This window comes from Hypomesus nipponensis, chromosome 26 (assembly GCF_054491055.1).
Source record: "Hypomesus nipponensis isolate SF chromosome 26, ASM5449105v1, whole genome shotgun sequence".
NCBI lineage: Eukaryota > Metazoa > Chordata > Actinopteri > Osmeriformes > Osmeridae > Hypomesus > Hypomesus nipponensis.
This window is the reverse complement of record NC_140386.1, coordinates 2725049-2797137: the sequence shown is the minus strand read 5'-3', so window position 1 is coordinate 2797137 and position 72089 is coordinate 2725049. Positions and strand designations below refer to the sequence as shown.

At 40.7% G+C, this 72089-nt stretch overlaps 2 protein-coding genes across 2 annotated transcripts; one reads left to right on the top strand and one right to left on the bottom strand.

Moving 5' to 3' along the window:
* Nucleotides 1–44314: 44314 nt before the first annotated feature.
* LOC146221006 (zinc finger BED domain-containing protein 5-like) lies at nt 44315–45355 on the bottom strand. Its single transcript, XM_084692279.1, has one exon. The coding sequence runs from the start codon at nt 45353–45355 to the stop codon at nt 44315–44317; it is 1041 nt and encodes a 346-aa protein (XP_084548405.1).
* Nucleotides 45356–58297: 12942 nt separating this feature from the next.
* cep19 (centrosomal protein 19) lies at nt 58298–70597 on the top strand. The gene is made up of 2 exons (XM_084693155.1): nt 58298–59171; nt 69120–70597. The coding sequence occupies exons 1-2, from the start codon at nt 59042–59044 to the stop codon at nt 69464–69466; spliced, it is 477 nt and encodes a 158-aa protein (XP_084549281.1). The 5' UTR covers nt 58298–59041; the 3' UTR covers nt 69467–70597.
* Nucleotides 70598–72089: the final 1492 nt, after the last annotated feature.

Genomic DNA, 72089 nt, shown 5'->3' with positions numbered 1-72089 from the left:
ACTTACTTTGATTTAGTAGTTGCTTCTCTTAGATGCAGGTTTGCCTTCGTACCTCGTGGCAGAAAATAACCGGAAATAACCAGGCTTCACACTTGTTTTTAGGTCACTTAATGATTTAATCATAGACATTATTTATTATGTCTATGGATTTAATGTCATTTAGTCATTTAGCAGACGCTCTTATCCAGAGCGACTTACAGTAAGTACAGGGACATTCCCCCCGAGGCAAGTAGGGTGAAGTGCCTTGCCCAGTTGGCACGGCCGGGAATCGATCTGGCAGCCTTCTGATTACTAGCCCGATTCCCTAACCACTCAGCCACCTGACTCCCTATAGCCCTTTACCAGACATGGTAAAACAACAAAACTTTATTATTCATCAAATGCATACATTACATTTTTCTTTGGCATGTGGCAGCACAGTAAGAAAAAAGGCAGTAAACACATAACTGACAGCACACAAGCCTATAATACCAACAGTAGACTACATAGTAAATGGCAAACCAAAAGGGTAGACAAGCAACAAGTGAAACCAACGATCAATTGTGTTGACTTTCTATTGAGCAAGCAAATCATGACTTTTATAGTTGTTAATTACGAAAGGCAATTCACCTTTATATTAACTATAAAATAAACAATTAAACTAAACATTTAAGTAAATTGCATACCTTTGAAAAGACTGACTTATTTTCTATTCTAAACAAGAAAAGTTAATCTTTCCATCAATCAAGCTGTTGTAGTAAATATATATAATTAAGTGACTTTCTAGAAAGTTTCTGAGAAAACTGTAGCCTTGTGTTTTGATACTTTGTGCTAATAATATTAGCACTAAGTATCAAAGGAAGCAAAAGTCACACTGATCCGGCTGATGGTCAATGGTGTGATCTTGGTTTTCTTTCTCCTGTAGTCTATTAAGAGTTATTTTTTCATTGCAGTGTTAAGGAGGTTGTTGGCCGTGCTCCAATTCGACAGACGATCCACTTCTTCTCTCTAGGCGGGCTCATCCCCCCCAGAGATAAACCCCGCCACTGTGGTGTAATCTGCAAACTTTACAATGGTGTTACTGTGATGGACAGGGGTGCAGTCGTGTGTGTAGAGGAAGTAGAGCAGGGGACTGAGCACACAGCCCCGGGGGGAGCCAGTGCTGAGGCTAAGGGCTGTGGATGTGTGATGGCCCACTCTGACTGTCTGCGGCCAGAGAGGAAGCCGCTGATCCACCTGCATGTGGTATAAGGGAGCCCGAGGTCCCCCAGCTTAATCACTAGCTTGTGTGGGAGGATGGTGTTGAATGCAGAGCTGTAATCCACAAAGAGCATTCGCACATAGGTCCCCTGCTGCTCCAGGTGTGACAGAATGGCATGGAGTGCTGCCGCCACTGCGTCTCCTGTGGATCTGTTCGCTCTGTAGGCAAACTGGTGGGGGTGAAGGCTGCGGGGCATCTCTGTTACACTCCGTATTTTTTGTTGAGCAGGCCTCTGCATGACCCTCCGGACCTGTAAAAGTGAAGAAAAGATCCATGTCAGTTGTGAAAAATGAAGCTTTTTACATCTTCACTTGACATAAACTACAGTTTTGACTGTGAAATGCAATGACATTACTTGAACTTAAATCCAAATGTGTTGAACTGATGGAGACCCGGCCATGCAAAGTCACTTCAAACATTTGGCTTGATTCCAGGCTCTGGCTCGATTCCAGGCTCTGGCAAGAGTATTTAGCTCTAAACTGGTCAATATACACATCTGACCAAAGACCAACAACTCGCCCTTTGCCTGTTAACAGTGATTCTGACTGTCAGAGACTTTTAAATACGCTGACCGAGTGTAACGGATAGGAGGTTTAACTACGATCCTCGAGGCACACAACCAACACGGTGAAATAATTTACAAAAATATCCCTTTATTAATACACAGTTCTAAAAAACAGAAGACTTAAGTCATGAGCAAATCGCCGCCCTGCACCTGGTGCCAAAAGCTAATGTTAGCAAATCCACAGCAATTCACATCAAATTCACAGCAAAACCCACAGCAATTTCACTGCAAAACCCACAACACTGCAAACATTATAGTACACCATAAATGTATGCCGCAAAACGGCGATAGGCTCCTAACCCCCAGTCCCTCACGGGAGTAGCAGAAGATTAATCCAGATTAATATAAAAATAATTAAAAATAGACCACTCATGGGAGGATTGTCCAGGGGCCCGTTCGTCGTAAGGGTTGAAGCTAAGCTAATCCATTGTCCCTTTAGCCCGTTAACATTAGCGAGCTAACTGAGAGCCGCAAATATCGGTTCGTCGACGGCTGATCCGCATCCAAATCATGTGGTTAATTTCAATCAGGTTAAACTTATCAGGTCCAAGTGCATGAGCACGTCCTACTTCAAAAGGCAGGAAAGGTCGATCACCAAAACCGTGATTTTCTAACGGTATGATGGCGGAAAAGACGAAAGAGAGAGCGGTGATATTCTCGCCATCTGAGCAAACTATTATAATGAGTCTCTACAAAGACAATAAGCATATTATCATGGCTAAGTCAAACACAACCACCGCTGCCAGAGCAAGACAGGCATCTTGGCAAAAAAAAAATCGATAAACTAAATGCAAATTTTTGTAAAATGGCTCATCTTTAGTGCCTTATTACCCCGATCAATCAGGTCACATTTCTTTAAATGTGCCTGCTGGCAGTAGGCTTAATGGAAATTAACCATCGAATGAGATCTTGCTAGCGAAAATTATGATATCAGCTTTTTCAGAATAAGTATAAAAACAAGGCCAAAGAGTATAATTGATACGAATTCATAGACACTTCTGAGGATATATGTAGGCCTACTGAAAGCGCATGTACTAGGGTGATATCAGGTAAAATGGGCCACTTTTTGGTAAATCGTTTGGGACAATAATACAATACCATATATGCCTTTTGCATGTATTTTTATGATTACTAATGACTGTTTTTGATCATTTTTGTTGAAATGATGTAATAAAATATAATTATTTAGGCCCTACAGTTCTTGAAACATCAGCTGTGCCAACTTTTTTGGCACAAGCAGTTTCAGGTAAAATGAACCAGCTGTTCAGGTAAAATGGGCCGGTGAAACTGCAAAGGGAAATAATAATTTATCATCAATTTTCATTTTAAAATACAGTTGCTTATACAGCCACAAAACATTTAAACTGCATTAAACAAACATATTCATATGTGCCATAATTTTTTTTTTTTTATGATCCTGAAGCCCAGACTCGTCACAGTTCCATATATATGTGACGGTGTGCCCTAAATACCCAGCTTGACCAAAAGGCTCTCATACTGGTTAAACCACTGGCTAACCACCTCTTTGTTGAGTCGAGCAGCCCGTGCTGCAGACAGGACCTCTGGCTTGCACATCCCAAGCTCTGGGTTGTGCTTTAGAAAGTTCTTAAACCAGTAATATCCGGCCCTCCCTGCTGTCTTGGAGAAACCAGATATGTTGTTCTTCAAAATGCAAAATCAAAAGCCACTTGCCGGACATCACGTTTTGTGAAGGGAAACCCCCTATGCGCCAATGTGTTGAGGGTGGCAGCAAGCTCCCTTTCCGCCTCCTGTGGAAGGTTGGGCTTCTGCCCTGATACATGTTCACAGCCAGTCACCTTTCCACTGATGCGTCTTTGCAGTGTTGATTGCGGCACACCCCATGCTCTTGATAAGAGGTGCACACTCACTGTAATTCCTTTCTTCTCTCCCTCCATGTATTCATCTAAGGCCCCCTTCATCCTCTCCTCTTTCCACAGATTGTAATTGTTTGGCCTTCCTTTCCATCCCTGTTTTATCTTTGTATCCTTTCCTCTCTGGTCCTTGCTCCTACTCTCTTTTCTCTCTCTTTCCTTCTCCCTTTCTCCTCTCCTCTCACTTCCTTCTCCTTCGCCATACTCACTGTACATAAAATATCTACTACCATTATTACTGTTGGGGGGGTCATGGTGTGACACACACACACACCCTCACACACACCCTCACACACACTCCAACACATGTGTATGTGTGTTTGTGAGGGCCACAGATGATGGCCCATTTTAGCTGAAACCATGTTTCCCATTTTACTGCAGTGGGTTAAGGTAAATTGGGCCACCAAGAAAAACATCACTTTTTCAAAAAATATGTTCATATACCAAACAAACAACATTATTTCTGATTGATGTCATCAAGACAGATATTATGCATAGTTTTTTATGCGCATGTAAAAAAAAAATGATTTATCATCCTTATAATAGTTTAATTAGATTTGGTATGCCAGGCTACTTACCATGCAGCTTTCTGGTGCAGTCTTGTTTGAATTATTGGCCCGCCCACCATAGCAACCATAAAGCAATCAAATCCCCTGTTACTTGTCAGGGCTGGGACCCCCAAACCTTAAATGGCCCATTTTACCTGATGGCCCATTTTACCTGATATCACCCTATATATATGTATATGCATGTAGGCCTATGTGTAAATCCGTCTTTGATTTCATTGACTGGGACATGCCAGCTGGTTAAGCGCCAAGTAGGCCCACACTTTTCTTACAGCAACGCATGCTGCGGCTTTGCCTATACTGTATAAAAATGTAGCCTACCTGACGCGAAAAACCTCAAGGCTATGCAGAGAGTCTGAAGCACAGTAAAAGTTTCAAGTAGCTTTATTGTCAACTTCTTCATGTCAAGACATAAAAAGGAATCGATATGACGTTTCCCACTCTCCCACAGTGATACGTAAAAAGCACAGGCACAACAGATAAGACATTTCTTAAAACATAGCGTTACATATTCACATACAGCAGCATAAGCTCATAAAGCATATAGCTTGCTGCGGCGTGTGATATTTGAAATGTACGGCCCGAGAAGGTCTTGCAAATAAATGAGTCCTTGTCGGCTGAATCGATATCGCTCAAACAAGAACTAATCCGTGTGAAATAAAGGATTGGCGATCGCGAAGAACTCTATTGGTATGGAAAGCTAATCGAACTATATATCTCCTTGGTCAGCTGGGTCTCTCAAAAAGGGAGCTGCCAATTATTTTCCGGGGGTGTGGCAAGCATATCCAGCCACACTTACGTTAGCCTGCTCTCGAGCAGGTTAGTGCTAATGGATGTGTTACTATGGTGATTTATCTAAACTTGCTTCCAGGAACCAAAAACAGGGGCGTGTTTTATCTTAGCCTGAAAATTAGCTCGCTAAACTGTTTAGCGAGCTACGACGAATACCCCCCTGGTGGCTATCGCACAAAAGTAGAATAAAGAAATCCAGGATAACTGAAAAAGCGCAGCTGGACTTAGTGTGATCCGCTCATCGCAGCTTATTCGGTTGCACGTTTGCCAAACCAGGGGGGTATTCCAGAAAGCAGGTTATGTGACAACCCTGGTAAGTTAACTCCCCAGCTGACACCCAGCGTTGTAGCAACATTGCCAGTAGGTTGCTGCAACATTGTGAATCAGTGGTTGGGTTAACCTACCTGGTTATGTTGCATAATCTGCTTTCTGGAATACCCCCCTGGATGAGAAGGTGAAGCTATGTCAATCCAGATGTACATAGTTGGGATAAGTGCACCTTCACGGCTTTCTTAAGAAACGTGTCTTCACTCAAAATATGGTCTCAGTTTTCAATTTGAAACAGCTCATCTGTAGACACATTTCTCATGTCATTTTCTCTTCAGCTTTCAAAGAATCTGCCCTGGCTGATTGGGAAGATCGCCTGGTGGGGTTTGGCAGTGACGGAGCTGCAGTAAACGTAGGGACCAAGACTAGTGTGGCTACTCGACTGAAATAAGTTATACCATATCTTGTGCCAACACATTGCGTTGTCCATCAGCTAGAGCTTGGTGTTGTGGGAGCCATCAAGGAGGACTGCAGAATGCAGCAGCTGCAGATCACCCTCAAGCAGATTTATGAGCAGTATCATTATTCTCCAAAGAATCTATTTCAAGCTCTGAGTTTGAAATGATAGCAAAGGCCCTGGAGGAGAAGGTCCTGAAACCGCCTAAACTACATGGGGCCCGGTGGCTACCCTATGTTCATCGTACAGCCAAGGTAGACGCAGGGATGCATGTCATAAAATACAAGAATAACTTGAACAACACATTGAATAACACATTTAATAATGTTAAAGCAAAAGCGCTTCCTTGTAGATACCTTGCGAATTGCTCACCAGAAATTCCTGGCCGAGTACCCCAACAGAGCAATTTCATACTCATTGTTTGCCACCTGCGCTGGGTGGTCAATCCAACCCAGAGAGACTTGTTTGTGCAAGTTACACGAAAACCTGGGCTTCATCGCCAAAAAGCTCCATCACCTGAAGCTGGCTGATACCACACTGCAACATAAAGGGGCTGGTAGAACAGGTTGTGTGTGGATCGAGGCAAAAGGACTGCATGTATGGTCAGTGTGACAGGTGTAAGCTAAACACCTTTCTCAGAGTTCCCCACAACCCCACATCCACGGTCTTTTACACACAGTAGGCAACAGAGGACAAACAAGACAGTGAGTGTGGCAAAACACTGTCCTTGAAAAAAACAGCTGACACAATTCAAGAGGCATGTCTTAAATATCAGACAGTAATTTGCCTTCAGCAGCACACTCGAGATAGCTGGCCAGTCATGAGTGTGTAATACATGTGGACTCCTCTGAAAATTACAGCTGCAAATACAGTGCAGAGGTCCAAGCAGTCCATTTTGGTGCTTCGCACCAGAAAGCCATGCTACATACAGGTGTGCTATATGCAGGAGCAAATCCCCGGAGCATCCGTCAACATCTACTCCACCTGAGTTAAGTGACATTGTCCCTCACTGTGATGCACGTCCAGCGACAGGCACAGATTATGTAGATTTGGACATATCTGAAAATTTCAGTGATCTTTATCTTAGAAACGTGAGTTTGTTCTACTTGAGATTGCAGGGGCAGTTCCTTCTGCCTGCTTCAACTATACATAACATTGTTGAGGAAATGCAAAACATAAGTGAGTTGAACATATACTTTGAGTAAACTTAGTTCACTGCTAAAAAATGACACCTGATCAGATGTGGACATAACCAAGGTTTGTGAGGCTGTCTACGGATTTGATCTGTTCACTGCATGTCATACAGGGCCAATGCGAACAGATTATTCAAGAACCAAGTCTTTCAAAGAAAAATTCAACTATGTGGAGCCCAAGAAAATGTTTTTAGGAAGAGATGAAAACAGGATTGATAGGTTAGCCTATTATGTGCCTGTGAGACAGACTTAAAATGTTTGTTAGAATCTGATCAGTGGCAGAACTGTGTCAGGAGACCACTCACCTGAATCTCCTTCAGATGTATTAAGTGCCATTAGGGATGGTCAGATATTCAAAAACAAAGATTTTTTTTCTCAAAATCCATCATGTGTCGAGTTAGCTGTATACCAGGATGCCTTCGTAGTAGTTAACCCTTTAGGCTCTGCCAAGACAAGACATAAGGTTTTATCTGTCTATGCATCTGTTGCCAACTTACCAATTCATGTACGGTCTGATACAGACCACGTCACTTGTGTTATTGTGTCGAGTGAAAGATTTCAAAGCGTTTGGGCATGCTAAGGTGTTCTCTGAACTAATAACAGACTTGAAGGAATTGGAGGATAATGGGATTGTTGTATACTGAGACCAAATCAAAGGTCACAGTAGAAATTCTTTATAAGGGAACGTCATATTAAAAAGGGCAATTCCTTATCACAGGGAACATTGACTCACATTGAGTGCAGGTTGGTGAACTAGTGCTCATTTTGATTAAAAATTACTCTGTTCATTTTCTGATGTCAGTGTACACAGCAGAATTCCTTTGTGACTACCACTTTTACTCAGTTAGAAAAGACAATGAAAAGATGCAGTATCTGAACATCAGTAACTTGATTGATTTCTATCCATTGCCATCTTATATGCAAGATGGATACCAAATAGTTCCTATGAAACACAGTGTGTTATCACGTTGTTAACTGTCTTGGACTGTCATTCTGTGGTTAATTGTGCTTTATTCACTTACATACTCAGAAATTGATAATCCACAGCAAATCAACATTCACAGTGCCATCACAAATGTGTTACCAGACTTCCCAGCCTCAATATTGGATAATTTAGTGGAGACACTCCAATCACTGAGGGTAGACGCCAGCAAAGATTTTCACTTCACCCAGGAAGCTGATCTGCTTTCAACACTGAAACCAATTCAAGCAAGAAGATTGGTAGCTGCCTGGAAACAAACCAGTAAGTAATTTTGTCAACCTTTTTTGAAGTAGGTCTGAACTAAGGATAAAACATACTTTAAATACATTTTGTTGATTCCATTCTTTATAGCACAAACCAATGAAGGCCATAGCCAGTCAGCATTGTCTCCTCCATCTTCCTCAACATGCTCTTCAGTCAGTCTCTCCCCGTTGATTACTGCTGCAGACTGGGTTGACGACTTCCAGATCCCATGGACAAAGTTTCCTGAAGGCTTGATGCAGTGTTTATAGAGGTTGAAAAGGCCAAGTCCATGGCTACGTAGAGAAATATTCTGGATTGTTGTTACTTTAATGATGGAAGCCTGTGCCTCTCCCAATACAAAAGCCTCCACAGAAGTTGTTGCAAAGTATCCACAGTCACTGCAAGACGTCATAGCAGGTGAAGTGATTGGACAAGGATATCACTGACTAGTCAAGCAATTACAAGCCCGGATTGAAAATGTGAAGCGGTCTTCAGCACCAATGATTAAGAAGCGCAAACAGGGGTCAGAAGAGTACGAAACTGATGAAATCCGAGCTGAACAAAGGCCAGCTAAACAGGACACCTATGGTTGCGTAAAGTGGGACATTAAATATATGCCAGTGAGTGAGACACCAGAAAGCCAACAAGAGAAGAAAGACCAAATGGAAGCGCTCAGTGAACAGACTAACTTCACCCCAGGCGAGGTAGAAACTCTAATGAAGTGTACCTACTACTCCCAACGTAAATAGATAAACCAGGGAACAGATCTGCAATCCCACATGGAGGAGTGGCCTTTTTTGTTCCAGGAGATTGGCATGACAGTCCACTTCCAAAAGCTCACTGGCATATCACTGAAAGAGACTTTCCTCACCAATGTTGAAAAAAAGGGAAAACGGCTTCTGGACTTAATGAGAACCTTTTGTGCAGACAAGAGCATAAGAGTTCTTCAGGCTGTCACAAAGCTGGAAATTCTGAAAGGACCGTTAGAGGGCTGCTCAGAAGATATCAAGGATATGATACTCCTTCTCTCGTATTTTAATGAAAAAGAGAAGAACCTCTTCCACTATGTGGAACAAACATGTCTAACAAACGAAGTACAAGTGGAAAGCTTGCCTGTGACACCATGCATCATTGTATGTGGTAAGTGTTGATAATCAGTTTCATTAAGCTAATGTTAGGAAGTATTACATGAAAGCTGACATGCACTGTCATGTTTTAAAGTGCTGCTTCAAAGCCTAGCAATTTTCATACCTGCAAAATTGTCACTTTTAGGAGAAAATAGCCGTTTTGAATTAAATAAATGTCATCCACATAAATTGTGTCCGGAGAGTTTTTATTGGGGGGGGATACAATTAAGCAATAAGGTACGAGAGGCAGTACATTATCGTCAATAAAGTACGTGTTCCAGGGTGTTGTTAGACCCTGGAGCACATACTTTATTGCACAAAATAGTTATAGCCAACAAACGTTGTGTATCCATTTCAGTAGCCGAGAGAAAATAGTCCCGTACGTGTGGCTGTTGCTATGCAATGGACAAACAGCGTTGTGAACTTCACGTTTGTTAGCCTAGCTAGATCTCGCACCATCTCATTCATTCTCAATGCTCATTTTATAAAAGTTGCCTTTAAAATAACAACAATGACAATGGGACACTTTCAATAAAATAATCTTTTATTTAAACATTAGGCCTAAACATTCTAAATCAATCATAAATGTTTCGTAGGCACTGGGTATATGCTAGCTAGCTGCATATGTTGTAAACTATAGTTACAATACAAGTGACTTGGGACTCGATAGACTAACATGGCTGTTGTTAAGGTGAGCTTATGTTGATTTGGATATCTCCATTAATTGTGCATCCGTGGAAAACGTTGTTTTAAGAAGCCAAGACCAGGTCATGTAATTGCGAGGCTTCAAAACTAAAATTGATAGGTGGATATCTAGTTAGCAACTACCAGTAATGGCTACATCTGAGCTTCCCTCCAACATTTCATTAGCTAGACCAGCTAGTTAGCACTGATAGCACGGCACAGTGCAATATTATTGCAAAAAAATTAACCGAATGTTGCTAGTCTAACTTGTTAACCAATAAACTGCTGAACACCAGTACTTGTAGACAGTCTTTTTCTTCGGTAACCTAGTTATTTTGAGTGCGCACTAATATGGACCGCTCCCCTTTTAAGGTAAATTTAAAAAGGCGCACAGTACTTTATTGCTCAATAATGCACACCCCAGAACTCCCTCTCAACCAATCAGAATGCTTGATTTCATCCACCCGTATTATAATTTCCCACAAACGGAAGTTTCAAAAACCTATTGCGGTCGTCTTCACAATAAAGCATCTTTGGTGATACGTCAGACGAGTCACTTGGCCAGTCACAATCAAGTGAACTGCAGCGTCTTCTTTGAAAAGGCTACAGTAGTCAGCTTGTCGAATAGTCAGCTTGTCAGCTAACATAAGATCAGCAAAATGTGTGGCAGTAGCCTATCTACAATGTTGGAGCTAAATACGTTATTTCATTACGAACACGTAATGACACAAGACCAATTGGTGTCTGGTTTAATGAGTGATCGAAACACCTGCTCTGGCGGATCATTTAACGTTGATTTAATGCAGTTGGAGTTAGCCTTAACTAAACATATATTCAAATTTAAGACAGACTCAAACAGTGTGGCTGGATTCGAACCTACACCCCCTTATACTTTGCAGGTCACCATTCCAACTTGTTGAGCTATTCTCAGTGCTGAATATTGTCATGTTCAGTTACTGTACAAAAAAGTAAGCTGTTTCTTCTGTGGTAGGAGTTGTTAGATTCAGCCAATAAAATAAGATGTTTCTCCAATGGTAAGCATTGTCAGATTTGGTCCAAGCTCAAACAGCTTTAATTCAGTCATATTTTTACATATCAAGGTGAAACTTTGCAGGGTACTTCAGTGTGGTGTCATCTTAAAGCCTATTGGGTTTGAAAAACCATAATTCAAAAATAAATTTGATTTAGTGACACAAACTTATTGAGGCAATGTGGACATTTACATAAATACACCCGTTTCAGACATTTTGTATTTGATTCAACTGTCTTAAGTAAAAAAAAATATATATGTCAATGATACATATCTGTACAAAATGTCAAGTCAATTTGACCTTTGGTTCAAGAGAAGAGGAATTTTGAATGTTTTCGTGTTCGGTTACTTTATAAAAAAAAGGGAGCCGTTTCTCCCGTGTCGAGCTATGTCAGATTTGACCCAAGTATAAACAGCTGTAATTCAGTCATATTTTGACATATCAAGGTTATTGTGGTAAGAAGATGATTAGATTGCATGCTCGTGATGACATTTCCAAAGTTTCGACTCCATACGGTAAACCGTCACAGAGTCAAGGCCTCACGTCCGCTTTGGCGTCCTCTTTGTCAAAATCGTTTGAGCGTTATTCGTGAACGTTTTGAGTCATCGATACAATTTTGATAACTTTTTGTCGGCATGGTCTGAAGATGATCTTTTGCAATTTTCATGAAAATCGGAGCAACGGCCTAGGACGAGTTCGAAAAAGTAGCAATTTCTTAAAATTCAAATGACGGAAAAACCATCATGACGACAATGACGTTGCAGGGTTCAATCGAATCGTCTGCTTCCAAGGAATCCAATGATACCTCAATTAAGAAAAACAGTCTCACAGTTCAAAAGTTGTGGGCATAAACGCACCTCCAACTTTGATGCCTTGGTGGCGCTGTAGAGCTTCAGGGATCGACGTGAAACTTTGCTGGCGATAATCAGGAGACCGTTCCAAATTAATGTGCCAAATTTCAAAACTTCGCACCAATCGCAATGCATATTAATAATAATAATACTAAAACTAACAAAAACAATAGGTGCCATAGCAGCTTTGCTGCTGCTTAGCCCCTAATAATAATAATAAATATAGCTGCAAGCAGCGATGCGGGTTCCTCCGCAAAATGGCAAAATATTATACAAATGTACATTGTAGAAGGTCAAGAGTTTGACAACAAGAGAGCAAAACTACTTCATGTTGGGCCAACTACAATAGTCTGGATGGGGATTTTGATGAAGAAAGTGTTTTGTCCGTCTCTTCATAAACGGAGTGACTAAGTTCAGTTGAGTTCTGGATTTTAATAAGTAGTTATCAATCTGCAGATTGGGAGAGAAAACCAGACCTCTGACAATAAATGACAACACAACACCAGGCTTAGGTCTCAAACAAGTCTCTCTCCGCTCTGAAGGCCGAAGGACCATCTTTTTTAGGGCACAATAATGTAAACATAGATAGTGACAGTCAGGCAGTAATGACGTTACAACAATGACGTCTCGGAGAAAGAGATTCACAGCTCCCAACACATGACCACTCAAACTACAGAGTTAATAGTTGGAGCTCTCCTTGTAGTCATGACAAGGACCATTTAGCCAGCACTTTATCCTGATCTCAAACATCTATTAACCCTGACACATATACACAATCTACTCCTATTAATAGCAAGCTTACATGAGAACATACTAACTATTATCCAATGACTAGTTCTCTTGATTAGTGAATAATGTAAGCACACAGGAAATCTAAATTTCTTCCACAATTTGAACTCATGAGCATAAGGTTACAAGGCAGACTCTCTATCCTCTCTGCTACACACCAACTGTTGAGAATGTATGAGTAGAAAGGGCATAGAATTAACTTTGGTCAGCTTTGGGACAAAGGTTAAGAAGCGGTTCACATTTCAAAGTGGAATTGCATGAAACTGCGGATGGTATTTCATAATGATGACATCCTGTTTAACTAAACAGATATTCAAATTTAAGACAGGCTAAAAGACTGTGGCTGGATTCAAACCTGTAACCTTATACTTTGCAGGTCACTGTCCCAGTCCATTGAGCTATTCTCAGTGTTGAATATTGTCATGTTCAGTTACTGAATAAAAAAGTACGCTCTTTCTTCTGTGGTAAGAGTTGTTAGATTCAGCCAAAGTTTAAACTACTCAAATTGAATCATACTTTGACATGCCAACGTGAAATTGTTGATGGTACTTCAGAGTGATGTCATGTTGAACCCAATAAGGTTTGAAAACCATCAGTCAAAATGATATTTGATTTATTGACACAAAGATATTGAGGCAATGTGTACATTTACATAAATTAGTGCTGTCAAACGATTACAATATTTAATCGCGATTAATCGCATTAATGTCATAGTTAACTCGCGATTAATCACAATTAATCGCATATTTTTATCTATTCTAAATGTCCCTGATTTCTTTTTGTCCCAATCTTTTTTCAAATTTTAATGCTCTTATCAACATAGAAAAGTGGTTCGGATTGCTTTGTGCAAATATTTTTTTTATTGAAAACAACATTGCAATCGCCTGGCTTTGACGAGGGGGCAGAGAATTCGCATCAGCTGTGTGCTTGGCCATCAAGTGATATTTCAGATTGGACGTGCTGCGATGATAGCTCAGTTTACAACGACAAAACACACAGATCACTGGTCTTGTCAATAGAACCATTTGGCAACTTTTTTAAAGCAAACTTTCCATTCAGAATCTTATTGGCATCCATTTTGGCATCTCGCGCTCGTCATCCACTCAAAACGTAACGTTAGCCTACTACCAGAGAATGTCTAATATCCGTAAACGGGCTCTGCTACTACTCTTTAGCCAGCTCGCAAGCCAAACGAGTGTTTGGTGTGCCTGTTGTTTTGTTTCCGGTCTAGCTAGATCCGGTGTGGTGTTGTAGTTTTTCTAACGTGGGTAGTTGTTGCAACAGCATGTGAAAAAAACTACAAAGTTTGCTAGGCCAAAAAGAGCGTTAATCGCGCGATAAAATAATTGACGCCGTTAATTTGGGTTTGCGTTAACGCCGTTAATAACGCGTTAAACTGACAGCACTAACATAAATACATCCTTTTCAGACATTTTGTATTACATTTTCATTCCATTTCACCCTATATAAAAATACACCTGCCCGCACACTATCCCAATCCATGCCGTTTACCTCCCTCCCAGCGCAAGTCACGCCTAAGCAGAAATGCTGTAGCGGACGCATGAGGTTTAGATGACGACCAAACATTGCCTCTCACAGTCAAGACACATTGCTCTCAACACTGTTTCCAGAATTTCTCAAAGATGGCTTGAAGACCGCTTTCCAGAACCACAGTCAACTTACGGTCAAGAATAGCCTCATTGGCAAAAGGTTTATGGCACAGGCCTTGATCAACTTCTTGCGGGCATTGATGTACTATAGCCGACTCTCACTTCCCATTAAACCACACAACATATACTCTCAGAGTGACCAACAAGATTATTTTAACTAACAAACAATATTAAAAAACATCTATCTGAACGAACGCAACAACTGAAAACCCTTGCATAGCTGTTGTAACCAAACAATTTTCCAAAGTTTTGGCGTTTTTTGACATGCCACACTGCATGCTGGGTTCCCAAGAGCGCTGACGCTGATGATCTAGCTGTGCTCCAACTGCGTGATATGACGAGATGCTAGTGACGCGCTCAGGTCTCGGAGTCTCCTGAAATGGAATGTGTCTTTCTGCCTTGAATCTGCGTGCGCATCATCATCAAGACCCCATGTATATGGCAAGATAACATCCAAGCTAACCATTTCTCCAAATCTGACTGCATATGGACTGTGTTATGATTGTTTGGGTTAAACAACTTGCTTAATGAATTAAATGGCTGTTAAATGTCAAATCCAACTATAAATGTATAAAAGAGAGAGTTCCAATCAAATCTGAATCATTTTTAAACCTAAAGGTTTAAAAGACAACCTTTGCCTAAACTGACATGCACCAACTCAGAGAACTGAGTGTCAACATTAATTTACATCCACATTTAGTCTCTATTTTTTACTTTAAGGCATAACTATGTTTAATTTAATGTCTGCACCTCTCTGTCACCAACTGTCTCTGGAGTGGGGGGTGGGGGCTTCACAGGGTGTCTACAAGTGTAAACAAGTTACATTTAAGACTTTTTAAGACCTTTTAATAACACTTCCAATTGAAATTAAACACCAAATTTACGATGGAAATACAGATCAAAAGTAGACATACAGTAATCTTCCCAAACACTGATGTCTGTTCAATATGAACACTATCGTAAAATGACAACAATCGGTTGAGTTTAAGAACATTGACTAAATGTGTGTAATGCGAAAGAATAACACAAAAATGTAATTGCTGTCCTAAATTATATTTTTTATTACACAATGGTGGAGTAGAAACTAGCAATTCCATGAATCCCATGGAAACAAAGGCAAATGTGTGAGATGTACTGATGTGGAGCACAAATCATCCAAGAAGCAGTACTTCTCTTGAGTGGTTTTTATTCAGATGACTAATCATTGGATTCAGGTCAAAGGTCTATAACTTAAACTGGTTTCATTACTTAAGACACTTAAAGTCAGCAGCTTGGCATGCTGGGACATGGAAAGGATTAAACATTTAGACTTTCATCAAAGTAAAAAATGCTGGTTTGTCCTTTTTCATCGATGTCCTCAAAAAAGCAGTCTGCAGAGCTACTGTGTCTGTGGGGTGACTGTGTCTCTGGAGGGGCAAGCAGGGCCTGCAGGCAGGGCCATGCACACTCAGAGAACTGAGTGTCAACATTCATTTACATCCACATTTAGTCTCTATTTTTTACTTTAAGGCATAACTATGTTTAACTTAATGTCTGCACCTCTCTGTCACCAACTGTCTCTGGAGTGGGGGGTTGGGGCTTCACAGGGTGTCTACAGGTGTAAACAAGTTAAATTTAAGACTTTTTAAGACCTTTTAATAACACTTCCAATTGAAATTAAAGACCAAATTTACGATGGAAATACAGATCAAAAGTAGACATACAGTAATCTTCCCAAACACTGATGTCTGTTCAATATGAACACTATCGTAAAATGACAACAATCGGTTGAGTTTAAGAACATTGACTAAATGTGTGTAATGCGAAAGGATAACACAAAAATGTAATTGCTGTCCTAAATTATATTTTTTATTACACAATGGTGGAGCAGAAACTAGCAATTCCATGAATCCCATGGAAACAAAGGCAAATGTGTGAGATGTACTGATGTGGAGCACAAATCATCCAAGAAGCAGTACTTCTCGAGTGGTTTTTATTCAGATGACTAATCATTGGATTCAGGTCAAAAGTCTATAACTTGAACTGGTTTCATTACTTAAGACACTTAAAGTCAGCAGCTTGGCATGCTGGGACATGGAAAGGATTAAACATTTAGACTTTCATCAAAGTAAAAAATGCTGGTTTGTCCTTTTTCATCAATGTCCTCAAAAAAGCAGTCTGCAGAGCTACATGTGTCTGTGGGGTGACTGTGTCTCTGGAGGGGCAAGCAGGACCTGCAGGCAGGGCCATGCAGGGCCTGCAGGCAGGGCCTGCAGGCAGGGCCATGCAGGGCCTGCAGGCAGGGCCATGCAGGGCCTGGAGGCAGGGCCATGCAGGGCCTGCAGGCAGGGCCATGCAGGGCCTGCAGGCAGGGCCATGCAGGGCCTGCAGGCAGGGCCATGCAGGGCCTGCAGGCAGGGCCAAGCAGGGCCTGCAGGCAGGGCCAAGCAGGGCCTTGTCAGAAATACTAATCTATCAAGCATTGCTCAGTCGGTGAACAAGTTTAAGAAAGTTTATTGCTTGCGGCCGGCCCACAAGGAGACAAAAACATCACACGCCATTGTGCTACAAAGTTTTGTCTGCTAGCATGTTGTGTTAGCTAGCTATTTAAGCAGAACCGCTCTTTACAGTCATTGGTTAAGACAAAGGCATGCAAATGTTCCATTGCTCTTCTTCATTGGCTCCTTGCATAGACCTGGCGCAGGCGTGTGTGCGTGCGTGTTTGAGTGTGTGTGCCTTTTGACCCCTGTAAGCTTGACCACATGATTCACCCAACACAGATAAGGCCAGACATCTTTTATGGCCTCTCCAGTAAGAGAGAGTGGTCAGCCCAGGTCACCTTGTTTACATATGCCTCGTGTTCCCCAAAGTTCAGATTTGGGGGTAGGCCTCTCTCTACACACAAGGAATGCTGAACACAGAATCATTCTTATACAGGATAAATGTGTTACATCTTCAATTTTCCCAACAGGCCTGCAGGCAGGGGCAAGCAGGGCCTGCAGGCAGGGCCAAGCAGGCAGGGGTAAGCATGGCCTGCAGGCAGGGCCAAGCAGGCAGGGCCAAGCAGGCAGGGCCAAGCAGGCAGGGCCAAGCAGGCAGAGCCTGCAGGCAGGGCCCTGAAGAGAAGCTGTCCAGCTCGAGGGGGGTAGTCCAGCAAGGGATCTGTTTTCTCTCAGCATCCTCTGTTGAGCAGGCCTCTACATGACCCTCCAGACTTGTAAAAGTGAAGATCCATGTAATCTACACTTGACATACACTACAGTTTTGACTGTGAAATGCAATGGCATTACTTGAACTTAAATCCAAATGTGTTGAACTGATGGAGACCCGGCCATGCAAAGTAACTCCAAACATTTGGCTCAATACCAGGCTCTGGCAAGAGTATTTAGCTCTAAACTGGTCAATATACACGTCTGACCAAAGACCAACAACTCGCCCTTTGCCTGTTAACAGTGATTCTGACTGTCAGAGACCTTTAAATACGCTGACCGAGTGAAACTAGCCTGGCTAACGTAGGTCGCTTTCTCAGGAAAATGACAAATGAAATAGGCTTGTTTTGAAAGATGCTATATACTGGCTATCTTCAGCAGACTCTTGTCTACAAAAAGCAGCCCTTCCTGACGTTTTAGGACTAGAATTTAGTGAATTACGATATTGTTTACACTGCCAGTGAGTGAGTGAGCGAGCCGAGTCTGTCACTGATGCTAAGTCAAAACAATGTACCGCCGGGACGCAGTCTCACTCCACTTGCAAGTTTTCCACAAATCACAAATTTTTTTCGGAGCATCTGGCTAAAAGCACAATTCCCACATCTCCTAAAGGCTGCCATCGTTTTTTGGTGTCGACCGAACTGTGAAATGGTGAACTTATGAACATGACGCGACCAAAACATGGCTGCCGCCTAAGCCTATGCGGTCTCCCTGGCGCATAGGCTTATTACAAAGGCTTTCACGAGCCAAATCAAAATTCTGAGCCGACAGGTCTGTGGGGAATCGCTTGTTCTCCTAAAAGCTGCCCTCCTCAAGCTTTTTGATGAATTCGCCGAGATGCTAACCTACATGATTCAGTACTGTAATTACACAGAGGGAAAAAGCTAGCTACTTTTCGAGTTTGGTTTTCCGTCACTTCAAACTCACGATCTAAAGGTCTCAAAGTGCTCAAACCTTCACAATAATTTAAGAGTAGTGTACTTTCACAAACCCAATCATTGATTCTAGCTTAAAATGTGTAAAAATAGGACTTACCGAACGTGGCTGCCTCAGACACGGCTTTCAGGTGATTCCAGTTGAAAACAACAATGGCCGCCAAAACATAATTTATATTCGTAACTGCGAGCTGCGATTGGAAGCGAAATGAGGGTGAGGGTGGGGCTTGGTCAGCACACCATTTCCAGAAAGGATGTGTGTGCGTCTCGCCAAGCTTGCGCGTGTGTCAAGTAAGTTGACCACCTGTCCCTCTTTGCGCTGTATAGCACAGCATTTCAATATGCGACGTGCGGAACAAGGGGTGAAAATGCTGTGCGACACAACGCAAAGCGGGATGGGTGGTCACCCTAGTGTCAAGGGGCAGGATGAGTCTGTGAGAATTTGGAGCGCGCACTGTGGAGCAATTCAATTGAATTCAATCATATATTGACATACCAAGGTGAAATTGTTTATGGTACTAGAGATTGATGTCGTCTTGAACCCTATTAGGTTTGAAAAACAATCAGTCAAAATTATATTTGATTTATTAACCAAAAAAATATTGAAAAATATTTACATAAATACACTTCTTTCAGCCATTTTGTATTGCATTTCTTATTCAATTTGACCCTTTATAAAAACATGTATTCTACACATCTGTAACAAATTTCAAGTCGATTGGATCTATGGTTCATGAGGAGAAGGGTTTTGAAGGTTGTACCAAATTTGGACAGTACAGCAAAATCTATCATGTCGAACCTTATGGGTTCTTGAGGCTTTTTTGTTCCCCATGAGAAATAAGGCATGTATACCAATTTTCAGGCATTTTGGAGTAATGGGGCGCTGGGGAAATCACGTAGACTTTGGGCGTGTTTTATAACGCCACCTATGGGCGCACATGGGCCACTAGCCGTGTGGGAGTAGTGAGGGACCAGTTGTATCATTGGGCCAAATTGTAAAAAATCGGGTCCAGGACTTTTTAAGCTGTTGGGCCATTTAGCGGAGAAATATAATAATAATAGGAAAACTAACAAAAACAATAGGTTTTCTCCTACCGGAGGAACCCTAATAATAAGAATACTAACAAAAACAATAGGTTTCCTCCTACCGGAGGAACCCTAATAAAACTAACAAAAACAATAGGTGCCACAGCAGCTTCGCTGCTGCTTGGCCCCTAGTAATAAAACTAACAAAAACAATAATATAAGAATAATAAGAATAAGTAGAAACCCTCTAGGTTGCTTCGCCGCTTCGCGGCTTGGCCACCAATTACAATAGGTGCCTCGCAGCTTCGCTGCTTGGCCCCTAATAAGTCTATATGAAGACTATAAAGAAATAATCATGGCTAAGTCAAACACCGCCACCGCTGCCAGAGCAAGACAGCCAGCTTGGTAAAAAATTGCAGATAAACTAAATGCGTAAGTTTTGGGAAAATGTATAGGCTCATCTTAAGTGCCTCATTACCCCAATCAATAAATGTATAAATTTAAATGTGCCTGCTGGCAGTAGGCTTAATGGAAATTAATAATTGAATGAGATCTTGCTAGCGAAAATAATTGTCTCAACTCTTACAGAATAAGTAGGCCTCGATAAAATTAAGGCCAAAGAGTATGTAATTGATACTAATTCATAGACACTTATGAGGATGTATGTACTGAAAGCGCTTATTTAACATGTACTATATATGTGCATATGCATGTATGTGTAGATGACCATATAGAAGTAGGAGTTTGAATATGCATGTGCAAATCTGTGTATGGCCGGATCACAGCATGTAAGTTGTATTATTCATAATCAGAAATTCAATCAATTGAAGCAGTGAAAAGAAATTGTTAGATTCTCTCCGTATCATGAGTCCATTTTAATAATTTTCAAAAATAATGATATGGTATGGTGTACTGTATGGTATGGTGAACACTGTCATATAATTATGAGTGCTTTCAAACCCCATGTAGTTGCAACCGCGCCACTAAAAGGACATGGGAGCAAGTCAAAATCAAACATAAAAACATAATTCAGGCTGGTGAGTCAATACAATATGTGCCATGGTAATGTACTGAACAGCTTGTCAGTGTCATATCCTTCATATTTTAGCCAACAAGAAAAAGGCAGATATGATTAAGACTGGGGGAGGACCCCGAGGTCCTGAGCTAACCCCTGCTGAGGAGCTGGCCCTGGCTAATAACAGTTATGCCAATTATGCAGGGCATACCTGGGGGTAGCTCCTCTGGAGAGGTGGTGGCAGGAGAGAATCTGTATGTCCAAGGTAGGTGCACTTCATTCTATGAGTTTCCTTCATAATTAGCCATTTGGTTAACCATTGTCACATTTTGCAGTGGCCGGAGGTTCAATCACGCTCCTGCAGCCATCTCCCAATGTGTTGTTGGTCAGGGGAGAAGAGCCCACTGATGTAAGCTGATATTGCTGCATCATTGTGTAATGATTCTAAAATGTTCATTGTGTGTGTCTTTTAAAACCGAAGGCACTTCGAACCCACAGTTCCTAATCATTCCTAATTCACTAACAGGAGGTCGGTCTAAACGATGAGGACACTCTTTCCGCCTTCTCCAGTGATTTGGTAAATGCAAGTTGTGTCAACTAATACTCCTATCCCACTCACTCCTGGCACTCACTACATCAATGCATTCCTTTAGGCAAATCCTGCTGATCCGGAGGAGCTCGGCCCCTCTCAGTCTTTGGGAACTGGCGATGGGGAGGTGAGTTGTCATTAAATACCCTCACATTGTGAGGTCTGAGTTTAGTTGGCATCTGACCACCACACTGAACAAGTTAGGAATGGTTTGTTTTTTTCCAGACTGACACTGAAGATGTGTGCATGCTATATGAACGTTACTTGCGTGCCAAAATTCATAACCTCCACTTAAGCTCAATGAAGTTGGAGGTTAAATTGCTTAAACGGCACCTGAATGTAAGTCTAAACCCTGTAAAGTAAATCTTTGGCTAAGTATTTGTGAGCTTTGCCATGAATTGTAACTAAACTAAAAATCTTATTTCTTGTGCACCTTAATTTACAGGATAACCAATAAAGGGAAAAAAATAAAGGCTTTATTGTACAACATGGATCTCTTACATTATTCTTCAGCATGTTCCTCTATTCAGAATCAGAAATAATTGAATGAATAAGGATGCAAACTGCAGTGCATTGTGTCCCAGAGTCAGTGTGGTGCAGGGGGTTGTTTGTGAGCCCCTTGTTACATTTACATTTAGTCATTTAGCAGACGCTCTTATCCAGAGCGACTTACAGTAAGTACAGGGACATTCCCCCGAGGCAAGTAGGGTGAAGGGCCTTGCCCAAGGACACAACGTCATTTTGCACGGCCAAGAATCGAACCGGCAACTTTCTGATTACTAGCCCGATTCCCCAACCGCTCAACCACCTGACTCTTGTTTGTGAGTACATTGGTTTTAATGGACAGGAAACTTTTGCTGGATGGGAAGAGGTGGTGGCCAGGATGGGAAGGGTCAGCAATGATCCTGCCTGCTCTCTTGCTGGTCTTGGAGTGGAACAGGTCAGGGTGAGACCAAATGATCTGCTGCAGTCTGCCTTGGTCCTTGGCAGTGGAGGTGCAAACCGGAATGAGTTGGGATGGACTCGATGATGCCTGAGGATGGACTATTAATGGGTAACTTAAAAGCAAAGAGGGTGGCTAACCATTTAAATGAAACATGCAAACATAAAGAACATGAAATGAGTCCAACATTACCCAAAGTCATCTGGACAGCTATCTGAAATGATGCTGGGCAATTATGTTCATTGCAGCTGCTCCAGACCGCTCATTTAGATGGATCGGTTCACACATCGTCCTCAGGATGGGCCACAATCACTGGGACCATCTCCCTCCTGAGTGTGGCCACATTGTGGAGCACAGCACATGCCACCATGATTGCACAGGCCCTGTCCGGTTCCACCCTCAGCCCCCGCAGACAATTAAATCTGCCCTTTAGTAGGCCAAAGGTCATCTCTATCCGTGCCCTCGTTCTAGAGAGCACCGTTGAACCAAACCTCAGGGCCTGGGGCTGGCTCGGGATAGGGATCATGAACCAGGGCCTGCAAGCGTAACCCTTGTTTCCAATTAGGAGCCCATCGTAGTTACCTAGTATATGATATGAACAATGTTGGATCACCTCTACATAATAAATAATCAATTTCTAATGACATGAGATTTGCTATACCTTGCTCAAAGCTGTGGCATAGTGTGGAGTCTCGGAATATCCGGGAGTCGTAGACAGACCCCGGCCACTTGACCTCAACATTTGTGATCAGGCAGGTGGAGTCACAGATCATCTAAGATTAATTGCAGTCAAGTCATGGGTATTGTACAGTACATGAGTAGCCTACAGCAGGCAATTGCAAGATCCATGTCTATTGTCAAATACAAAGATTGTTTTTAGATTAATGTAATTTGAGGACAATTATGTCATAAGTACCTGCACATTTAGGCTGTGAAAGCCCTTTCTATTCACAGAATCAACCTCGTTTGGCCCAGAGGGCTTTTTCAGGCGGATATGGGTGCAGTCCACTGCGCCAATGACATTAGGAAACTCTGCATAATGATAAGCTCCGTAATGAATAGTAAAGAATGCATTTTCATGAAATGGTAAAATATGTATTTACTCAATTACCTGCAATTGCATAAAATCCTTCTTTGATGTCATTGACTGGGACATGGCCTGGGAATATGCTTAATTTATTAATCAGCTGGTTGAGCGCCAAGTACACTTTTCTTACAGCAACGCATGCTGCGGCTTATGGAACGCCGAGTTAGTCAAAATTAAATCAGTAAATAAATAGATAAATACATACATAAATAAATATGGCTATGGAATAAATTCTGAAATTTAAAAAAGATGGCAATAAATATAGCATTATATAATTACATAGCTGAATCCATTTACCGACATCAATAAATAAATACATTTATTTATTTCAAAATGACGTTATGGTAAAGACAACATTTATTTATTTCATGGGACTTTTACACGCCACATTTATTTCCACATGTATTTCCACGCCACATTTATTTACGGGTTTGGCTGTTCATATGTGCCAATACAGCACAACACTACTAGCTCTACAGTAGCTAGCTCTAGCTGAAATGGCCACACTGATGTCGTCCTTTTATTATTTTGTCAGCTAGCTAGCCGGATTGCCATCCACTTGGCCTACAGTTGCCGACTTCGAGACCGGTGATAGCCAACATACCACCTAGGAAGACATAGTGTTGGCAGTGATTGTTAGCTTTGCAGACGAGCTCCACGTCACACGAGCGAAAGCCATGTTTATAAAGGTAACTTCAGCGCAACCTCATCAAAGATCAAGTCCTCACACGTAGGCTACTAAGTCACCGCCATCACTCCCATACAAAGGCAGAGATGACACAGACATTATGGGCAAAGCTTGTCTACATTGTATGCTTTTCGGCAGTGCGATGCCACTGTCACCCCCATACAGGTAGCATAGCTATCTGCTGCGTTGGTCTGACGATAACCACGCCCCTCTCGTTTGCATGTGAGATGTGAAATAAATACAGCACTGAAATAAATGTGGAGTGGAAATAAATGTGGTGTGGAAATACATGAGGAAAAAAACGTGGTGCGTAAAAGTCTCAAAAAATAAATAAATGTGGCATTAGGAAATTAAAGTCCAATGAATTAAATACATGTTGTCTTTACAAAAATGTCATTTTTAAATAAATAAATGTATTTATTTATTGATGTCGGTAAATGGATTCAGCTATATAATTATATAATGTTATATTTATATATTTATTACCATCTTTATTTCATAGCCGTATTTATTTATGTATGTAGCCTATTTATCTATTCATTTACCTATTTATTTATTGATTTAATTTTGACTAACTCGGCGTTCCATAGTGGCTTTGCCAATGTTTTCTGCATTGCCTACACTGCATTGCCTACACTGTATACAAATTTACCTGACGCAAAAAAACTCAAGGCTATGCAAAGCTCTGCTGTGGCGTGTTGACATTTGCAATGTACGGCCCGAGAAGGTCTTGCAAATAAATAAGTCCTTGTCGGCTGGATCGATATCGCTAAAACAGGAACTCATCCGTGTGACATAAAGAATCTTGGCGATCGCGAAGAACTCTGTCGGTATATGAAAGGCTAATCGAACTAGAATAGCTCCTTCGTCAACTGGGTCTCTCAAAAAAGGAGATGCCATGTTTTTTTCCGGGGGTGTGGCAAGTTTATCCAGCTACACTTATGTTAGCCTGCTCTGGAGCAGGTTAGTGCTAATTGATATGTTAATATGGTGATTAATCGAAAGTTGCTTCCACGAACCAAAAAGAGGGGCGTGTTTTGTCTTACAGTGCGTGTCCACTGCAGCGACGCGAATCGCTTGCCATCGCTTGACTTCCCACAGTTCACCACGCTCGGGGGCGTTTCAAACAGATTAATGTAGAATGTAGTTCTCTAAAGTCACTGTTGTAGTTGTCATGGCCAAGTGTGCAGACTTGGGTTTACGTAGTTGCAACATCGATCAAAATACAACTTGTTTACAAAATATAAAACTGTTTAATACTGTAGACATACACGTTGAAATATATATAAAAACGTTTTACTATATATTCCTCAATCTCTGCTAATCTGCCGATACGATAGGGAGTTTCAGCCCGGCTAGCTAACTAGTTAGGACAGAACAAAGTTACGTAATGTGACTAAACTGAATTTGAAAGTACAAGCACCCACAACTTCGGCAAACCTTGCGCCATGCATCGTTTTTTTGTATTAACATCTCTGTACGAATACAGATATGTATCGTACAGGACTGGGTTAGCAGCCACACAAACGATTAGTTTCTCCTCCAGTTTGAAACCTAGAAAGCTAGAAATGTTTACCATGGTTTCTACGTTACGAGAAACAAGAAAACACTCTGATTGGCCATCGCTAGCGAAAATCGCTCCTCATTAGCATAAAGTTGAGAACATCTCAACTCGAATCGCTTGAATTGCGTCGCGTCGCTACCCACAATGCACCACGCAAGCGATTCGCCTGACTCCATAGAAAATGAATGGAAAACATGTTGTCGCTCGCATCGCGTCGCTGCAGTGGACACGCACTGTTAGCCTGAAAATTAGCTCGCTAAACCGCTTAGGAAGCTACGACGAATACGCCCCAGATAAGATGACTAGATGTAGCATGATCTATACACCTCATCGTACATTTTTTCCAGTAACATTCGCTAGATTTTGATAGATGACCACACCCGTATCAACCCTTACCAAATTAGTCCATTTTAGGGAATAGGTATAGGTGCTCCCGTCGTTAATATATCACCAGCATCATGAATACCGGTCGCACTCAGAGGATCGCACTCATCACCCTACTCTACTACCGCCGCTCTCGCAAATATAACGGGGCATATTACCGGTTGGTTAAGAAGCTGCGGCTTGACGACGACTTGTACCAGCGGTACTTCAGGCTGAACCGGGCCGAGTTTGATGACCTGCTGACCAGAGTGGGACCCCGGATAGCTATTTGTATACGGTGAGCAGTAGGGATGGGAAGATTCACCGATTCGCATCGGTGCATCGGCATAAAAGTTCACGATGCGATGGCCCGGATCAAAAAAGTGTGCACCGGATACAATGTGGGATGAAATCGCGATGCATCGTTTCTAACATCTTTGCATCGGTATAATCCGATGTATTTATATAGAATGATGTGTATGCGAACACCTTTAGTATTTAGAAATTTGACTAATGATTTGTGACCAACAATTTTATAATTAGTTAGTTTCTTAAGCACGCTCTTATCTCCATTGCTGTCAGTGGCCGATTATCGTGAAGTCTCTCGGCAAAGTTTCGCGCGAGTTGGAGGCGTGTTCGGGCGAGTGTTATCATGGCGGAGGAAGAGTTACATGTTACTACAAATTGCAATAAATCCAAGGTTTGGCAACACTTCGGATTTTACAAGAAAGCTGGGCAATTTGACAAGACCCATGCAATTGGCAAGATATATCGGACTGCTATAAAGTACACAGGCAGCACGGCTAATTTAGGTTGTCACTTGAAGAGGCTACATGGTATTTGTGTGGAGACGTCTGCCTCCCCCTCGGATTCAGCTATGGCTACAGTCAGTGGCTAGCTCCACCGGTACCCTAAGCAAGAATAGGAAGCTATTTTCCGACAAAACAAATCCCTGTTGTGTACGACAAAGTAAGACGAGAGATAGCTGAGTCATTGAGAAAATGTTTAGTAGGACGTATGAGTTCAATTTAGTGTGTTGTATTATGACAGTGTTTACAGCAGCTTGTGACTGCCTGTAATAGTTTACCATTTTTTACATTCAGAGAACACATACAACAGGAAAGAAGGACTGGTTTAAGGCAAGGTCCAGGCCTGATGTTATTTTATCTATTGTCAGAGACTTTTAATATGTGAAATAAAACTTTCTCTTGTTTAGTAAATTGATGATTTGCAGTCTGACAAAGAAATAAATCATAGCATAAATGTAAATCAATATGTACCATATTAAATTGCATGGCATCATATTCCCTTTGCATCGCATCTCATTGAATCGCATCGTGTCGAATCGCACTGCATCGCAATAGGGGTGAATCGTATCGTATCGCATTAGTAGTTGCTTTTATGTATCTTTAATGTATCGGATCGTTGGCAGTGCATCGAGATGTGTATCGCATCGTCCTCAGTGATGGAGATGCACATCCCTAGTGAGCAGTAAAAGCCTAGCTTTTATAGGGAATAGTTGTATGCCTTCTCAAACAAAAATTGTGTGGATATTATCTATACCTCATACCTAGGCCTACTTATTTTTATGTAGTGATCAAATAAGGCTCATTATTGTTCATTTTGCTGGGCCAGATTTCATCCAATTGTCTTCATTGTTCATAGATTAATGCACAGCAAATACATTTTTTTAAAAATATGTGTTTCTTTGTAGATACCTTGCCACAGGGGACTCCTTCATAGCTATTAGCTAAAGCTTCGTGTGGGCTCCTGCACTGTGGCACGCATTGTTGGGGATGTGTCTCGGGCCATTTGGGACTGCCTGGTGGAGGAGTTCATGCCTGTGCCAACCAAGCAGGACTGGAGGGACATTGCTGAAGGCTTCCTTCAGAGGTGGAACTTCCCAAACTGCCTGGGTTCCATCGACGGCAAGCATGTTGTCCAGGCCCCTCACAACTCAGGATCACTGTACCACAATTACAAGGGAACATTCTCAATCATTCTCCTTACTGTTGTGGACGCCAACTGCATGTTTCGGGTCATTGATGTCGGTGGCTATGGACGGAACAGTGATAGTGGGACCCTGGGGAACTCTGCGTTTGGTGAGGCCCTGAAAGATGAAACCCTGGACCTCCCAGAGAACTGCATCCTCCCTGGAGCAGAGCCACGTGGACCACTGCCACACGTCTTTGTGGGTGATGAGGCCTTTCCTCTGCGGAGCAACCTCCTGCGCCCCTTCCCTGGGACAAACCTCGCCAAGGAGAAGAGAATGTTCAACTACCGCCTCAGCCGTCCCAGGTTGACAGTAAAGTGTGCATTTGGCATACTCTCCAGCCAGTGGACAATATATCGGTGTGTCATTGGTGTCAACCCGGCAACGGCGTGTGTGAAGGCCGCACTGCATCCTCCACAACTTCATCCAGAGCTCCAGGAGAGGTCACAGGGGATGTCCAGCAGCCAGTCCTGGTCAGGAGGTGTCTGCTTCTCTTCAGGAGGCTACACAAGTGGGTAGCAACAACCCTGCACGTTCAGCCATTCGTGTGAGAGATGCATTCACTGCATACTTCAATGCTGAGGGTGCAGTGCCCTGGCAGGAAAATGTCATATAGCCTGTGGCATTGAAAACCAAAGGCTCTTTTAAGAGCCACACATACTAATAACAAAAAAAGCAAACAATTCCTAAATGTTCTTTTCATAAAATCAGTGTGTGGTCATGTCGTTTGTTATATTTTCTAATTAGCACTTTTAAAACACTTTTAAAGAAAGTTACAAAAGCAGTAGCAAACATGTGATCCTAAATAGTTAACTACTTAAAAAAAACGCTTTAACCCAAAGCGATTTCCTCCAGATTGTGAAAGTGATAAGTCCAAACATTACAGATCCTTTGTGTATGTTTGAACTAAAATTATTCCAACGATTCATAGTATCAATTACATAAAATGGACACAAGGTGCTGTCAGTGACACATTTTTATTTAGTAGGCCTGTCACTCTGTGGCCCTCAACTCAGCCTCTGCCTCATAAAACAAGCGGCGTATATTGATTTTAGCTCTGAACGCTTGGCTGGTGGCATTCTTTTCATAATAAAAAAAAAAAGCTAATCTTCCGGTGGTGGTGGTGGTTGAGGTGCAGGGGTCTCATTTATAAAACTGTGCGTAGGAATCTTACTAAAAGTGTACGTACGCCCAAAAGCCTAAAATGGCATACGCACACAAAAATGTATATAAAACCGTGCGTACGCACACCTCTAAGCAATGTTCCCTTTATAAATCACAGATTGCCCACAAGTGTGCGTAGGTGAATCAGCATTGTACCCCTCCTTGAACACGCCCATTTTTAACCATAAATGGTCAATGCAAAGCACCTCATGAATGCTAATCTAGTATCTCATCATGACCCTGGCATGCTATTGTTCTTCACGGTGAATCATAGCGCATGGCAACTTTTCAGACACTGTTAGCCTATTGGTGGAGCCCGAAAACTTGTTTCAAATTTGGTGGCCGGTAGATCACCGATTTTAAAAAACTGTGTGAGTGGCGTCAACTGTGCCAGTGATACCGCGAGTCGAGATACAATTTGAAAACAAAAGCGTTTTGTTATGAACAGTAAACTATTAGAGTCTGGACTGATAATGAGGACGGAGAGAGTAGTGATTGCACGGGAGCTTAAGGACTGTATTTCCAGTTTGACATATGAGGATTTTGCACAGTATTAAAGAAATATATTTAGTTATACACTGTGTTCTGCAGTTATCTAAAGGTAGGATATGTGATGTTATCCTGTATTCCATGCAGTCGGGGAATCACCCCCTCCTGCACTCCCGTAGTGGACAATCTTATGGTGAGGAAGCGCTGAAAAAAAAAAAAAAATTAGTTGGATTGTACAAGGTGTTTAAGGGAACAAGAATCACTCAGTACAAGCGCAAATAACACTGCTGGATGTAATCTTCATGATAATCATGAAATTGAATGGAAAAACGTGTGTGTGGAAAACAAAATATATAAATATTACGAGTAATGTTCTTCCCACATTCAATTTCTGCAGTCTGACGACAGTACGGTCATCTGCGTCGCCAATTCCAACTGTTCCCAAAATGTTCGTAGGCCTACGGCAGAGTCCTAAGGCCTACGGGTCAGAGTTTGCGTGTAGGACTGCACATTCTCCTGTCAAGTTAGTTTTTTATAAATCACAACCTTAGCGTGGAAAGTGGCGTACGCACATTTTCAGCCCAGTTTTGTGGCCAACGCTAGCGTTTTCACGCTCCTCATTTACATAAAGTTGAGAAAATCCAACTTGCAACACTCCGCTCCGCTCGCCTTCTCACAATGCCATACGCGAGCGTCAACGCCCGATTTCATTGAAAATGAATTGGAAGCCGACGCTCTGCGCTGCTCTGCTGTAGTGAACACACACCATAACGGTGCGTTCACACTGCAGCATTTTTTTACGCTCTGCACCGCTTGCCTTCCCACAGTGCACCACGCTCGGGGGCGTGTTAGAAAAGTTAATACAGAGTTGTAGTTCTCTAAGGTCACTGTTGTAGTTTGTGTAAAACGGTGTCATGGACAAGTGTGCAGACTTGGGTTCATGTACTTACAATATTGATCATTATTGATACAAATATAGGTGCTCCTGTCTTGATCAAAATACAGCTTTTACACACATGATGCAAGGTATCAGATACGCTGACGACATGTAGCATGATCTTGTCAACAAGGCTATACAGCACTTTGTACATTTATCCAGTAACATTCGCTAGATTATGGCCACTACACATTTATTGTACGGCTACTGACTGCCAACCAGCATTTCAAGGTTGAATGTGAATTGTGTGCCGGGTGAACCAGACTAGCTATACTACTGTAGTATGCAGCAAGCACAGAAGAAAGTTAGAGCTACGTAGCTAGCTAATGTGACGAGTGAAAGTACAAAAAACACACCAGGGACACTGACAACCTCGGCAACCCTGCGCCAGGTAGAGCTCTATATATTTTTGTTAACGTCTCTTTAATCGTACAGAGACGTATAAAACAAGACTGGATGTGTAGACACATATACACAGTTTCTCCTCCATCTTGAAACCTAGAAAATGTTTACCATGAGCAATGGTTGCTACGTTACAAAAAACAAGAAACCAATCCGAGTGGCCAACCCAGCGTTTAACGCTCCTCATTTACATAAAGTTGAGAAAAATCCAACTTTCAACGCTCTGCTCCGCTCGCCTTCCCACAATACCCTACACGAGCGTCAACGCCTGGTTTAATTGAAAATGAATTGGAAGCCGACGCCCCGGGCCACCCGCTCCGCTGCAGTGTGAACGCACTGTAAGAGCTTCTTAGGAGCGTTCTAAGAGCGTTCTTGAGCGCTCTTAGAATGTTCCTAGGAAGCTATTAGCGTTAACAGCTTCTTAACAAATCTGGGAAATGCGGCCATTAAGGGGCTAAAAATGTAAAAGGGTTAGAATGAAATAAAATATAAAATGCCTCTAACATAACACTAACATTTATGAAATTAAATAAGATGCCCTTTTCATTATTCTTTTAACTCCTTTTTCAACTGTGAGAAAATATTGCAGTGCATAATAATGACAGATAGTGTTAAAAGTATGTCTCACCATTTTGGTTTCAAAGCAACACTTTTTTTCACCTTCATACTGCTGACATATATTTGTCTGCTATGATATTGATGACTGTTTTGCAATATACTCTTCATCACTATATTAGCTCATTTTTCTAACTTCAAACTTTTTTTTCTGTTTCTCAGTCTTTCATTCTTTAATACTTTTAATGCTTAAAAATGTATGAAAGTCAATAAGATACTCTTTTCATCGCAGTTTTTTCTCAATTTTCAACTGTAAGAAAATATCGCAATGCATAACAAGGACAGATATACTTTTGCTGCAGATAACACTTTTTCTCACCATTTAGTTTGTAAAGCACATACCTCTAACATTTTTGTTAAACCTTCTTCATGATTCAAGCTATCAAAACAATCCTTTCAACTGCTTTCAGCAAACACACACATTTTCTTCTTTAGTTAATAAAAAGTGGGTTTATTGTTATTATTTGCTACAGAATGATTAGCCTATCAAGATCAAATGAAGCAGGCAGTGTACATACTTCAGAGTGGCCTACCTTAATCGATAGGCTAGGCTACTGACCATTGTTATGTCAATTCTTAATTGGCAGCATTTATGCCATTTAGATCATACTTTATGAGTGCAAGGTGTCCTTAAGTAGCCTTACTTTATTGCTCTAGGGGAAATAGGACGAAAATATGTGCAATATTACATTGGCTAATAGCCAATTACATGAACTTGTTCCGAAATATAGGTTTAGTTTCGGGTGGGGGGAGATGTAAAACACCTGGGAATAAATACATTGATTAGAAAAAAGAATATATATATATATATATATATATATATATATATATATATATATATATATATATATATATATATAGACCCATTTTGACCCACCGATACTCTGAATAGGCCTACACAAGAACAGACACACCCCATGGCAAAACACAGGCATGCAGGTTTGAAGACTCGTTCTCACCCCCTATAGTGCAATTTGGCTAGGTATACATCCGCGTTAAAATATAAAGGTGAAAGTCATCATAGCTTGCGTAGGATAGACCCTGCTCCCAACCCAACTTTGAGAATAGATTAACGGCGATATTTTTTTATCGCTCGATTAGAGTCTCACGTTAACGCTGTATGTTAACGCAGATAACGGACCATCACTACTTGATATCATTTAAAATGATTACGTTAGTAGTTTCCACTTCTGTTGTCGAAACAAACAGGATCGCCTTAGGTGGGTAACGTTAGCACTACAGCTTAGCAAACAAACTATCGTGATTCAACTGAGCTTCAGTTAGCTCTAGCTATCTTGCTGAAAAATAGATCTGGACAAACATTCAATGTGCTATAGTGCTAACGTTACCCACCTAAGGCGATCCTGTTTGCTTCGACAACAGAAGTGGAAACAACAAACGAAATAATTTTAAATGATATCTTGTCAATCTGTTGAAGACAGTGTTGTGTAGACACAATAGATTTATTTGTTCGTTTCTATGTCAAGTCTCCACCTTCGTTGTTTCAGTGAGTGCTGTTGGCCATGTCGCGTCTTTGCTCCGCAGCTTCACTTGTTGTAAACCAAACAATCAGCACGCAGCTCATCTATATATTCATGGGCATAGCATAAAAGGAGAAAACCTAGCGTTTTTTCCCTGGAAAATTTCACTGAATGCATCAGGGGGCATAGAACAGCACCCGGGCCATTTTCAGCCCAACCAATGTTACATACCCCATTCGGAGACCACAAGGAACAGTGTGAAATACCCCAAAAACCCAGTCAATCACCCCTTTGATACCCATTTCCAGTCGTAAAAAACTAAAACAAATCGAATATGTGACAGTGGTGATTCTTCCCCATTTCTGAGGTGCAGAGAAGATCCCAGTTAAATGGGTTTACTGAACCTTGGCAATGGAATTTGCAGCCTGCCTGGATCTCTCCCTATGCCCTTTTCATTGCTGCCACGCCAGGCTGTTCTATGCCTCCCAGCCGTTTCCACGGAAACTCTGCCTGCCTAGCATCTCAAAACTATTTGGTTGTTACTGAGAACTACTCTGCTCAAGCGGTGGGAAAATTGTGGGAGATAAATAGACGGTATAAACAGACAGCTCTTTCCCTTAGCACACTGGCCTAAAGCTGTTGATGTATCTAGAGGAATAAAACAGGCGTTTATTGTGTATCATGTTTACGCCAAAAAAGGTTTTCTACAGGATTATCTTAGGGTGCTTTAATGCAAAGATCTTCAGAAATACCTCTAGTTGATGTTCATCCACAAGACCTTTGCAAAATTGTATGTCAATAACCTTTACTCATAAAGCAACTTTAGAAACTGTTGCTATAGCAACAGTGTTATGTTGACACAGTGCATATTACTTCCACTGGTGACAGATCACAGTTTTCATCTTGTGTAGTGTATCTCTATGATTTGTCTTGGATGAGGTAAACAGCCAGGCTTCATCAATGGAACATGTGACCATATGACCCACTCTTCCCTCAAAACCATCAGTTGGGGCCTAATTAATGACTCTTGTTGGTGATCTGAAGGGTGCTTATGCAATGTTGTTCTCTTTTGAGAGGTTATTCAGTCTGCCACAGGGAGGAATGCCAACATCCACTGGGGACTCTCCTTTGTCCCTTGGCTCCTTTATTCCTTTTGGTTTTGTTTGAGTCCACTCAGCCAGTGTCAAATTGCCCCAGCAATGAAAGGGAATCCGGTTCAACTATGGTGAAATTGTCTTTCTCACTAACAATATGCAACAAACCTGCTTAAATTGTCATTCAAGCATGAGTAAAATGGTTGTTCAGAATTAAGTTTAATTTTCATTAGGCATTTATTTAATTTCCTAAGTTTTTAAATGTAATAGCTGGTTCATTTCCTTTATGCTATATAACAGTATGAAAATATTAAGAGCTGTTATCTGGGGCACTGATGTAACAACTGGTATAAAATCATCACAACTGGTTCAACATGCTCCTAGTCGGTTATGCACAAGGTCTTTCTGACCATCAAAAGTCAAGCTTTATTATAGCAGGGGGTGGTTAAGCATGGATAAGAGGGACACCAGAAGCTTATGCTGGGGACACACTAAACAATTTTTTTAATCTTGTAAGATTTTCAAACTGTGATAGACCACAAACATGAAAAAATCCTAAATGTAGCTGTTTTGCTCCTACAGTGTGTGGTGTGCCATGATTTGACAAACACGGCACACCACACACAAACAGATTTCCAACCAGTGTCCCGACTGTTAACACAAGAAATCTCGCAAAATCTGTTGAGATTTAAGAATAAGCATGGCGGACGATATGCAGGAAGAAATTGCGATGATAGTGTTTGGAATGATTTTCACAGAAAATTCACGGAAAAAAAGAATAGGTTTGCTGTTGCCAAAAATAAATTCCATTTAACTTTGTGCTGCGCCGTGACTCCGTTTGTTATGCTCCCGTCTTCTCTCAGCTTGCTTTCTGATTGGATATTGTTTTGTTTCACGTGATAAACTCGGCATATGTCGTTGGGGTTCCCCCCACACATCAGGATTTCTGATCGCAAATATTCAACATGTTGAATATTTAGGATTTGCGATCGGGGCGCGTCCGACGTCCTTCCGAGCAGATTCGGTCACTCTTGACACACCTCACACCAAGGGAACATTTGATAAGATAATCTGTAGAACCATCAAGATACTCAGGACGTTACCTAGGATTGTCAGAAGGGGCGAAATCGGCCCAATTATCCTGTAGTCTGTCCCCAGCATTAGGTATTTCAAAGAGGGCCCCAGTTATGAAATAAAATGGACTGTCTGGCAACTTGGCACAACATTTCGTTGAGTCTCAAAACCTCCAAAACTACAGGATGCAGCCCTGACCCCGGAGGACTAACTATACTCCAATTGCTACTATGCGTGTTTAAGGTCTTCCCTCCATCATTCTCCAGCTCGTTCACGCCCTCTACCTGCAGTTCCTTTTTAAACACACACACAACCCGCCTCATGAACACAACTCTACTCTTAGATCAGCCACTTGAGTACTAGCACCTGTTGCCTATTAGCACTCCCTATTTAGTACGCCTATTTGCCCTTGCTGCTTTGTGAGGTATTGTTTTTTGTAGCCTTCATTACCAAGCCGTTTGATTTACCCCTTGTTCCCTGTCTGTTGATTACCGTGTATGACTCCTGGACCGGTTATCTGACTACCGTTTGTGCCTTATCCTTCTTCTCTTTGTATTTGACCTGCCCTGGACCGTTTTTGCCCTGGATTGCCCTACTAGCTTGTCGTCTGGTACCTTTGCCCTGTCATCCTGCCTCACCGTGTACCAAACTCTGCCGAGCATAACTTTTGCTTTCTGCCTGCTCCATTTTGTGCTTGTAATAAGTGTGCGCTCTGCGCTTGTATCATCTACCCCAGTCTCCGCTGACTATTCATGCATTGAAAACGCTATTCAGGAGCTGAAAAGCACTTTAGAGCAATACAAAAATGAAAGTCTCAAAAACTGAATCTAGGGACTAAACATCTTCACAAAACACCTTTTCCATGTATACACAGCCACAGAAGCATCTTTATAACACTTCAAACATCAAGAAAACCATTCAGACAGAAGTTACATGCCAAACTTTGGAAATGCATTGAAAACGCTATTCAGGAGCTGAAAAGCACTTTAGAGCAATACAAAAATAAAAGTCTCAAAAAGTGAATCTAGGGGCTAAACATCTTCACAAAACACCTTTTCCATATATTTACAGCCACAGAAGCATGTTATAACACTTCAAACATCAAGAAAACCATTCAGACAGAAGTTATATGTCAAACTTTGTAAATGCTTGGAAAACACTATTCAGGAGCTGAAAAGCATTTCTGAGGAACTGAAGGGATCAGGCCAGCTCTTACGTTACCGAGCAATGTGGCAGACTCTAAAACAGAAGAACTCGGTTCTAGTCAGAAGAGACGATGTGATGCGCATAATGGGAGAACTGGATCCGTCTGCAATAGAGAATCGCTCCAGACCATGGGCGTAGATTTAGGGGGGAGACGCTAGGTACTTGTCCCCACCAATATTTTAGCAAATTGTGCTGCTATTTGGATCGATTCCGATGGCCATGACGCGACAGGACAAGAAACGCCATTATTTGATTGGCTTAAAACCCGAAGGGGGAGGGTTATCTGACACGCACGGAAAGAAGCACATGCTACTTTGCTTGATTGCACTTGCAGTCGCAGACAAGCTAGCGGGTGTCGGCCGACAATGGTACAGTACAGCTAACTTACCAGGTGTGTCTGCCAACAATACATACATAAAAGGCCAGAGTAACACATTTTAATATTCCCTTAGCCCTTCAGCATGTACACGTTTGCCCCTTTTTGTGCTTTGTAGATCAGATAGCCCTCCACCCAAGAAGAAGAAAGGGGACATACGAAGCTTTTTCAAAAAGCAGTGTAAGTCAGAATAAATAACTAGCCACACTAGCAGTGGCAGTGACCAGGCTTTCAAATGCAGATTCTACTGTGGAAAAAGTATTAACTGGTGATATGTTACCCAGGATATTGTTACAGCTAAACCTAGCTTCTGTAGCTAATCTTTCAACCAAGGTCAGGAGTCTAGCCTCGGACAAATTCACAGTTGATGGACTGTCACTGTTTTGCTAGACAAGTGCTGGAAAAAACTGTTGGCAATGTAAATAAGTTAACACTGTTGGTTATTCAAATATAATGAATCATTATTTGATTATTAATGCCCAAATAACACTGTATACAATATGGTAGGAGGGTTAAACTTGCTAGCCATAGGATCGGCTAGAAAATGAATAAACCATTTTGTATGCAGGAAAGACAGCATGAAAACACTCCAGATGTAGAGCAGGCTGAGGAAACATCATCAGGGTTTCAGGTGAGGTTTATGATAAAACATGTTGTTGTTCAGCATTACAGTCTCTTTTTTTGGAGAGTGCATTTTTTAGATTATACAGTTATACTAGCTCTAGGGGGGGGGGGGGGGGGTGGTTGATGGGTGGATGTCCCCACCAAGTCTGAGACCAAACCTACGCCCTTGCTCCAGACACAGATTTGTCTGAAGAGAATACCACTCAATGGGACCCAACGAAGTCTGGCATGTTGATGGTTGGATGGCTTCTCCAGAAAAGTTATGTGGCTCAAATGTGGAAAGTCCAACAGTGATCCTGGGATTATTGCTAAAAATTACATGCAGTGGGTAGCTGAGTTTGGAGATCCACAGACTGGGGCACAACAAAAAATAGACTGATGGCAACAATTCACTGTTCCTTGAGATCACGCAGATGAATTTGCAAGAGCCAAATGCAACATGTATGGCACTTCAACATCCAACCAACACATTGAAAGCTGGTGGTCTTACTTTCAGAAACAAAAATTTGTGGCTTGTATTACAGTTTTTTACAATCGCTTTGACAGTTTTTTCAATACCTTAAACAAGTTTTCTTAACTCTTAACGCACCAACACACTTATCACACACAATTGACAAAACTGTTAGTTTAATGCTCAAAATCACACATTGTAAACTAAACTTAACATTAATTGTCATTACACAAAAATACACTAAACATGAGCATGTATATCAAACACTAACCCACATTCTCTTTTCACAGGAACATTTAGTCAATCATAGCACAATGTCATAAAAAACACTAACACATGGAAATACAGAAACTGCACTCATTTATGCAGGTATGTGTCAGGTCTCACAGTATATGGATTATAGATTGTGTTTGCAATGCAGTTTCTTTTGAAGCCTATCTACATTTTTGTTTTGTTGGGTTTTGTAAATGCATGCATTTTGTTTCTTTTGCTGCATAAATTCAGAACAAAAAATGAATGACCCATCTTAGAGTCGTTTTATAAAATGTACTGTTACGGTATTGAAAAAAAGACAGAAACATAATTGCTGCAGTAAAGGCTTCATTTGCAACAGGACATTACTGCAAGAAATATGCAATATTGCTTCCATTTACAGTATTACCCTAGCTCTGGCTCTTCACTGAGCACCACCACACATTCTAACTCCTCTCCCTTGCCCCACTCCTCTCCCTTGGCCTGGCTGATACTTGTCTTTGTAGGGCTGTTTTGGCATCCCCTTTGTCACTGGTCATCCAGACACTTGTCTGGGACAGTTGTGGATTTAATTCAATGCTAAAATGACAATCACACCTTAATGACCCACCTCTGGATAGGTGATCTCAACAGTTGAAGAGAAAGGTGGACAGAGGAAGACATTAAAAGCTGTGTTCTTGTAATTATCGTTCTAAACAGCTTTTAATGTCATGTTTGATAAGCTTTTGTTTCTTATTTCATGTATTACATTCTAGTATTAATTTGAATACTGTAACATGTACAAGTACAGGGTTTACAGACTTTGTGCCTGCAGCTGACCATCATGGGTTTAACATATTCTCTTGTCTTGCAAGGGCACCACTTGATCTACTGCAGCCTTGATTAATGATCCAATTTTAATTTGTATGCATTAGACAACTTTTCAGTCATATGACCGGTGTCCCCATTTTAGTCAGGCTTGGGTGTATATAGGAAGAAGGTTTACATCACCTTGAGTTCTGTTTACGATACAGCTCCGGTGGGTTAAGCGCCGAGTCTTTATTGTGAATACCTTTGTTAACCATTGCTCTGAAGGTATGTTTTGTATTTGATGATATTTCATTATCATTGTATTGATTATCTTACTATTTAGATAATAAACTATTAATGTGTGCATTTTGAAGTTACTTGTTCTCCTTGAAACGTATCTATCAAGCTACGGCGGTGAAAACTTTAATGTAGTCTGGTTGATGCGGCTAACTGATTATAAACATTGGAGTAGGTTTTAACTTAATTCCCGTTCCTTGGCTCGCCAGCGAGCCAGCAACGCTGCGCCCCCTCCCTCAGTGAGAACGCACTCAACTAAAACAAATATTTTTTTTAGACGGCTAAACATATGATACCTCGTTGGAAAAGCTATGATTCTTGTGCTTCCATTGAAATAAACCAATTCAAGCTCAATTCGCAACAGCAAGTACCGTCAACGTCTTTGTCCGGTGACCGTTCCTTCAACAATGCCAAAGAAAAAAGTTTGACTTACCTACGATTACTTCGGAATGTTCCAGGTATGCACACAACTCATCAAAACCTCATCTGCTTACATTCCCAAAGGTCCAAACTATCAAACCATGTTGAGTAGTTGTCCAAACAATGAATTATATCCACACATAGCCACGATCTTGTTGCTTCATTCTTCCTTCGTCAACATTTTTTCTCCCAGTGTCTCACAAACAGTCGCTCATAGGAGGAGATGTGAGTAGAGTACAAACACGGGGATAGTCTTAAAATGGCTGCTACACTCTAACCTTTTGATTGAAACCTTGTTCGACCCAATAGGAGCTTCCATGCCCCGGTGACAGCCCTCTAAAGCCAACTAGGTCTGTGCGTGCCGCCCCCCCCCCCCCCGCCCCCTCTACACATTTTTTTCTAACTGGCTTCGACTGGCTCTGAAATGAGCTAGTTATCCCTGTAGCTTAGAGCTCGCTGTAAATGGCGATACCCCATATGCTAGGTGTTCAAAATAAGCCTTCAAAATAAAAGTCGCTTGTGTTCTATGAGTGCCAATCCTGGGAATCAGATAAAGCACTCCAATGAGTTCATGCTTCAGTTTTTGTGTTTCAGTAATACTAATGAGGGATGTAGCTGTTATATATGATAGTACCACCTTTCATTATAGATAACAATTATACCTTTTTATACTAAGAATTTGACCTTGGTTACAAGGGTCATTCTGGAGTCTCCAAAAGAAAATGCCTGGATGTACTCTTATAAAAACATCTGTCAAATCTGAATATATTGTGGTATTATGTTTGACTTTTGATTTGAATTGGGTAAGGCTTCAACCTGTGGTCCAATGCTGTCTTCCAGCTAATACCTACCACCTCTAGGCCTCTTCAGGCCTCTGTTTTCAACACAAAATCTAGGTGGAAATAGAAACTTTCACTTTCCTTGTGTTCAAGCTTCTATTACTCAACACCAGTAGGACTGACAGGGGTCCTGACAACAAAAAACATAACTTCAGAGTGTCAGCTTTCAAAAGAGTCAATTTACATGCATGCACTCCAAATGGTTCAAGAACAGCATTCAATTTACTTTGGGTATGCTGTTTAGGTGTTTTTGGGAACATTTAACAGGATCCAAAAGAGGTTAACAAGGCCAAGGACTCTCACTGACTTTAAACCACAAGCTGCACAATGACACCCTGCACATTGCAATTTGCACTTTTGTATCGTTCTCTTGCATCTGTTTTTTTAGGTTAGATTGTAAATTATGACTACTTATATTTTATTTTAGTCCCCTTAGTATTAGCTAGACCCCCCTTAGTATTAGCTAGACTTTGCTCCTTTTGTATAGTTAGTCCACATATTTAAGTTTCAATATTCCTATATGTTTAATGTATGCACCTCCCTGCCAAAGTAAATTCCTTGTTTGTGCATTCATGGCGAATAAAATCCCTTCTGATTTTGATGTTTCCCTGATCCAGCTCACTTGATTCTAATGAATGGTCGTTATAACAACCCATTTAATTGAATCAGGGGTGTTGGGAGCAGGGAAACATATAAAACATGCAGGACAGAGGCCCCTCGAGGACCGGATTTGGACACCCCCTGCTTTACAGTCTTTGTGATATCTCCTCTGGTTCCACTGGACTGAAAAGTTCATTAATGGTTTGGTCCTGCATATATGATGTGGTCAAAGTGGAAAAAGGATCAGGAAAGGTGTCAAATGATGCCATTGCCTCATTCCGGAGATGCTCAAAGTTGCCTGAAGAGTCATGCCTGTCAAGGACATCTCTTACTCTTTCACTCAGTGTTTCGACTACAGTCTGTTGAAACTGTTGTACTTCTGCCACAATGTTGTTGACATTCCTCTGTAAAGGAAAGAGAGGGCCAAACATAAAATTAAAGCTAATACTCAAGACAACTAAACAGTTAAATAACTTGATGAAGAAACCAAGGGAACTGCAGTCTCCTCAGAATTATTCTGACAAGAGTGTCAGCTAAATGCAATAAACGTACCCGAGAAAGACAGCATCTTTCACGAACATCCACTGTAAAGGCAGCAGCACGTCTGGACAATTCTTGTTAGTTAAAAAATTCAGCTCATTAAAAACTGTGGTTGTATATAAAAATAGGTTATACATTTCTGATAACTACAGACATGATACAGATACTGCAGTTCATAAATACACATTTTTGTTAATTTAGTTCCAATTAATCTCAGTTAGGCAACGGTCTCCCTTTCCATTGTTAGACGGTGGACAACTCACACACATAATCTTAAAAAATCACAAGTAAATAGGCTGGGTATTTTTTTTATACTTAGTTTAATAGTATTTCCATTTTCTCTGATGAGTAATAGAGCATGGATGTGGCCTCGATCTTGGTTGCACATTCCTGCATTCTCATTATGGCAATGGTCATCTTGCATTAAGGTCACCTCAGGCTCAAAGCAATTTGAATCTTGCATGATGGTGGCTTCACTGGAATCCTCGATGTCATGGCTGGTGGGTGTCATACAGTTTGAAAAAATCGGTATGTCGAACCTCTCACCTCCACAAGAGCCTGGCCTAAATGCCATGCTTTCCCTGGACGGACGGCCATTAGCCAAGTACGTTGCGTGCCTGCATTTGATGTGATAATAGAACAAATTGTACACTCGATACTCTTCTTTGCAGCCATCAATTCCACAAATTGCACGAAAATTCACCTTACGTCTATGTGTCGTGTTAATATGGCTTAAGAGTACTTTCAGAGTATATGCAATGAATACAGTGCAAATGACACAGCGCCAAGCAGCCATTTTTTCGCGATGTCAAATCTGTACTTATGGGTTGTGTGTGTGAAGTTTCAGTAGGTGCTGTTTTGCGCGTTAGACTGTCCCATACCAAAAAGTGGAAGGGGGGGGGTTACAAATGGATTTCCCTGCAAGGTATTTAACTGAAACGAACACTTAACTACGGTCATTTAAGTTAATATTTATCTTTATGCACTTAAGACACACCAATATCCGCCCCCCTCCCGTGCTTACTACAATGATTTGATGCACTCTCTATTCAGACCTACTTGGATTCCCCCACTGGCAACATTGTTCGTAAAGCCTTGTTTGTTCTTTTGATGAAGTGGCAGAGAAGAACATTGAAAGACGGAGCAGAACAACACATTATTTCCTTTCTTAAAGCTTTAGACCAGGGGTTTTCAAAGTGTAAGACAGTGAGCCTCCCTTGAGAGAACATCAAGTCACCGGGGCCTCCCCCATTTTAACGGGGTCATATAATTATTTTTATAGGGTATTTCACACTGTTCTTCAAGGTCTCCAAATAGGGTATGTAACATTGGTTGGGCTGAAAATGTCCCGGCTGCTGTTCTATGCGCCCTAATGCACCCTGTGAAATAGCCCTTGAATAAAACGAGAGGGTTTCTTCTTTCCATGGTATGCTCATGAATATATAGATGAGCTGCGCGCTGATTGGTTGGTTTACAACGAGTGAAGCTGCGGATCAAAGCGCAACATGGCCAACAGTAGGCCTACTCACTGAAACATCGAAGTTGGAGACTTGAAATAAAAACGTATAAATAAACCTATTGTGTCTGCACAACACTGTTTTCAACAGACTGACTAGACATTATTTGAAATGATAACGTTAGTTGTTTCCACTTCTGTTGTCGAGCAAACGGGATCAACATAGGCAGTGCCCACCACGCGCATTGTGCGTAGGGCACAAAGTGCTGAGGGGGCACCAAAAATAGCCTAATGAAAAATCATCATAGTCATAATAATTATAAAACGCCTACATATATTATTTTAGTATAGAAATATTAAGCTCTTTTTAGGCATGTATATCACAAAACAGCCAGAACAAGAGATATATTTAATTGCTCAAGAAAGTGACGAGGGTGCCCCCCCCCCCAAAAAAACACTCAACTTCCCACGCTCCCCGTGGGTGCTCTTCCAGTGGTCATCAGTGGTCTGTTGGATTGCGCCTGACGAGGTTTGACAGTAGGCAAAAAGTCAACTATTTGGAAAATGGCCTCGAAAAGACAACAGGAGTAAGGAGCAGAGAAAAGACAAAATAAACTGTGAGATGATGCCCATGCATCACTTGCAGGTAAGTCCGTTTAATCCTTCTTAAATACGGGAACTGTGCTGCTAATGTAATGCTACACTTCGAACTAGCTGACGTTATTGCTAATGTTAGCAAACTCAAATAGGCCTGTTATAACTGAGTGAATGAGATTTTACTCTTAAACATGATATATGCATTTTACAAGTAACTGACGCCAGCTAGCTGTTACTTTACATTATATTAGGCTTTTATATAAGACATATCAAATAGTTTATAAATAGCCCCTAAGAAATAAAGGTGGAGAGCACCTTGACTGCATGCTTTTAGTTTTGAATGTTTATAATTGTTTTCGGTATAAGAAGAAGAAGAAGAATTTTTTGTCTCTTTCTATACTGATCCTTTTTCTTCGTATTTCTAAATTAATGCAGGGTCAAATTGTGAGATATTTAGGCTACAAGGAAGAGCACGTGGCCAAGGTAAATACAGTATAGCAACCAAACTATCGTGATTAGATATGGATATTAATTTCATTAATAATAAGAACACTGTGTTAAAAAAAAATAGTTGCAAAGGGTTTGAAAAAGTTTATTTTGAACACAAGTCCTAATACATTTAGCCTACATTTAGTCATTTATGAGCCACTACTCTCTTACGCTCAGATTCTCTTTATACGATCTCTCATTTTAATACAAATCAATAGGCTAATATGATTGATAATTAATTAGCCTACACGTCTATGCTATTTGTACATGTTTCTGAAGTAAAAAAAAAAACGAACAAAAAGAACATTTATCTCATATCTATCACTTTAACGGAGAACATGTTAATGTTCCACCTCTAGGCTGGCTCTCTCTATAGGATAGGCTAATGGGAGCAGTGAGTCTGCGTCTTCGCTGCACACAGCCGGTGGATGCGGGGCTGTAGTGACGAAAGGAACAAGCGCATGTCGCCCTCGACCTGCAGCCTCGACCGGTACTTGGTTTTGATCATGGTCAAGGCAGAAAACCCGCACTCACACAAGTAAGTGGACGTGAATGGGATAAGTACTTGCATAGCCTTTATGGAAAGTGACGGGAACTCTGTCTCCACAGACAGCCAAAAGTGTGCAAGCGACACTTCACGGATCTTCTGTTGCAACTCCATGTTAGAGCTCAGGTCAAGTAGGGCCTCCTCCTCTTGGATGCTTAATCCATCACAGAGCTCTGCTGGGAAGATGAATGGATTTCTAACCCATTGATTCCCCTTGGTGTCCTCTCCAAAATATTCCCGAAACTGCTCGCGCAACCCCTTCAAATGCACAGTGGCAACCTGCTGCACAGAGGCAACGGCCAGTCCTGCCTTCTCCAAAACGTACTCCAAGGTTGGAAACATTTCCACTGAGCCCTGTTCCACGCGAGCACACCACAGGTCCAGCTTTTTCCTGAATGCAGAGACTTTATCATGTACCAAAAAGACATGGCACTCCTTTCCCTGCAGAGAAGTGTTGAGCACATTTATCTTTTCAAAGATATCCGACAAATAGGCCAACCTTGCCACCCAGTTCATGTCCTCCATGTGTTTCACCAATGGAGAGTTGATTTCGGTGAGAAATAGGAGGACTTCCTCACGCAAGTCACACAGGCGGGTGAGGACCTTGCCCCGGGACAACCAGCGGACTTCGGAGTGCAGGAGTAGTTGGCGAAAGTGTGCGCCCATCTCATCGCAAAGGATGGAAAACAGACGCGCATTCAGGGCGCGGGATTTGATCAAGTTGACTATTTTGACTGCCTCACCCAGGACCGCACGCACCTCCTCGGGCATCTTCTTGGCCGCTAAGGCCTGTCGATGGATGATGCAGTGACTCCAAACAGCAGCGGGAGCAACATCTTGCACCCGTTTCACCAGACCACTGTGGCGACCCGTCATTGCCCTTGCCCCGTCGCTACATATACCACAGCACCGCTTCCAATCAATGGTGTTATTCTCAATGAAATCATTCAAGGCCTTGAATAATTCTTCTGCCGTGGTGTGAGCTGTCAGAGAATGACAAAACAGAAACTCCTCCTGGACGTTGAGCTCTCTGATGTAGCGCACGTAAGTCATCAACTGTGCGCAGTTAGCAACATTGGTGGACTCGTCAATTTGAATGGAGAAGTAAGGACTCTCACGAATACCGTCCAGCACCTGCTCCTTCACATCCAATGCCATGTCAGAGATACGGCGCTGGACAGTGTTGTCAGACAAGGGGATGACATTCAACTTGGCCGCAGCAGCTTCTCCCATCATCACCGAGCACATATCCTTTGCAGCAGGTAGGAGTAAGGTTTCGCCGATGCTGTGGGGCTTACCCGCCTTTGCAATACGTAATGCTACCAGATATGATGCCTCAGTTGCCTTGCTATTGGTGGTGCTGAATGTTTCGACTGTCTTCTTCTGTTTGTTCAGTTCCTTTAACTTATTTGAAAAAAACTCCAGCTTATTTTGAAAAAAACACCAAACCTTTGTGCTTCGTTTCCAGATGCCTGCGGAGTTTGCAGGGTCTCATGCTATCATTAGCCAGAACCTCTTTGCAAACCACACATTGTGGTTTTTGAATATCGGCTGGCCCTATCCAAGAAAATCCCAACTTTAAATATTCCTCATCATATTTCCTGCGCTTTCTGCTGGGTTCAGACATTTTTTTATCGGTTAAGTTGCTGTCACTGCTAGCTAAAAATGTTTCGTGTCAAGTATATGTCAGGACTGAGAGATTGATTAAATGACATTAAAATATGTATATATATTTGTGTATTCTATTCCATACATCTACAAAATGATTATTTTCCAGAAAGCTATTTTTTTTTATTTTATATAATTTTAAAAATATATATTTGCCGCCTCCCCTGAAACGCATTGGCGCGCCTCCCCTGAAACTCTCTGGCGCCCCCCAGGGGAGGCGCGCCTCACACTTTGAAAACCCCTGCTTTAGACGATTATTTCCATTGGTCTTAAAGGTTTAGAATGAACCACCGTGTTTGTTAGTCCAAGTATGTTTAAAGATGAACATGGCACAATCAGTTTTACCTTAGCCAATGTTAGTTTATGCTAACTAGCTGCTAGCACTAGCTCATGCAATTTTCTTGGAAATACCCTTGCCCCCAGAAAGCATACAAGTAGCTAGATACAGTAAAATGCGTTTTAGGAATATATTATGAAGATTACTTGTATAAATAGAAATAGGTATATGGTGAAGGACATGCAAGTATACTTTCACTCTCTTGCAACCTTGTGCATACGTCAGATTTCGCGCTTTCCCGACCGTTTCTCTTTGCACCATTTCACCTCAGCGCTGCCTGCCAGGATCGTGACTTTTGTTCTGTAACTGTAAACTATCTGCAGTCATCCAATTTAATTGCTAGTAATCTCTGTGCGTACTTATGTTTTACTTGTGCAGTTAATACCATACTTCACTGTTTGGAATAATCAAATCCAGTAAATCCGTCATGATTGCAAACATTTTCGTCTAGTTTGATAGCTAAGTCTCACATGGTCGATGCTTCAGCTAGGGTGGCTAATTTGCGGCTGGCGTCAATGAAATAGGAACATTGAGTATGTTGCCTCAGCTAAAGATTCGTAGCAAGAAATGTTCAACTTATACATACAAATTTGTAGGTTTTTGCCAGCTCCAAATTTAGGTTGAACTATTAGCTAACTCTGCTGTGGGTCAGCACAAATACTATTTTTATAGTTAAGTATTAACATTGGAGTGAACTACTGTTGCACAGTAAACCTGTACTAAAAAGAGACACTCAGTGTTCCTGTGCATACAGAGGAGACAATCACTGCAAAAGAGCTGCAGTTCCGGTGCAGACAGGAGAACCTAGCAGAACACCATCTCTGTAGAACTCCATCCAGTCCAGAACCCAGGTTCCTGAAGTCTCGACTCTTACGATACTCCAACGATGCGATGTTAATATACCTCTCTGATCTAATGAGTCTTGCTAACTGTCGTGACCTCTCAGGTGGGCTATGGCTGCGTTAAAGAGCTGGAGAGCTGGTTGTTCTGCTATGTTCTCCTGTCTCTGCACAGGAACTGCAGATCTTTTGCAGTGATCGTTAATGAACCTAATGATGCATCATGGTCAGAATTATGATGGCCCATGCTACACCCCTTCACCAGGTATACAGTACATAGGTATATCTATATCAATATAGATGGTACTACATTGTAAAAAAATCTTGATCTTCCCATGGCACATTGTTAAGTTTATAGTCATGAATGACAACAAAATTGCTATAGTTTATATAATTTTTACCTCAACAATTTAGCAGGGATCCTTAAAGTATAGTCACTTTATAGTCATAATCACTGGTAATTATAAATTATATTTTAAGGTCTTTGCCTTACAATGGAAGTCAATTCCAGGTTGATGGTAAAAAATATAAACAACATGGGAAGTCCAAAAGTTAAATTGTTAAATTTAATAGTGAATTTAATACTTGTTATAATTATTAAAAAGTTATAACGAGTGTTGTCTTTGTTCTTGCTTTGACTTTTAATTTAGAAAATCCAAAGCACGTTTGTGTGGTAAAATCACTGTTACCAAAATCAAATTTGCAGTAATTTGCAGTGTTATTTAAATTGTAAAAATACAGTAAATTACTGGCTACTAGTTGCATTACTTTTACAGTAAAAACACATACAAATACAGACAAGACCTACTTAACTTAAATATTTTGATTGATTTATCGATTGCAATTATACTTATGATTATTATAATTTTTAATCAAATATTAATCAGGGCTCAACATTAAAAGATTTTGGCACTGGCCCCACGGGCCAGTGGGTTTGAAACTTACTGGCCCCAAGACCATTTTTACTGCCCCCCCCCTCAAAGTTGTAATTTATCATTGTTACAACAATATAAAAAGAACAAAAATGAAATCACATTTCTAGTGATAAGAAAAAGGTAATAGTCAGCAAAACAATTGACTTTTAACCTCAAACGTGACATGCTCTCTTCAGTGCTGACAGCCATCTCTCTGCACAACTGAAACCTCTGGTCCCTCAATGCTATTATATAAAAGCTTCCATAGCGTTTCATCTAGGGCTGCTGCGATTCGTCGATGACGTCGACGCTGAAAATGCGTCGACATCAATATTTAAAATCGAGGCATCTTTTAAAACAATTTTTTTGTCATAAAAAATACAAAAAACGTTTCAATTCATTATAACAAGTGTTCTTCTTCAATATCACATCGTAATTGGTGCTTGCATGACGTCAGTCGTTGTTGGCTCAAGTCATTGGTCGGCTCCAGTCAACGCTCAAATATCATGGCAGATGCAGAGTCCGACTTGGTTCCGAAACCTGAGTCCTCAAATACCCGGGGCTTCAAAAGTATGGGAATACTTCGACTTAACGCTATCACCAAACAATAAGGTGGTTTGTACACTGTGCAAAGTTTCAATGGCTTACCACAGCAGCACTTGCGCTATGCACAAGCACCTGAAAAGAAAACATACAAGCGCAATAAAGGCAAAACCACCGTTGTTTGGTGTTGTCTATTCATATTTATAAGGGATAGCCTTTTTAATCTATGTTGTCATTGTAGCTGCTAAATACACGCATTATTAAAGCTATAAAGTTGTCTGCCTGCTACCTTAGAGTTTCCATTGAATAAATGTTTAGGTAGGTTAGAATCGGGGTTTATTCTACGTTGATCGATAAGATGGCTCTCTAGGTTAGCTCTTGCTATTTACTTGTTAACCATAACCATGACGCTTTGCTAGGACAATGGAGGCGTATGAAGTGATTTAAAGACGTTAGCCCTACTCCGGCTCTAGAGTGTGGTAAATGTAGACTACCTGATTCTTAGATAATTGGCGAATATCGCTATCTAATCATTACCGAACTGGCATAAGCACCAGCCCAGAACCAGCACCTTGGAATTTTTGGTTTAAAAGGGGTGTGTGTTCGTGTATGTTGGGATATGTTATGTACCTTATCTAAATATTTTAATTAACGTTGGAGTTGATAGTTTAAACCTACAGTTTTGTAAAAAAAAAAAAATATATATATTTTTTTTTTTCTTTTTAAATGGATGACCGAGCTTCTCACCCTATCTCTAAGGGAGAGCCCGGACACCCTGCGGAGAAAGCTCATTTCGGCCGCTTGTATTCGCGATCTCGTTCTTTCGGTCACTACCCATAGTTTGTGACCATAGGTGAGGGTAGGAACGTAGATCGACTGGTAAATAGAGAGCTTCGCCTTTCGACTCAGCTCCTTCTTCACCACGACAGACCAATGCAGAGCCCGCATCACTGCGGACGCCGCACCGATCCGCCTGTCGACCTCGCGCTCCATTCTTCCCTCACTCGTGAACAAGACCCCGAGATACTTGAACTTCTCGGCCTGGGTTCAGGATCTCCTCCCCGGAGATGGCACTCCACCCTTTTCCGGTCGATTACCATGGCCTCAGATTTGGAGGTGCTGATTCACATCTCAGCCGCTTCACATTCGGTTGCGCTCCAGTGAGAGCTGAAGGTCACGACCCGATGAATATCAGCTAATAATGGACTCCGCTGCGCGTCGGATGGTTCACGCCTCCGCATCGTCCATTATGTAAGGGATAATGTATAGAACGCCCCGACGCAAAGTGGAGTGTAGCTTCGCTCTGAAGGGGCTTATTTTCCCGATAATGACTGGCGTTCTATACATAATCCCGCTTATTACACGGCTACTTGCCAACAAAATTACTTAACACAGTGTGTATTTTTACAATTTATTGGTTACCATTTGTAGTGTTGATCTGCAGAGAAATAGTTCGCCAAAGACGTTGAACTTCATAGACGTTGAACATTCTTAAGGCTTCAAATCAGCTGACGTCGCCAAGCAACGGAGTACGCTGGGGTTGAAAAAAATAATTGACCGCAGAACGTTGCAAAACCCCATTCAAGTAAATGGAGCTTTCTTTTTAGATATCCCCTACACTGTAGGGGATATCCTTTTGTGCACAAAAGGGAGACCATTCAACTACTAAGTAGTGCTGTTACCGACTTCACAATCTGGAGTTTGAATATTGAATGGTCAGGAAAAGTCAAATATCCACAATGTTTTTTAGGGTTCCTCCGTCAGGAGAACCCTATTGTAATTGTTGGTATTATTAGGATTCCTCCATCAGGAGGAAACCTATCGTTATTAGGATTCCTCCGTAAGGAGGAAACCTATTGTTATTGTTAGGATTCCTCCGTAAGGAGGAAACCTATTGTTATTGTTAGTTTTATTCTTTTTTTTATTTTTGGGTGTGCTTTGCCTTCGGCAAGGGCACAACCATTGTTATCTCACATATATATTATTATTTATTTATTTTCCCACCCCTAAAACTTTGTCAATATTTGGACTACATAGGCAACCTAGGTGTCAAAAGTTTCGTCTTGGTAGCGATTGAGTTGCTTGTATCGGGATTTACGTTCCGTTGCACGGTTTAGTAGAAATTACGTTTTTTTGACGAAAAGTGAAGCTAACGGTGGCTAACTTGCTAGCCACAGTCACTGACGCCACTAACGTCACTAACGTCCCAGTCACTGACGCCACTAACGTCACGAGAACTCGCGTGACTATCTCTAGCAGAACATTAGTTTAGCAGCTCGTTAACTTCTGGGAGATGGCTTGGCTTAGGCTAACTTCTTTACAGCAAGGCAGCTGCAGAAACGCCACAAACAAAGAGGCCTGGGTGATAACTATTTGCTAATTTTACTTTGTGATATGAAACACAATTGTGATGTGTAATGTACAATATAAGGTAATATTATTAAGGAAGTACATCTACTTTCGGAAACGGTAGTCTACAATTTCACTGAAGCATTCGCATCATGACATTAGCCTCTGTTGCCCGGGCAACACATACTGCGGTCTATGATTCATCTGTTTCCAATCGTTAAAATAAACATTCCTCACAAATACATTTTCGTTGTAGGATTTATTATGACATTAGATTACAACTCAACGATTTGTTGGTGAAATTATCATTACCTGTGGTTTTAAACCAGTGTAGCTCACTGCAACGCTGTACTGTAGCATAGTCTCTCAAAGAACGCTAGTAGCGTTAGCTAAAAAAAACATCTCCACAGCTGTTAACAGCTCATAGGATGTCAAACGGCGGCTCATGTTCGGCACTACCCCTTACTTCAAAAGTATTTCAATAGGTGAACCTATCTGACTAGTGACTACTAACCTGAACTCCATTGCCACAGCCTAAACTTTGTCAATCTGTTCATGAAAATAATTCATTTCAGCCTAGACCGTACAACGGAAGTAACGTTAAATCGAATTAAACCAACGCAATCGCTACCAAAACAGTAGTACAGTAGTAGTAGCCTACAATTTACCAGGGCAGCTTCTCCACACAGCAGGTCTATATTGCATTTTGCCTTGTTACTGACAATGATCGCTACCACTGACATTTTTATGAATGAGGGATTTCCCCCTAACTAAATGTCAAGTTTATTCACGTTTTTGGGGGCATATTTTCAGTTAGCAGATGGTACTATTTTAATCGCGATTCCATCTGAGATAGCTACTGCTGGTAACGTCGTTGTTAAAATAAGCTTCAAAGGGGGTTCTTTATTAATGAATGCAATATGAGTAGGCTAAATGCCTGAAAATATCACGAGAAGGGAAAAACTTGCAATGACATTTAAGTCATAGAGATTAGGTCAATTTTTACACCGGTCTGCCAAATGTTTTCGTTTTCCATTGTGATATGAAACACGTTTGTGAAATGTAGCTAGCTAGCTAAATATGATAGCTCTATAGCTACTACTCTGATATTATTAGAGCTAAGCTAGTAGATCTACTTTCGGAAACAGTGGTCTGCTATTTCACAGAGGAGTTAGCTCTAGCTGTTACCCCAGCACATTTGCTACTATCTGCAGTGTTACCAAGTGTTAGACCTAGCTACAGCTAACTTGCTACCTTGTTAGTCTTCCGTTCCAGACCTCTTCTGGGAGGGACTGTACAAATCGTCCAGCCACCAAAAAATCTAGCTAGTCTAGTCAACTTTGTTGTCTTTGGTAGAATACAAAGTGATTATTTAAAGTCAAGTAGCTAAGTGAAATGTTCGGTTTACACATAACAACAGACCAGGATGGTTTACAAAGATGCCTTTTCCATTCATACGTCTGAGCTTGCTTTTAAATAACAGAAAACATTAATATATGGAGTTTAGATGGTTTTATGAATCAATAAATCCTACACCCAGGTTGGGACCCACCACTTGAGAAACACGGTCCTACACATAATTAGACTAACTGTAATATTGACGTCCCATAGCCTACAATTGACCCTTTAAATATAGCAAAGATGGGTGTTGATTTTTTAATCCTTAATGTATTGTGTAAAATTAGCTACATTATGCTGATGTCTTTCTAACCCGGTGCAACAGGTGCCCTGAGAGGATTAAGGAGTTGAAGAAGCAGATGCTGTGTCTTCCTCTTGTTGGGCAACCAACAAGTTGTTTATCTGATTACAATTTAATAAGTTACCTAGCGCTGCATCTTCATGAGCTACATTTGGCCTCCTTCTCTTCCAACCAACCAGTATCACCTCTGTTCCATCTGAGTGATGCATGTAATTTTTACAAACGTATTATCAAGGGAACACAATGGTCAGAACTGCAGTCATACACTTAAATGCTTTTTTAAATGTGTAAACACCAGAAGACTATGGGCAGCTGGGGCAGCCGCAAGCACACCCTCACAATTTCCCCAGAAATTGTATGCTCTCTAGTTTGTATTCTTGTACCATGGAAGTCAATGGCAGCCCCTAGAACCATATGGTTCTTTTTGTGAAATTTGGCACACTCACTAAGGACAGTCACTTCTGCAGTAACACCAAGTTTCATGTCTCCCATTAGACCACTCTAGCGCCACTAACGGGTCAAAGTTGGACTTGTGTTTACACATGTAACTTTTGAACTGTATGACCGATTTTCAAAAATGAAGTGCCATTGGATTCCCTGGATCAAGCGGAGTTCAACGCACACCATGGCGTCGATTTCCGGTTATATATATTTTCCGCTATTTCCGGTTTTATAAAAAACCTTTGAAAGCCTACTCCTCCTACAATTTTATTTCAATCTTCCCCAGAATTGGCATCCATCATCTTCAGAGCGACCCTCACTCAGGCATTACTTTTATATTGGATTTTCAAAACCGTTTGTCCGCTACAGCCAATCAAAATCGGTAACAAAGCAACCAAACAGGAAATTGGATCAAATCTCGGCAAATCTTTGAGATGTCAACACCAAACTTGGTATGATGACTCGGAACTCTATTCTGAGGATGTCCACATAATTTGGTGTCATGTGATCACTGGGCGTGGCCGCCGGACGCAAAAATGTGTTTTGGCCAACAACTATTGATTTGTTTTCCTTTATTGAGGGATTACTTTGTCTCATGATATCTTGGGAATCCCGTGTGTGACTCATAATAATTTGTGATAATAGCCGAATTGATGCGGCCGCCATTTTGAATTAATTGAAAAACATTTTTTCTCTACTCCTCCTACAAATGTTGTCCAATCTTCACCAAATTTAGAGAGATTATCTTCAGACCAAGCCTCACAAAAGCTATCACATGGTTTTCTGATTTTCGAAACCGTTTTTCCGGTACAGGCAATCAAAATTTGCCGGTAAGCCAGCAAACAGGATGTTGGGTTGTATCTCAGCAGATCTTTGATGGATTCACACCAAACTTGCTGCGTGTACTCGATACCCTCTGGTTCGCAATTTTTGGAGGAATCCGCCATTACTGCTTGCAGTTATATTTATTATTATTCTTGTAATTTATCTCATGAACACATTGGTAAAAAGTTTTGAAATTTGGCATATTGATACAACGTGCCACAACTACGGCCCAAACACAGACTGGCCCACATCAGACCATAGGGGGCGCCACAGGTGCCCAAATGTCCACTTTTCAGAGTGGTTGCATTTTCACCCCATTGCTCCAATTCTTCTGAAACTTGGTGTGCATGCCTCATCTTTCATGAGGAACAAAAAAGCCTCAAGGACCCATAAGGTCCGCCATGATGGATTTTTTGGGGGGGAATTTGGTACATATATGTATCATTAACGTATTGAAAAATGTTACTTAAGGCAATTAAATCAAGTACAAAATGGCTGAAAGGGGTGTATTTATGTAAATTTCCACATTAACTCAATATGTTTGTGTCACTAAATCAAATGTCATTTTCAATGATGGTTTTTCAAACCTAATAGGCTTTAAGGTGACATCACTCTGACGTACCATAACATTTTCACCTTGATATGTCAAAATAGGAATGAATTACAGCTGTTTGAGCTTGGAACAAATCTGACAATGCTCATCATTGAAGAAACAGCTTTTTTTGTACAGTAACTGTACAATATGACAATACTCAGCACTGAGAATAGCTCAACGAGCTGGAACGGTGACCTGCAAAGTATAAGGTCGTTGGTTTGAATCCAGCCACACTGAGTCTGTCTTAAATTTGAGTACATGTTTAGTTAAACAGGATGACATCGTTCTGAAGTACCATGCGCAATTTCACCTTGATATAACAAAAGATCATTGAATTACAGCTGTTTAAACTTTGGCCGAATCGAACAAGCCATGCTACAGGAGATACATTTATTTATTTTTTTGACAGAAACTGATCAGAAGTTTTCAGCCTTCAGGGTAGCTCAATGGGTTGAAATGTTGTCCTGCAAAGCGCAAGGTCACAGGTTCGAATCCAGGCTCTTTATTTTGGCCTGTCATAATTTTGATTACTTGTTTAGTTAAACAGGCAGACATCATTCTGAAATACCATGTGCAATTTCATGCAATTTAACCTTGAAATGTCAACCGTTTCTTAACCTTTGTCCCAAAGCTGACAAAAAACGAATACTCATATCACGCAGTCGGAGCACTGCTAGACAATCAGCGTCAGATCTCTTGGGTACCCAGCATGCAGTGCGGCATGTCCAAAAACTGTGGAAAATAGTTTGGTTACAACAGCCTTGCGAGGGATTTAAGTTGTTGTGTTCGTTCAATTAGATGTTTGTAATGTTATTGTTGGTTAGTTAATATAATCTTGTTGGTCACTGTGATTGTGTATGTTGTGTAGTGTAATGGGAGCAGAGAGTCGGCAGCTAAACCGTTACAGGCTATTATGGCAAGGAGCTGAATATAAACGCTGCTCTAGTTGCCCACATGACTTTAGTTAGTTGTGCATTGACTGAGAGTCTGGAATTGTTTTTGGCCAAACATGAAGTCGTTTTGCTCTCTTGTTGTCCAAGTCTCGATCTTCTGCAGTGTGCATGTTTACAATATTTTGCCATTTTGCGGAGGAACCCGCATCGCTGCTTGCAGCTATATTTTATATTTGTTTTTATTGCTTCTGTCTCTCATTGAAGGATGAAGTTGTATGGAGGTTTAGATGGAGTGATATGGAGGGGGGATGGAGTGATATGGAGGGGGGATTGTCATTGTTTGAAAATCGCTCAAAATAAACAATGTATATCTTGTATCTGCCATGAAAGTCAACCCTGTGTCTTGCCTCTCTAACATTACACATTTGTGGTTGAGATTGAGTGACTGCAAAAGCCATAGTAAACAGAATACAATATAAGTTCACTTTTCCAGAACTTTGTGGAGTCAAACACATACAAAATGTAGCATGCACACAGGCATGTGCAGGATTTACCCAGACGCTTCCATGTTACCCCGCTCCTCATCTTTTTCCACTGGCTACCCATCACGGCCCGTATCAGATTCAAGACCCTGGTACTGACCTTCCGAGGAGTGAACGGGACTGCACCCGACTACATCAAGTCTCTCCTGCAGCATTACACCCCCACCCGCCACCTACGGTCTTCTTCAGACAACCACCTGGTGGTCCCACCGCTCAAGCCCATCCGGTCTCAACACAAGCTCTTCTGTCTGGCCCCCCAGTTGTGGAATCAACTCCCCACCTCCATCAGAGACACTGACTGTCTCTCCAACTTCAAGAAAAGGCTCGAGACGCACTTGTTCCTGGAGCACAACGGTACTTAGGAATGGTTTGCTTGACCCAATTGTTAGTTTTCTCAAGGATCACAATGACTCCGCTTAGATACTGTACTAGTACTAGATACTGCTTTTTTTTCCACAGGTACACTTGCACTTATAGTGGTTCATGTTGTTTAATTGTAACTTGTTTAACTAATTGCTCTTGTGGTTCTTCCCTTTGGCACTTATTTTGGTTGTTCACAATATGTGCTTCATGTTTTTGGCTACTCGCAATGTTTTGGGGTGATCTTCTTGTTATTGGCCGGGTTTGCTAAGAGCTTCTTAAGAACATTCTAAGAGCGTTCTACAGCACTCTTAGAAAGTTCTTAAGAAGCTCTTAGCGTTAAGAGCTTCTTAACAAATCTGGGAAACCCGGCCATTATCAGTGACCTATGCACTTTGTAAAGCTCTCTCTTGGAAGTCGCTTTGGATAAAGCGTCTGCTAAATTAATAAAAGTAAATTTATTTACAGGTATATGAAAGATGATCTGATCCACTGACATGTGGTCAATGTTTCGAGTCATGTGCAATACAAAACAGAAGCATCCTCATGCAGCCCATCCATCCACTATAGAGGTTCACCACTAGCAGCAGAAGAGAAGGAAGCGGTGGATCCTCCCATCCATCCCAGATCACACAAAGAAAACGTTTTTTTTGTGATAATGAAATTAAATAAAGTAGGGGGGAAGCCGGGGAGAAGACAGGACCCTGTGTGTGTGGAATTTAATTATCTGCAGTATGAATCAAGGATTTACTCATGTTTAGTAGTTGTATTGCCAACAGATGTGGTTACATTCTCGGGACATAACGCTTTGTTGACTTTGGTGAAGTTAAGCCCATCAAAGCAACTCTCGAACGAGTTCAGAGTATCTGCAAATGTGCCCCAATCCTTAAGGCCCACGTTGCAGGGTGTACATTGGTTCTCTGTCAAGTTTAAAGTTCTTTAAAGTCACTCCAGGCATCACACCTGTCCACATTGATATATTTTCCACTTATTTTATCTTCCTTAATTTGCTTACTTCATTTTATCAAATTACACTGGATCTTGACACCTATGGAATATGTCAATTTGTTTCTAATTTTATGTGATTATAATATATTTTACCTCTGTTTATTTTTCGAACATATTTTCTAATATGATACCTTTCTATATAATTGTCTCATCAAACATCACATATGTAAGTTTTCCTTGTTTCTTGCCTCTTGCAAACCAGTCAAATATATTGTTGCGATTTAGTAACATCGTTAGGTGGCGCTGTCAGGGTCCTAGAACTGCGGTCTTGAAACTGCAGCTCTCTGGAGAAGGGTCCAAATGCAGTGCTCCCTCCTCAGGCCCCTCCAAACCGGAACTCTCTCCTCAGGCCCCTGAAGCCGGAACTCTCTCCTCAGGCCCCTTTTTTCATGTGTATCCGAGGTATTAGTGCCACCGCTGGTCGGAGGATACTGTAGGCTATTTATATTAATAGGCTAACTTACATTGAACTTCGGTTTTAGCATAAGTCAATAGTGTTTAACAAAGCGGAAATTAGCATTGCGGCTAGCGTTAGGTACAGAGTTCTAAATTAACACCCTCCAAATGCGGGCTAAATTTCATTTTCATAATAAAAACTCGCTAGCCAGTTTGGCCGGTGATAGCCTAAATGAGGCATTTCATCAACGATACATAAGGCTATGTTCTCGGCATGGTTATTGTTAATTTATCCCCCTGCAGTAGCCTAAGTTTCCCATGAACACCGTAATCCTACGTTATTGGAATATGGAATATATGTTTAGTGCTATTACACATCTTTATGATTGAAGTGGTAATTGATGAAGCAACATTTAACATAAATACAAGGATGGATATTGATTTCAGATTAAGAGAGTAGTGTTGTTTGTATTATCAACGTTAAAAAATGAATTATTTCAGAGCCGGCTCTTGTTGCCGTGGAAACAATAAACAATAACACGAGCCAGCTGTTGCTGCTGCAAATGACCAACGGAAAAAATGTGATATTCTATAATGACCACTAGATGACGCTAAACTGCCAAACCTATTTTCTATGCTTGCCAGGGTTAGAACAGTGATCATGTTTGTAATGTTAGCAATACGTAACGCTAGCCGCAATGCTAATTTCCGCTTTGTTAAACATTATTGACTTAAGCTAAAACCGAAGTTCAATGTAAGGTAGCCTATTAATATAAATAGCCTACAGTATCCTCCGACCAGCGGTGGCGCTAATACCTCGGATACACATGAAAAAAGGGGCCTGAGGAGAGAGTTCCGGCTCTAGGGGCCTGAGGAGAGAGTTCCGGTTTAGAGGGGCCTGAGGAGGGAGCACTGCATTTGGACCCTATTGGCTCTCTGGGCTCTTCGGGCTCTCCGCCGGTCTGCAGGTTCATACTATTGAGCCGAGGGGTGGGGGTCTGGGAGCGCTGGAGAGTTGTCCAGTTATTTTACCTTCATTAGATGGGCTTTTATTTTGAAGAGAAAAAAATTGTCAAGACATGACCCGGAAATACTCTCTTTGACGTGCTCCATAACGACGTGTAAATAATCCTATATTTGTTTTTTATCTGAGATGTCTTTTTTAGCCAGGCGATGCGGAGTGCAATTCAACCCGCCGTCTATGGTTTTGATATATGAAATTGAGAACACCAACAAGATTCGTAAAAGAATTATACCTTTAAAGAATTTTTCAGAAAAATCAGGTAGGAAACTCGTACTTTACTCAGTTATACGTACAATTCACGTTACTGTACTAGCTAAAGGCAGAAGATTACGCTTAAATTTGGCGCTGTAAAAAAAGTATTAGCGGTTTCGTTGTGATAAATTCCTGATTTGATTAGTGATTCTGGGTGGTGTATCATCAACGTCGCCAACAAAATCTGCGTTTACTCAAAAAAGCCTCGCTTAAGTAGGCTAAACATTTGCCCGACTCCGAGTCACACTTGAAGCGTCTGCGGCGCGTTACTATAGACCATAACGCCTGGGACACATTGGCTGTTGCAAGCATCCTTGCGAATATGGAGGACCAAACCTGCCATATTTATGAATGAATGAATAAATAAATGTCCACATCCATGCATTTAGACAGAAATAAATGTATTAATTAATGCATAATTGTCAATCAATAGTTACTTATAATCTACATTTATTTATTTATTTGTGTATTCATTCATTTATTTAATCATTCATTCATTCATTGTTCCCAATATGATAACGAGAAGAGCCCAGTAGCCATGGAAACTGACGTTCAGACATTGCAATCGATCCAGAGCCATAGATCTAGCTAACGCCTGGGACACACTGGCTGCGAAGCAACACAAAGCGCCACAATCGTCTACGAATGGCGCAATGCTGTTCACACTAGATGCACATTTCTCCACGCAGGTCACCAAGCCTTTCACCTTCTCTGAGCTTTCCTTTTTTACATGTAAAGCTGACATGGTACGTAAACATGGCATAGGCTATATCTAAAGGAGACATGACATGAAAACTTCATTTTATGAGGTTATTTAACATTAATATGAGGTCCCCTAGCCTGCCTTTGGTCCCCCAGTGACTAGAATTTTCGAATTGTCTAAACAAAGCCCTGGGTGTTCTTCTCCGCCTTTGACAAAATGAAGGCTCAATTGCTCTGTTTGAAAATCTCCTCCGAGTGACGTAGATACGAGAAAGGTTACCTCCCTTTTCTCTGCTTTGCCCGCCCAGACCATCTGGCCCGCCCATGAGAAACTGAGCTACCACCGTGCAAGGGCAAGTGCGATATCGGTTTTTCCTGGAGAGACATGGCGAGCAAACAAATGAAGCACAACAGTTGCTCTGTGCTTGGATGTACAAATGCAAGCACAAATCTGTTTTTAGTTCCTTCATCCGAGCCTCTGCACAACCAATATCTCAATTATATTTTCGCTGGAAATGCGCCAACACAACTTATGTCTGCGCCAAAGCTGGCCTTGCTGAAATTAAATTCTGGATCATTACTAAACCTCCTTGGTCAAGCTATAAACCTTGGACATGTAAGTTAACTAACGCAATCATTTTGTTGCTTTACTGTATATGGTTACCTAGCTTGCTACCCTTAGAATGTGGCTGTAACATTAGCTCTGCAGCTAACAGCTGAGTTACTGTCGCTAATGTAAAGGTAGATGGCATCAAGTGTGTGTGTGAATACAAACGCTGTAACACGATTGTTGTACACTTCTTTGTTATTTGGATAACCGTTCTGCTGTTGGTGTTATGGCTCGCGATATCCGCCTTTCTCCACATTGAAATGACTGTGTGCACCTCTGCAAACCAGGGTGATCAGATGAGAATGGCTAAATTCGAGGCATCTTACAGCAACGGGGGCTACGAGCCATTGCGATACATCCATTGTAAATATTAGCGCATGTTGCCGCCCCTCTCCTCCTCATTAGCATTTAAAGCTACAGACACAGAAACAGCGCGTTTTGAGGGACTGCTCGTAGTGGCTGTAACTATGCACCAAGGCTGAATTTCGGGAAAGATACTTCAGATACAGTATTAGGGGACCACTAAGGCCTATATAAAAGCATCCAAAAACAGCATTTCATGTCTCATTTGAGCAACTTGTTGCTCCATCAACCGTCGCAACAGCATCCCATTCACAACATAACGTTGCAACATTTGGCTTTTTGTTGCCGTAGTCTTTGTAAAATACGTGCTGTGGGGCATACAACTCCATGTAGGACTAAGCTAGTTCTCATCTTCGATGATCAACTTTGTGTCGTCAATCTTACCGAATTTCTCTTCTGCTTGATTGGGGGCTATGACAGATCGTCTATCTCGCTCGTAAACACACTGTTTAGAAACAATGGACAAATATGTTGGCTTGACAATCAACGCAATCAATAATCAGGATTTTTTACATTTTGAGAATTGATCGGATATAGTTTTTATAGAGGGAAATACATGGTTTAACTGTCAGCTTTGTGAAGTTGGGTATTAAGTGATGTTACAACTAACATAGTAAAATCTTAATAACATGTTTTTTTATCCAAATATCATATATGATGAAATATGGTCGGCCACCCTGGCCAAGTCTCTAGCAATTGCTCTATTTACATGTATGTCGTCCATGACAGCAAGGATGGATGTTATGCTAACATAATCGAATAAAACGCATTGAAAACAATTAGCCAATGGTGTGTCAAATATTGCCTACCTATTTTTGATTAACACATCTTATTAACATATTGAGATGAAGAAATACAGAAATGAATGAATAAATTAATGAATAAATGCAGAAATAAATAAATAAATATAGTGTATATTAGTGTTAAAGTGAACCAATTATCTATAATCTTTTTTACATTTCTTCACTCAAATGTATTCCTTACATTACTTAGGTTTGAACTGATGTATGTATTCATTCAGTTCACCGCCCATTTTTGGTCACATTTTAATTAAATTAATAAATAGGTAAATAAATAGATAAATTCATAAATAAATGAATATGGCCATGAAATAAACCCTGAAATTAGAAAAAGATGGCAATAAATATATAAATATAGCATAATATTTATATAACTGAATGCATTTCTCTACATCAATAAATACATTTACTTATTTCAAAATTATGTTTTTTAAAGACTACGTTTATGTATTTCATGGGACTTTTATTTCCTAATGCCACATATATTTCTGAAAACTGCATTTATTTCTGTGCTGTATTTATTTAACCCTATCTAACATGCAAGCGAGAGGGGCGTGGTTATCTTCAGACCAAAGCAGCTGCACAAGATCGAAGGCAGATGGGGACACTTAGATTCAAGAGATGATGGGAGACATAAGTAGTGTTAGAGATGGCATGCTGGTCTTTGTAGATCAAATTGATCAGCATGGCTTGTCAGGGGATAGCATTTTGGCACACATTGAAGATTTTGTAGAGGTACTTGGGCAGATAAGTGCTCTACAGAACATAGACATTGATCACAAAGTCGTAAATAGTTTGAGACTTATCGAGCACTGTGTTCGTGTGCAAGACGTACAGGTAGTATGGAGGTGATTAGTGCCAGGTAATGTTAGCTAACAAAGCGAGCTACCGTTGCTACGCCTAACAAAGAAGACAATCACTGCCATCGCTACGTCTGTAAAGCAGACAATCACTGCCGTCGCTACTTCTCCAAAGTAAACAATCACTGCCACCGCTACGTCGCTAGTCTGCCATTACTTTACTTCATTTATTTTGCCATGTACCGATACTAGGAATTCGGTATTCTCCATGCAGGCTATCCCTTACAAAAAAGAAGTATATTAAAGTATACTATAAGTATACTAAAATATCGATAGTACACTTTTAGTTCACTTGTGGTATACTTTTAAGCAGTATGAAAATAGTTCACTTTTGGAAGAAGTATACTTAGAAAATAGTTCACTTTTGATGTACTTTTAAGTATGCTTTGAAAAAAGTTCACTTTTGATATACTTTTAAGAAGTATGCTTAGAAACAGAAAATGGCATACATTTCTTCTGGAGTAGGATGTACGTTTTCTATTATTATACAGCAAAAACAGTCAAAATAATGTTAAAGTACATTACAGGTTACATTTTTTAGATCCATCTCATTCTAATTGTTCATGTCTATGAAAATCTATTATGCATTGCACATTGAATCTTTTTTGGTATTGAAGTTGTAACCTTAATTACTGCCAAAACATTCTGAAGCCCTAAAATCTTATACTAATAATTATTCATTGGAGTATTAATGGAAAAAAAAATAAGGAGCTACTTGAGAAAGAAGCAGACAGAAGGGTTGCATTATGCATTTGAAGGTTATACTGTCAAACTGACTGAAGGAAAAACAACGTGAAATAATGAAGATAGTGTGGCTCATTGGCTAGTCAATTCCCATGATGCAAGCCGGTAAATAGTGTTAAAATTTGCTGATAATTTTGCCGTTTGTTCGAAATACAAATCTAACTTCACAAATTTCGTTTTTTAAATGTGTGCTTAGAATGTAGTGTTTTGTTGCGTGGCAATTGTCATTGTTTGACTGGTTTACCATTGTAACCATGAGTTAAATGACTTACATTTCATAAGAACAGCTGGATTCTTCCAACGTTAATGTGTACGCAGTGAATAGCTTCTTTCAGCTAAAAATATGCAGTGAAATGTTGTGGGGGCCTCGTTCTCACCAAGTGACTTAAGATCTGAGGAGTTTGAGGGGCCCTTAAACATTTTAATACATTAGTAAGTAGTAGTAAAATTACATTTAGAAGCGTACTTCTCGAAGTACTTACATTAAATGAAAGTGCACTTGAAAGTATTCCAAAGTATACTTTGAAGTACTTTAGGAAGTATACTTGATTAACTGAAAGTGCACTACACAGGCTACTTTGCAGTATTCAAAAGTAAACCTTGAAATACACTATAAGTGTACTTTAAAGTGTACTAAATGAACTAAAAAGTGGGCATATTCAGTTTACTTAGTACAAAAAAGTATATAAATAAGTACACTGCTAGTATACTTTAAGTAACATGATAATAGTATACTTTTTATACTAAGTATACTTAAAAAATAAACTTGGAGTATACTTCTTTTTTGTAAGGGATAGCTTCACAAATAAAACAACAAGACAAAACAGAACAACAATACATGGACAGATAGTACCATGTACATGTGGATAGCTAGTAGGGATGGGCGTGGTTAATCGAATATCCGGATATCCTAAAGTAAGTTAGTATTTGAATACTTTTTTCGAATACTTATGAGCGTAGTTTGATAAAAAAAAAAAGGTTTTATTGAAAAACCGTCGCGTCATGTTGTGAATTCTAATAGTTGTGACGTTAGAAAATGATGAAAACCATCAAAAAAGGTAGGCTACGCCTGCGTTCTGCTGCGAGTCTCCTTTCATTTCATTTGGTGCTACAAGAAGCATAGTGTCCTGGCTAAGCAGTACCACGCAACAACCTCAGTTCTTGCAGTCTTTTCTACGCCGGCCTGCTCGTAAATCGACTCCGTACTAGCCTCTCCCCTGAGCATGTTTACATGCTAATTCTCTGGAATAAAAATGCGTATGGCTGATGCAGTTGTGGCTTATTTATTTTCTTACCAGTAGCCATGTAGAGCTAGCGTAATCGTCTGTTTATGTTCGCAATGTGTGGTGGCGCACCGTATCCTAGGATTCCGGTTCCAAGTTAATATCCAAGTTAATATGCAACATTTCTCCGTGTGTCTTTCGTTTTTATGGAGGATAGCCTACCCAATGTGTTTAATTTAGTCCAATGTAGCCTACTTTTTATTTCACATAATAATAGGCTAATCGCTTTTCCGCCAAATTAAGAGCCTACGTCTGAAGACGCAGCGTTTTTTCAAGTTCATTGTCTTTTCGTCATGTTAATAAATTGATCTTTCATTTGTTTTCTTTATTCAACCCTTATTTAATCTAATAGTTTAACAGTCCCAAAAATTGCCAGAATGTGTGGTGGTTCATGTGTTTACTGTATGCTTTGCGTCACGTCAGGCTAATTACATAACGGAACCACATTAATAAAATAGATTATCCGGATATTCGAAAATAATTTCGGATACTATTCGAATAGTGAAATCAGTTCAAATCTCCATCCCTAATAGCTAGGTCGATAAGCAGGCAGCTAGCTATAACTATCTGGCCTCACTATTATGCCTTGCTGGTATTACCATTTAGTGAGACCTGAAGTGAAGCCATTCAAGACATTACCCACACATTTGGATTTACTGCTTCAAATTGAAAAGTGAAGCGATCCTTCGATTGAAGTCAAGTTTCTTAAAGGGGTAATTTTCTGATTTTATAGGGTATTTCACACTGTTCCTTAAGGTCTGCGCCCTAATGCACCCTGTGAAATAACCCGAGAGGTTAAAAACGAGAGGTTTTATCCCTTTTACTTTATGCTCATGAATATATAGATGAGCTGCACTCTGATAAGTTGGTTTACAACGAGTGAAGCTGCAGAGCAAAGACGCAACACAGCCAACAGCACTCACTGAAACATTGACGGTGGTGTAGCGTGGTTTGCTCGTTTAAGATTAGTAATACTTAATTTCTAATAAAGTATAGTAGTTCTTGGGGGCACCACCTCTGATTCGTGAAAGGGACAGAGGAAACCTTGTTTAATAATATCGAATAATAGCACTCGTAATAATCAGTCTAATCTTAAGTAGTAAATTCTATGAAAGTAGAGCAGATCATATAACGTGAGAGATAAGCGAGTATTATACACAATGATTTATTTAAGAGAATGTAATTATAGTGAACACATACCAGACAAGTTATGGGTTAGTTGGGCTAAAGCAGTACAATCAATACGATCAATGGAAACTGACCTAACGATGATTAAGTCAAATCATTTGTAGAATACAATCAAACATCAACAATTCAATCACAACATGCCAATATGTCACAAGTAAGAAATATTGCAAATCGCAGTTACTTTTGTCGGTTTGAAGAACAGAGTCAAATGGTTCGTTATGTCCAACGAACAGAATCGGAATCTCTCGTCAAAGTTCCGGGCGCTCAGTGAAGGTGTAGGTTAAGAGGAATAGGTTAGAGAGTGACGCGTTCACCCACAAGTTTATCCTACGAACAAGCGGGGGTGATTGTACGTTTGGGGGTTAAATACCCCAAAGAACAGGGGGTCATCCCTGTGAAGGTGACCTCTCTCATTGGTCAGTTACTTCCACCTGGGCGTTGTCCTGGGACCTGCCCAGAGGTGTGAAGTGGCTGATAGTTTTGAGTTCCATTATCTCAAATGTCCATGGAATGCTCAAACTTCAGAATATAACAATACAACGTTCATAACTGGTTTTGTTAGTATGATACAATTATTTTGATACCAAGATTGACTGATTTAACTATACCTGAAGGGAAGTTATAATCAAACATCAATTAACAACGTTCTAGGTAAATGAGACAAACACATTATAACACATCGACTACTGTCCTTGAATTAGTGTCCATGAGCCATGTAGTCCTTTAGAAAATGTTTGTAAGTCCACACAAGAAAGTTCCTTCAAGTAATTCCCTTTGTTCTGACAATGTGAGACCATGGTCTCTGTTCCTGACCCCATGCTGGGTCAGGAATTTGAAGCTCCTACTCTGGGAGATAAGGACAAAGGGGAAGGACCCTTCCCTTGTCGGGGGTAGGGGAAGGTGTGGATGGTACCATGCTTTGTCTGTGGACTCTCTGCTACAGTGGAGACTTGAAATAAAAACGTACAAATAAATCTATTGTGTCTACACAACACTGTTTTCAACAGATTGCCTATATATCATTTGAAAATGAGAAGGCTACAAACCTGACAAAGATCTGGGGGGTGTTAAGGAAAAGCTTACTTCAGCAGAGTTCCGTTCCATTAAGGTGTCTTATTCCAGTTCTAGCTACGTAACCAAGGCAACTTATACTTCTGAACCAGCCTGCTCTTTGTCAGGCTAAAAGTCGAGCTAAATTAAGATGTGTTGCAAATAATTTCAAACAGGCGAAAACATAATCTCAAGAGATAGTTCCATCGAGTACATTTCGGAGTGCAAAGCACTAGGGCTATCCCCACTCAGTCGACGAGTTGATTTTCTGGACGATATGCTCTTGGTCGACTAAGATTTTTTTGTCAAGCTGCCGTATGGCAGTGTGAGATCTGATTCCCGCTTGTGTCACCATTGGCGAATTAAAGAAATATTCTACAGAAATTGTAGATTATATTATTTAAGACAAAGAAACTCAAAAAATATGTATTTCAAATAAAAGGTGTTATATTTGTCCCTTTCGTTAATCTTTTCAATTTGTTAGTTTTTTGCTCACGGCACGAGCACAATTGGCTGCCGAACTACAAACTCTGCCATAGCCTACCTGTGTTATTAGGCAAAATGGCAAATGGTATGGCAGCATTTCATTTACAGTACATTTACAAAGTACCTCAAAATGTGACTCAAAAAACGTTGAACACAAACTCTGCCAACAACGGTTTATTTTTCATAGTTCGACGTTCAATATGATGTAGCCACCACCTGAAAACCATAAGTTGGCCTACTTCGCTCATGCTAACACTCGCTGGGTTGAAAAATGAATATGCCTATTATAAGAATCACATCCAAATCGAATGACATTATTTATCCCACCACCCCCAAGGGTCTTCAGAGACAGAAGTAATGCTTCCCTGACCAGTATATAAGAGGTATAGGTTCAGCAGGCCCAGTGTATATTTGATCTAAATAGATTTTATTGTCATTCTTAAAAAATATATAGAAAAACACTTTAGCAACTCTTAAGGATGGCAATGAACACATAAGGGCAGCCTACCATCCTTAGTAGAAAGTAGTAGAAAGGAGAGTAGTAGACTATAATAGTAGAAAGGAGGCTTGTAGTCTGCTGGAATCACACACAAGGAAGCAAATTCACTGTAGCCAAGCCTTGACCACTGTTCAGTCTGTCTGCATCTCGGTGTATCTTTGCATTTGGGACATTCTTGAACAGGGTTGGTAACTTAAAAAGGTTTAGCAAAGGCAACTATGACAGGAAATATGAAGGGTATACCTTGCTCCAAAGCAATACCTGAATATTATCATCAGTTTTCCAGGTCATCTTGAAATACATAGAATCAAGGAGACCTTTTATTCAATTGCATAAAGTATCTTCATTGTTTAAAGTAGCCTATATTTTGACAAGCCTCTATATTACTTAATCCTCTCCTTCTGGCTTCCCCAATGTTATAGATGCAATATACTGTCCCCATTGGTGTATCCAGGCCCACTGGAAGACTCAGCCCCCAGGGTTTAGAAAGCGTTTCAGCTGCCCATAGTCTCCTGCTGTTTACTGATCCACAATTCAGTGCGTTTTTACTTCAGTTTTAGAAGAAAGGAAATTGATTAAGGTTGTTGAAACTAGTCCCTTTTAACTGTTATCTGGTTATTGGGATTATAATTTCTAGAGATTAAGTGATATCATCCATTAGTTGACTTGCATTTGAAATAATGTGTAGGCCCGTGTTTCTCAACTGGTGGTACCAGACCCAAAAATGCATCGCAAGCTGGTGTGGAGAGGGTCATGGACGTGAGCTTCCTTAGGAACTATAGGCTGAACAGAGCTGAAGTGCACTGTGGCTCAATCTCAATCTCCACCCTAAACCCTCACAGACTTGCTTGACGTCACATGGTAAGTGACGTCAAGCAATTGTTGATAGATCAAATCTGAAAGCATATTGGGAATGTATCAGAGGAAAAACTACACTCAGTTATGGCTGTATTAATCAACAGTGAGCTTTGTGTTTACGTCATGGGTTGGCTGCTCCTTCAATGCATGTTTGTTTACTGTTCTTCTTTCTTGTTTTATAAGGCGGGTTTGCCTTGTAACCCTAGTGTTTCACATCACAACGCTGTGAATTGTGGGCAATTCCCATAGCCAAAGTCTGCAAAAATGCAGATTTACGAAAAGGGTGCATAAAGGGCTCAAAATATCTGCCAAAGAGCCCTCGCGCACTTGACGATTTGACAGTAGGACACTCCTAAGCCCTTAAGCCTCTAAGTCTGTGAGGGTGGAGATTGAGAATGGGCCTATGACAAACATGAGACTATATATATATAGCATAAAACTACAATGCAACTATCCGTGTTTCTTGATAAGACGTTCACGTTCATTAACGTGTCACATTAACTCTTCCACAGACTGCTACAAGGCTGCTGAGAGACTAAAGAACCACACCAGACACAAGGCATACTTTGAGCATGTCTCATTAGAGCAACTGGAGAGGCTTCACATAATTCTGCGAGATCAAATTCAAGGCTGCAGCTTAGAACAAAGCCTTGCTTCACTTTGCCTAAACCCTGAAGAAGACCTCAACAAGCTGAGCGACAAGGACCTGAACCGCAAGAAGGCTGAAATGGACAAAATATTTGAGCGAAACCGTAGACATAAAGATGACCTTAACTTTGTTTATGACCTGGAAGTGGAATTCACTGAGGCTGCTCAAGAAGTATGCAGCTGGGATGAAGAGTCTAATGATGGGTTTTGAAGGGCAATGTTTAAAATTTAAATTCACATATATTATCAACATATGTTGATGATACATTAATTACACCATAGGAGTACTGATGCAAACTGTTTTAGGGTCACATGGAATTCTGTAAACACTAAGCTCCATTACTCCATATTAAAATAACTGATATTGAATTTGTACACAGTAAATAACCTAATACATTCAAGGGCTAACATTGTAAATGTGAAGACAAAATGTATTTTTTGTTATAAGAGGCCAACAAAGACCATGTGCAATATAGTTTGAATGTATAGGTTGTTGTTGCTGCCAGAATTTCCCACCCTTTAAACTCCAATTTAGGACAATTTACATTACAATAGGATTAATTTCTGTTAATTTACTGTTAATTTAATTTAAGATATTGTAAGGCTGGGTGTCAAACCTGCCCCCACCTCTCATATGCTAAAGTATGGAGTTTCTGGACGGTCTCAACTTGATGGCTCTCACACTCCATTCAAGATGTGGTCTGATTGGTTGTTCTTGTGTATAAAGGTAATTGTAATGCATTGTTCTTGGGATTCTTCATCTCCTAAGACCTTCTCCTCAGTTCTCCCTTGTCCTACTGTCCTACTCCTTGCTCACCTCTTGCTTTCTCTCTGATTTACAATGATCATTAGCCTGGCTGCCAGCCCAACTTCTCCCTGCCCACAAAACAATTTGGTCGGGAAGTTGAGTCTTGAGGGTCCCGTATTGGGAACAACTACATAAAACCAGGATCTGGGCGGACCAATGAAATTGCCAGGGCGGGCTTTATACGATGATGGACAGATGATCAACAGTAACGTAATCAACAACGTCAAGAAAGAGCCCTTGGGTTGAATTTGTTTTCAACAAACAACATATTACGTTGCTCTGATTGGTTGTAGGTCTATTCAATTGAGCGAAGAGGCATTTGTTTTACAAGTTCGGTTGAAACACGCCCCATAGTCACAGCCCAACGGAGAGTTTTCAGACTCATATTCTGACTAGAATTATGAGGATGACAACGTCAGGCTAAATTATCATGGTAGAGTAGGTAAGATTGAAAGCTGTCATATTATAACATTTGCCTTGTAATTGATTTCATTCATATGCAAAGTTATTAAATGCGTATTTCATTTAACCGTACTTTGACCATTCTTGCTCTGATTTTACCCATAGAGTCAAATACCTGTAATTATATTGGTATTGGCATTATTTTGTTCATGCTAATACACTGTTCAGTTTCCCATCTTCCTTTAAACCATAGGGGATTTTGTTTTGGTTGTTTGGACAATATTTAACCCCCTACAATATTTTCCAGCAAAGTGACTGTTGGTGAACTAACCTTTTCTGAACATTTCTAAAAACATTTCCAGAGTGAATATGACTACTGCTACTATTTAATTGATATAAAATCCAGGCCAGAAGGTTGATAAAGGCCATTTTGTGAGAGTGTAGACTTTCTAATAAGTACTGTCAGTGTGTCAAAATGGTGGACATTCTTAACTGTGATCAGGGCTCTCAAGTCTCACACAATCACCGTGAGACACACATTTCAAACAGTTCAGATGCTCTCATGCAACACCTTGTATTTCTCATGCTAAGAAGAAAGGGACAACTTGTCCCACTATATACATTTAATAGACATGGCACAGGCATATGGAGTTAAGTTTTCTGCCGAGTTGATAGCTGTCTTGAGTTAAATGCCACCTACCAGCAGAAACACTAGCAGCACCCCCTTTCCCCCAAACGTTGACAAGTATGGTAATCTCACACCAAATGTCTATAAAAATTGAGAGCCCTGATGGGGATGATATATCCAGATGTGCACTGCAGGTTTACGTGAATATTACCTAGGAGCTCTTTTAGCTGCTTTTCATATGGTCTGGGGTTGAAATCATTGGATAATATGGATGTTGAGTCATAGCATTAACATTTATGGTTTGATGAGTATAGCTCAGTAGTAGAGCATTCGACTGCAAATCAAGATGTTATTTAGGACAGCTGATTAGCAACATTCCAAACTGCTCTAGTCTTCTGACATCAAAGCACTTGTAATGATTAGGATTCCTCCCTAAGGAGGAAACCTATTGTTATTGTTAGTTTTATTAGGATTCCTCCGTGAGGAGAAAACCTATTGTATTTGTTAGTATTATTATTATTAAGGGCCAAGCAGCGAAGCTATTGTTAGGTTTATTAGGGTTCCTCCGGTAGGAGAACCCTATTGTTATTGGTGGCCAAGCCGCAAAGCGGCCAAGCCACCTTAAGTGTTTCTACGTATTCTTATAATTATTATTAGGATTCCTCTGTAAGGAGGAAACCTAATTGTTTTTGTTAGTTTTATTAGGATTTCTCCATAAGGAGGAAACCTATTGTTATTGTTAGCTTTAGTGGTGGCCAAGCCGTGAAGCGGTGAAGCCACCTTAAGGGTTTCTACTTCTTCTTCTTCTTCTACATCTTCTTCTGCCATGGGAGTCTATGGCAGCCCCTAGAACCGTATTGTCAGAAGTTGTGAAATTTGGCACACTCTTTAAATTGATTGATTTTACGTTTTATAAAAAGTTTTTTCCCTATTCCAATTCAAAATGTATCTATTATTCACAAAATGTGGCACAGATTATCTTCAGACCACAATCAC

Coding starts and splice junctions, on each gene's coding strand:
- LOC146221006 (XM_084692279.1), bottom strand. CDS start 45,355: ATGACGGGTCGCCACAGTGGTCTGGTGAAACGGGTGCAAGATGTTGCT.
- cep19 (XM_084693155.1), top strand. CDS start 59,042: ATGTCTTTTTTAGCCAGGCGATGCGGAGTGCAATTCAACCCGCCGTCT. Junction 59,172..69,119: donor GAATTTTTCAGAAAAATCAG/GTAGGAAACTCG, acceptor ACTCTTCCACAG/ACTGCTACAAGGCTGCTGAG.